Source organism: Apteryx mantelli, chromosome 3, assembly GCF_036417845.1.
Source record: "Apteryx mantelli isolate bAptMan1 chromosome 3, bAptMan1.hap1, whole genome shotgun sequence".
Lineage (NCBI taxonomy): Eukaryota > Metazoa > Chordata > Aves > Apterygiformes > Apterygidae > Apteryx > Apteryx mantelli.
In genome coordinates, this window is record NC_089980.1 from 117,214,909 (window position 1) to 117,286,224 (window position 71,316).

Below are 71,316 nucleotides of genomic sequence, written 5' to 3' on the forward strand. Positions count from 1 at the left end.
TCCTGAGATACATTTTTTCCAAACAGAACTTCAAACATGTTGTGGCCTTGGACACTGGCTGTGTTTGCCAGTGATGAATGTAGTATTGCCTGAAGCACTCTGTAGCTTCTGAAAGTGAGTAAAACCAAATATAATACTAAAGTTTGGAAAAAATTACTGCCCTTCATAAATAAACTGTATATCTTTTCGGTTGCATTCTGAAATGAAAATACTGAAATACTGTGAAACAACCCTAGCATCACCTTATTTCAAATTTATTGATACCAAAAGTTACCTTCAGTGCTATCCCCTTAAGGGATTCCCTGCTCTACTTCTTATCCAGGGGCCTTGATATGGTCCAGAGAAGTATTCACACTTTTAAGTGTTCACAGCCTAATAGCAGCCTCACTTGCAGAGAAACTAATTTGGTAATGAGATCCTGGCTTTAAAGTAATAGTACCCTAACGGAAACAGCAAAATAAAAGTATACATTTTCAAGAAAAAAACTATTAACTTCCAGTGTTGCATTTTTATTTATATGCATTCAATAATATACAGGTTCTTTTGTAGGAATATAAACATAGCAACTTAGAAACTTCCATACCAGATCTGACAAGTACTCGACTTAACAACATTCAAAAGAAGATGCAAAAAACCCCTCACAGTAGGCAATGACAGGACGACCTGCTCCCAGGAGAAAGTTTCTGCTTAATTTCCATCAATATGATGTTCGGCTGATTTCACAAAGCATGAGGACTTATATGCCTTAAAACATTAACACATGTTTTATAAAACAATCTGTACTTGTTACTTAGAGAGTCTTGTATATTAATATTTACAATATATTACAAGAATTACAGTCTCTATCCAATGCCTTTATTGCAGATAGTAGCTTCTAGGCCATAAACACCAGACTCTGTATCTTTCACCTGTTGTGCTACAGCCATGGACCTTGCCCCTTGTCACAGTAATAGTGCACTTTGAAACACTGGGGTATAAATAGCAGTTAGCACTGCACACTTGTACTCCATTTGACTATTTAAGTTTACACAGTTCTGGTTAAACAAAATCGTTCAGTTTATGACTTGTCTTCACCCTCAGCCCTGATTTTAGGTTTCCAAGAAGACTGATCCCAACTCGACTGACAAAGCTTTTGTTCATTCCACAACAGCCCATTTTACTTCAGCTTATCACAAAAGCTGAAAAAAATCCCCTTCCAAATCACACATCTTTTATAATGAAATAGAAAAAAAATATATGGCAATTGGCAGATAACGGATAACTTTTTTTTCTCATTTTGAGGGATATGACTGAAACACCCCAAAAGAGGAAGGAAAAGCCATTATATGTAACAGTAACAGGACCTGAGAGAAGTACAGTGTTCCCACTGCTTTGGAATAAGCACTGAAGATATCCATTCCCAAGATTTATGGAGAAAGAAGGATTGTTAGCTACTGTCTTCCTGGTATACTGGGAAAGGTAGGCTATTAGCTTATCCAGAAGATTTTTAAATAAAGGGAATGTATAGCTTATCAGGGAAAGATCTCAGAGAAGTCCATATCTTCTCTGAAATAAATAATACCTTGGAGAATTTGGTGTTCCTATCAAAGTTTGAACAAAGACAGGTAAATTTTGCCACCTGTCAGTGTGAAAAGTCACCACAGCATCATTAAACAGTTCATAAAGTTAGAAAGTGGGATTAAAAAAATCAGAACAAGGCCAATTCTGATTTCACTAACCTCTATCAAAAAATCTTCCCTGATTTTGAACAAGGCTGATGATGTGTATTTTCAGACAAATTAAATACCTTCCTTCCTACCATTTAAAACCCACTACCAATGCATCTTCCTAGCACTATCATCTTAACTTTCTAGAACTTCTGATAGAAAAAACAAGAAAGAAATGGGAGTTTGAAAATGAAACTAAAAATCTTCCCTGGAAACAAAGCAAAACAATTCTCTTCTGTTGTGGTGGGGCACCAATTTGTAAGGCAAAAGATTCTTCATGAAGGCCAAACTGTTTACAGTCATTCATATGTATTTTCAAGGAAAAGAAGTTGTTAACTTTTGACAAAAACATATAAATAATTATATGGTATAGTATCTTGCAAAATGAGCATGAAAAGAACAGATACAGCAGGTTATGTTCCTGACTAATAAATCTAGACTGTGTTCCTTAAAAACTGCACCTTAAGTGCATAAATCTTATCCTATTAGCAGCATTTTGAGATGCAGTTTTCCAAGAATCATTCTTTAATAATAACGTAACAAATACACATGGAAATTTAATTTAACAAAAATATCCCCATGTACTAGCTTCCCTCTAAGTCTGCAGAAGCTCAATAATGCAAACTACTTAGTTTTCTGCTAAGTGTAAAGCAGGCTCAACAATTATTTTATCTGGAAGTGTTATCTACCTACCTAGACAACTTCAGACATGTAGACCTTGATATAACACTAAAGCAATAAAGACAAATGCCCTGCATTTTCAAACAGTTACTGTAATTGACAACTAACTATCCAGTGACTGAAAAGCACATTGAAGACATATGTAAATTCAACCAGGCAACCTTGCTGTGAATTTAACTGATGTCAACTAAAACATTAGATAAGCACATAAAGGGCAAGTCTGTCAGTGCACAAAGTTTGTAGAATTTAAAATAGGAAATTGTTCTTCCTATGATTAATGTTTTATAGAACTGTTATGGTTCACTCCTGCCTTTCACAGACCTATTTACCAAGACTAACAAACATTTAAAAATGTATCTCTAGTGCTTATTTTACCTGTGCTTCCACCCTGATGTGCTGGCAGCTGTTTTGGGTCAGAACATGGCAAGCACTATTAGCTTAGCACTGGCTGTGTATAACCCTAGTGGAATGCGGAGAATGAAATCTCATTTTTCTGGACTCGTTACAGTACAGGTCTGACAGCCAGGTAAAGTCCAGCGCTGCAAACAGGACACTATATCCATGGTAACACAAAGTAAACTTTTCACCTCTGCAGCACTCTAAATTCTAGTCGTTGTTACTCCTTTGACTTCAGGGCAGCTATCACAGATTTGGCTTTCTGTTTGATTTCTTTTTGTGGTTTATAATATTTGCAAATAAATACTTTGATGTAAGGCAGTTTTTAGTAAGTAATGGCTGATTGGGGTAAATATCTGAGGCACAGACAGCAAATTCTTTAAGTAATTTGCAAAGGATCCATTCACTACACTTGATGATCCGAAGTACTTTTAGTCAGCTTTTAAAATATATTTAGCTTGTCCATTTCAAATGAAGTATTACTATTTTATTGATGATATTGAGTAAGTTGCTGTCTATACTTGGGGTCTTACCCCATCCAGACCTTTTTCTGGCATGGTTTTGACTGTGTCCTAGCATGCCTTCTTGCTTGCAACGCAGAGAGCACAGTGCTACTCCAGACCTATGCTAGGCAAGCGCAACCTTACATTGCCTGGGATGCAATTTGCTAATGCGATTCTGTAAGCCCATTACTCGCGCTGCAAAAAATTAAAGGTGTTAAATCGCAGGCTTCCAAATGCTGAAATAAAATCTGCTCTGGCAGCATCAGAGACACGTTGCCAACCAAGTCAAGGAGTCTGTGTAAATGTAAATTCTGCTATTCTGCAGCAATGTAATATCCATACAAAATCCTAATTTTGGACTACCTGTTTCTTGGAACTGTGCTCCTGAGCAAATTTTGGGCAGGGTTTTTAATGCTGTGCCTTCCCACTGGCTGAGCAAGCTGTGTGACTGAGTAGACTAGATGGATACAAGGTACTCTAATTTGGCTTGGACACTCTTAGAAAAAGAGAGGCTTGGCAGGGATTTAGCTTGCAGCATGTTTGCCAAGTATCCCAGATAAAGCTGCCACATTAGTCCTCACCAGCCAGGCAAATAATGTCTAATGATGTCAGGCTAAGCCATGTTTAAACAGCCCTGGAAAGACAGTGCCTTCCAATGCCGGGTGGAGCCTGCCTGCCTGCAAGGAAACGCTTGACTCAGGGGTCATTGCTGCCTCATTCCCACTTTCTCCTCCCATCACTGCTGACAAATGCATCCCTGGAAAGAGATGGGTGCACAACGCAAACCTTCTGTCACATCCCCACACGACAACTGGGGGCAGTGATCTGCCACTGAATGTTACTGTCTATTGTAGATGCTGCCAAGCTTCGCTTTTCTGGGAACTTTCGTTTCCTGCTGTCCTGCTGTGGCAGAATTCCCAGCCTCCACTTCTTGTTGTGCTCTTGAACACCCCTGTGCTTGTGGCAAAGAGTGAGGCTGCCTGGGGACAGGGGAGAGGGAAGGAGGCAATAAGAAAATGCTAAACTTGGACAAAGTAGTCATGAGCCAGAAGAGGGAAGAGTTTCTTCCTGTATCTGGTGTTGTTCAACTTCCAAGTCAGGGATCCTAAAGAAAGAGAAAAAACCATCATTTATTATTTATCACATCAGACAGGCACAAGGTGATACTCTTAAACTTTTATTCAGTTGCTTATGGTTATTGCCAACATAATCAACTCCCTTCCCATGAGATTTCCACTTGAATAATGATCAATTGAATGGTTTTGAAACTCAAGACTGAATAATCTCGATTCAAATAAGGAAGCAGGATGTACAGTGGCTTCTTAGAGCCAAACAGGATTAACAACGAAAGGAGCCAATCAAAATGAACTCCAGAGGTGAATTTAGGCAACATCATGCAGTGAAACAGTAATGCCCATCTCACTGAGGACTTTAGTTTTTTGAAGCTCACAACCCATGCTCAGACTTTGCAGTAATCACTCTGATGAAACAAACGTGTTAGGGAACTTGATGCTTCAAGTAGCTGTTTTATTTACATAGTGCCCCACCAGCCCCAGAAGAATTCATGAAAAACTAAGCTGAGAGCATAAAATATTAATAGAATGATCACTGGCCCATAAAAACCCTGCAGTTTTGAAAAGGTGTTTTTCACGTAATGAATGCTGGATTTTAGAAAATAGCTCTCTGCTTCTTTTTACAAAAAAAAGTGCAACAATTTTCAAGCCTCTGTGTAAAATGAGGAGCCTTGAAGACTATGGCTCAAGAGCTCCAAAGAGACTACATCGCCTTGCATGCAGTGGGTTTCCTCGTAGTAGTCCCTGAGCACACGAGTCCACTGGCAATTAATAACAAGCAAGCAAACTAGATACAGCCAAATATGTGAATATAATAAAACCATTTAGATATCAAACTTGATGGCCCATTGTCAGATAAAGTGTAGCACTGAAAGAAAAAATTAGCATTTGGGTATACAAGAAACACAAATATCAGAACTACAGAACCCATCCTGAGATTGCAGGGTGATAAATCACTCTCAGCTTAAATTCTGCATTGTAACTGTAATATTTAACTAATGATAACTCTTGATCACTCTTGCCCTTTATTCTGGGCACTGGTATTTTTAGCCGACCTTTCTGGTTCTGTGGCCTAATGGGTAAGTATTTTCTTCATTTTCAGAAATTAAGCTGGAAATAATGATAGCTCTATTACTGAGATATATCTGCTGAGAGTCAGCCCTGGGATGTTTAAAATTAGGTTTATAATATGAACCTTAAGGATTAGCGTTTCCTAGACTGCCAAAAATAATGGTACCAAAGAACATTGCTGCCAGTGTAAAGCACTCCACATGTTCTACTGTGACTATATTTCAGTTTAAATGGTAGATTGCACCATGTCTAGGGTTGTAGAACAGCTAAGGGAAAAGCAACTCTAAAATATGTATTTCTAGATGTTAAAATTATTGCAGAATGACTGTACCTGTTGCTTGAATACAGTTGGTACTTACTTCATGGAAGTATTTTCACCACTCTGTTAGTCTATGTGCTATGAACAGCACCCTTTCTGAACTGCCATTTTGTCTTAGACATTCACCCAAAAAATGACACTGACTGAGCAGATGTGAAGTTACATCAGCCAGAATTTTGACTGTCCTAAAACAGCAGTGACAACCACAAACTCCTCCAGCCTGGTTCCTGCCACGTCTGGTCCTTTCCTGCTCCCCCAATGGGCAATGAAAGACCTTTTTCCTTTTTTTTTAAGGTTTGCTCTTAGGCTTACCAGCAGAGAGGACATTGGAGGGCCCAGTCAAGTAGACCCTGACTCTTTTTGGCTGTGGATTCAGACCAGGTGGTGAGGGCCGAGCAGCGGCTGATGTGCCTCTACAGCGCAAGCCGTGCGGCTGCTGTGGGGCTCAGTCCCAGGAAAAGCACCCTGGCCCTGCGGGAAGCCCCTTTCTTCCCTTTGCCTCTTCAGGCTCCAGATGTCCTGGGGTGGTCGCCGTCATCTCTTTTCTCAGCTGCAGTGCTGGACATCCCGAGCACCACGCAAATAAACAGGAAAGGGGCCCAAACCTGCTCTCCTGAGCGGGCTCCAGGTGGACACGTGCCGATGACTGCAGCTCTTGCGCGGGAATGCCACACGCTGGCAGGCACCTTCAGGAGCCAACATGCTTTTATTTTGTCTTTCTTCACCAAAGTGCAGTTGTTTTTGTCACGAGGCTCCTGCTTACAGCAGACGAAAGCAAGCGCTGCCTTCCACGTGCACCGTTTTGTCAGGCCGACAGCTGCGGGGAAGCTTCACAAACCGCCGCCTGCATCATTTCGTTTTGTGTATCACCCTTTCCTTTTATCACAGAAGGATGAGCAAGGAGAAATGATCAGCTCAGGAGAGCCCTTTCTTCTCTCTAACTTAATTTGGGAAAGGCTTTGTCACATAACAACACTTCTTTAAGCTGTCAGCCTAATACCTGACAAGCACTCTTATCTCGAATGGCTTGAAATGTGTGTGTAAAAATGTGTCTGTCTCCCTTCCTCCTCCCTCTACTCCCAGGAAGAAAATTGTCTCTTGAGAAATACCCAGATTTTAAAAGTGATACAAATATCATGTAATTTAAAATTATTTCAAGTAAGTAAATGGATTTTACATTATATAGATTAAAGGAATCAGGAATGACAGCCCCACATCCACGTAAGAAAGAGACTCAAGCATTACATTTCTCCATGTGCATAAGGCCCAAATTCACTATCAGCAACTGTATCTATACTAAATGATGTTCTTTTAATACACAGATTATGAACTGCCAGAAAATATACATGCAATCTTTCATATCAAGATCTATTCATGCAACTTTTAAATTCCACACTGTAAGCACGGTACTTACCAAAGAGCTTCATGTATTGGGAATACTAGAATATAGTTCTTTTCAGCAGATCAGATACAAAGGAAGCACTAGCACAGCCTTCATTAAAACCAGCAAATCAGCTTTTTCCTGGGCTAAATTTGGCCTACTTATTGGTGTGGAGTAATTGATCTCCAAACCTAGATGTCACACATTTGCATTATCTTTAGTTTAAAATAGTAAAGTATCTCTCTATACAGGGCAAACCACACAACTGATTTTCAGCTACCAGGGCCAAACCACACAGCAAAACCCACAAAACTTCTCCCACTTCAGAAGAGCAAGATCCACCAAAACCAAACAGGACAGAAAATTTAAAACCTGTAAAATGCTAGGTGGTCAGCTGCAGCAAACTTTTAGGGTCCAAGACAAAAGCCGTGGGGAAAATTGGTTGCTGGTGACACTGACTCAACTTTCCTGATAGTTCAGTGCACCTATGTATCAGCAAAAGAGGGGAACAGGGGGCGAGAGTGAGGAGGGAGAAGCTCTGACAGTACAGTATAAATCCAATGCACTCCTAAACATTAACAGTTTCAGTTCAGTCTGTTTTATCTAAGCCACCATAATTAAGGGTTGAATAATTTTCTAAGGTTTTCCTCACATTTAGTATAGCAGAAACTGGAGAAAACGAGCTATTTACAAAGCAAGGCTCTGCAAAGGGCAGACATCCCTCACAGACACTGACTCTGGTTTCACGTGGGGGGAGCTGATCAAAATCTGGCAAGCTGCACGCCTGTGCTGTTTGTTTGTATTTTGGCTTTTGCAATGCCCCAAAATTCTGCTTTGCAAAAATGCCATAGTGCAACAAGCAGTATGGAGAATACAGCTTCCTGCTGCCCTTCCTAACAGGACTAAAATAAACCCAGAAAAATCAAGTGCTCACTAAGAGAGACCAGACATATGCACACTGACCAGGCGAGGCTTTGCACGCACCTTGAGCTTACCGGGCTGCAGCGGCGTCATGCCAGCTCCCGGAGCGCCGGGTTGGCCTCCTTGGCTTTCTTGCAGGTGTACAGCCATTTGATTATCCGCGCGTTGCGCTCGATGACGGAGGTGCTGCTGGGGACCTGCTCCGTCAGCTCGTCCTCCAGCAGGCCGTCGTCCCCACTGTGCCTCGTGAAGTCGCTTTCGGACGTCGCCACGCTGATGCTGCGAACCTTGAAGGAGATGTTGTCGGAAACCGTGGAGAAGTTCTCCCTGCCGAGGTCCTCAACGACCTCCGGCTCGAGGCCGCAGTACTTGAAAAAGGTATCGAACTCGGAGAAGGACTTGGAGTAGCGGGAGCTGATGTCCGACTGGGAGCGATGGAGGCCTCTCCGCTTCACCTCCCTGCCCTCCTCAGAGGCGGGGGGCAGCTCCGAGGGTCTCTCGCGCTCCCGCACACCCGGGGCGCCCGCGGTCGCAGCGACGGTTCGCTCTGCTCCAGGGTCGCTTGGTTCGCGGGCATCGCGTCCTGCAGGGACCGGCTCTTTGCTCTCCATAATTACCCCGGGCATCTCGGGGGGGGCTAACTGCTTTTCCTTTGGGGGCCCTTGGAAGAGCCTCCGCACCAAGCTCCCTCGCGCGCCGTCCTGGCTGTGACCTCGCACAAACTCACATTTCTGGCGGTAAATCACCAGGGAGTCGGGCCGCATCTGCCTCCTGGGGGTGCTGCGGCGGGCTATGGGGGGGCCGCGCGGGAGCGGAGCATGGCAGGCACGCGCGGCCGCGGCCGGCTCCAGCCCCGGGGCGCCCGTCCCGCCGCCGCGCGCCCGGGCGGCGTTTTTGCTCTCCGCGGAGCAGCTCTCGCCGCTGCTCTCCGACGCAGAGCTGAGCGCGATGACGGGCTCCTGCTTGGTGCTGATTACCTGCTGGCTTTTCACATACTTGGCCTTATCAGCCGCCAGCCGCTCCACGGCGCTTTTCCTGCCCGGGGGGCCTGCCTCCAGCTGCTGCCGGAGGTACTCCGGCCCCTTGCGGAGCAGCCGCGCCGTCGGCGAGGAGTGGAAGTCCGAGATGGCGTGCATTCCCACTGCTCGGCAGATTTCCGTGGGCATAGCAGTCCCAGGTACGCTGATCCCGCTTCCAGCCCTGGGAGGGGGGGGTGGGGGAGAAAAAAAAGAGGCAAGAAAAAAAAGCAGAAGCAGGCTATGCTCCGGAGGCGGCAGCTGCTCCAGAGGCAGCGTCCGCTGCGTTTCCTCGCTGGTGACAGGCGGGCGCTGGCGGCGGCGCGAAGCCCCGCCGCGCACCTCCGCGCAGTGCGGCCTCGCGCGTCCACCTGGCAGCGGCGCCGGCCCCGCCAGCGCGGCCCAGCCAATCCGGCCGGCCGGCGCCGCCGGCCCCGCGCCGCCCGCCGCCGGCTCGCCCGCCGGAGGAGTGGCTCGGGCCCGCCGCGCTCCCCCGCCGCCGGCTCGCCCGCCGGAGGAGTGGCTCGGGCCCGCCGCGCTCCCCCGCCGCCGGCTCGCCCGCCGGAGGAGTGGCTCGGGCCCGCCGCGCTCCCCCGCCGCCGGCTCGCCCGCCGGAGGAGTGGCTCGGGCCCGCCGCGCTCCCCCGCCGCCGGCTCGCCCGCCGGAGGAGTGGCTCGGGCCCGCCGCGCTCCCCCGCCGCCGGCTCGCCCGCCGGAGGAGTGGCTCGGGCCCGCCGCGCTCCCCCGCCGCCGGCTCGCCCGCCGGAGGAGTGGCTCGGGCCCGCCGCGCTCCCCTGCCGCCAGCGCGGGCCGGCCCCAGCCGAGGCGGCTGCTCGGCGCACGCTTGTCAGCCGTGCCCTCTGAGGAGCCGCGACGGATCAGGATCCTGCCGGAGGGCTGAGAGCCTGCGGCGGCCGGCACGGGCGCGCGGGCTGTGCCGGGGTGAAGCTCCAGAGCGGGGCCGCTTCCTGGCAAGCGGTTTGGGTAGAGCCTGCGCCGCCCACGCTGGGATATTCGGAGCATTTGCTCCCACCTGAAGCATTTTCTCCTGCGCCCTGGTTTAGGGCCGGATCCTGCAGGGCACAGAGCATCTCCCCAAGGAGCCAGTAGCTTCCACCTCTCCGCTAATAGCCTTGGCGGGACACAGTGCCCCGCGCCGAGCTTGCGGGGTGCTGTGCTAAAAGGAATTTCTGCTGTTGTAATCTGTAGTAAAGCAAGTGACTCAGGCTTTAAAAACACAGAGCCTGGCTGCCCGAGGCGTGCAGCGAGCCGTGCGCGAGTGCCGTCTGCTCGCCGCTGCAGGCTCGCCAGGTGGAGAGCAGCCGCCGTGCCGCTGCCTGCCCCCAGCAGCCTCCCAGCGCGCCGCTGGCATCAGCAGTGTTAGCACGACATAGCCTTTTAGCAAGTTCCTGGCCCACAGCCGTACTGCACGGATGCACTTGTAAAATGCTGTGGGACTGCGTGAATCTTAATTGCATTTTATAAATCTTTGCGCTTCCGGAGAGCAGGGCTGATTCCCAAATGGGCAGAATTCCCATCAGGGCTGACAGCTCTAATCAGGCAAGATAGAGCCATTTGCTGTATTTTAAACATCTAAAAATTAGACACCTAAATCAGAGGGAATCAGCTGAGGCAGTCAGAGTGTCTAACTTTTAATCATGTAATCTCATGTGAGAAGCACCTTTGCTGTGGTCACTGATAACAAAATTACAGGTAATTAATTTCCTTATATATATATATATATAAAACAGCTTGTATCTGCAAGGGTTTTCACACATAGTGATTTTTTTTTCTGTTATTTCAGTGGGATCAGAGCATCAAAATGCTTTGAGGAAGATTGACTCAGATCCATTCTTTACAATCACTAAATTGTGGCAGACAGGCCACAGAGAGAGAGAGATAGGATATGGTCCTCCCTGTCCTTACTCCGAAGTTTTACAGTACACAGCTTTGCTACCAGGAACAATCTGCTCACAGCTGTGCAGCTGGAGAAAAGCCATACCAGGCACCATTATTTTCAGCACAGTTTTGGTCCAGTGTTTGGGTGCACATTCACCTCCGCAGCTGCTGGGAGCAGGGCGGTGGGCACCTGGCGGCTCTGGTGCAGAGAGCTGCTCTTCTCCATGGGGGAAAGCAATAGCTTAGGAGCTTCAGTGCCCACCGGTGTCTGTGCCCTCAATGTAAAGTGACTCACTCTGAAAGGATCAGCCACGTTTTTAGCCTCCTACCCTGATAAGCCCAATAAACCTGGCTGACAGCTTCCCACTGTAAAAGGGGAAAGGTTAAGAGTAACTCTAAGGTAAGAGCCCAGGCTAACCCTACAGTGAAGACCCGCTCAAAATAACACTCAGTAGAAATATTCTTTTTCCAACATTGTTATACAGCTGGTTTTTCCCTTGATTTTACATCCTCTTTGTTCCTAAATGTATAGGTCCTAACTCAAGAGGCCTGTTAACATGTGCTTCTGCCTGTTCCCCTCATCAGAATGCTTAAGCAGCTTAAATATATGGCCATGCATTTTGGGATAGGATACTTGCCTGAATCGGGACAAAAATTCGTGATGTACTTTGGGATCCCTTGGAGTGAAATTCTCAGGGATATGTGAAGTGGGCATATTTTCTGAAAAAGACTTTTTTTTTCTTCTACAGATATACAGACAGAGCTGGCTCACATAGCTTACTTAAAAAATAATGCCCTCAAAAACTAAGGTAATAAAAGTATAAACATAGTTAATGACGAGGGAGCCCTTCACTGTTAAAACAGCTCAGGTGCAGATGCATAACAGTCTAGTTAATATCATTACATATTCAAATGCTTCATGGGATGCTGGGCTTATAGAGAAGGCTAATTTCTTCTGACAATGAAGCTTAGCAATAAACCAATAGACGTGATGCATTTACGACTGCGATTAAGATTTCATTCTTGTTTCCATATTGACTATTTTGTCTTAAATTTTTCCTTCGGCAGTTCTATGACACTGTAAAATGTACCAACATATTTTCACAGTCCTTCTTACATTTTAATTTGTGTTTGTTCCAATGTTTTGTACTTTGTAGCTCTGAGCTCTAGGACCTTGCAAAAAATCTCAGATATCTGTGATTTGTTTGTATTCATTTGCAATAATGACAAGAATGGATATACATGATTATCAGTAAGAGTAGGCTTATTAGGCAATTCCTATTCATGTCTTTATTAAAACTCAAGATGTTTATTCATTGCTTGCTATATGCAAAAACCACCAGCAAGAGTAGATACTATCTATTTTTGTCACTGGACAATAACCCTGTGTTTAGAGTTGATAAACAAAATAAAATAAAATATATTCATTATTTTGGATGAAATAAAGTTTTTAAACATTAAAAAATGAGAAATTTTCATTTTGGTTCAAATTTCCTAGGTTTTAGCACCTGCCTGCAAGACAAACCTGGATATTTTGATGAAACATTTTTCACTTGCTTTTTTAACCAATTTCTTTCCTCTCTTACTGAAAAAAAAAAGTGAGATTTTATTTTCCACAAAGTGAATGTCACAAGAAACTTCTTATGAGAAATAGCAACAGGCCTTTTCATGTGACTCTTCTGATATGTGAGATTCCTCCCCCTTCACACTGCAAATCCTGGGTGATGATAATGGCATTGAAAGCGTGAGAAGAATCTTCCCATGGTCAGGGACTACTGTGAGCAGCAAAATTGTTCAAGCTTGTCTCCCTTTTGATAATGCACGTTATGAAATGTGTTAATAAATGCACATTATCAAATATGTTAATATATATAATATATTATATATATATAATATAATATTTATATCTGAATTAGCTGTATCTCAGAATTAGCCTGTTATATTTAGTGATACACACTTACAAAGAGCAAGCCATTGTTCAAGGGAGGGAGAGCCATTGCCTTACTTCTTTCTGGAAAGTCTGAGTGAATTACAGCATATTATAAGAGCCAAAACCAGACAGTATTTGCCCCTGGCCCAGCAGAGACATACAGATGATAAAATGGAAGTAACAATGAACGCTGCAACATCCATCCCTCAGCCTGTCAGCTGGCAGCCTGTCTCTCCTTGGCAGAGATGCATTAAGCAGAGGTAAGAGGGGCAAATCCTGCACACCCAAGTCTTAGCTGACAGCATGAGTTTTTCCACTGAATGGAAGTTTTACAAAACACCTCTGAGTCAGCTGGTATTTGAAGTTATTGCCAAATACAAAGCGGTTGAATCTGTCTTTTATGTTGGGTAACACAAACCACTTTTCACTTTGTTTGTATTAATAAGAGATGTGTCCAGGGCACCTTTTCATGCTGCTGGCAATTAGAAAGCCAGTAAATCGGAGTTGCTGCAACGTGACTGCAGGTAAGAAATAAAATGTGTGCATTACTTAGCTCATTACTGTCTACTGCTCCCACCAAATTCCCAGTGTCAGTGACACTCCTTTGATTTTTAGTGGTCAAAGAGCAAAAACAAAGCAGGTAGTACTAGAGTGCCTGTGGGAGGTAAAAGGCAAGGAGCAGACAGGAAGGAAAGAAGCGGGAGCCCAAGCGCTAATGCAAACAGGACACACCAATTTCAGAGATGCCAAAACACGGCTGTGTTGCAGGGTGGATGCCTGTTGCTGAGGCCAGCTCTTAGCACCCTTAGCTTTGCTTAGCATCCTTTCCCACCTCCATAATTCCTGGTTGCTTGCTTCAATAAACCTCCTAGCATTTTAGTCAGAGAGCATCTTCCTTCTAAAAGTCAGTCCAGCTTGTTCACAATTGTTACTAATGGCTTTTACTTTTAAGCAGAATTATTTTGGACATCCTCCATGTTCAACTTTCCAGGTTGAAAAACTGTCATGGAGCTTAAGCAGATTATGCAATTTACACTACATCAACTCAATTCATTGTATAGAGTGACTTTTTAAAAACAAAAAACCCCCAAACAACAGAAGAAAAGTGAGGGAAGAACAGAATGAGGGTGAGAGATGAAAGGAAGGACAAATGTGACATGTCACACCAGGCAGTGCTAATGGGGAAGATGCAAGCCATGACACACTCCCTTCCCCTCCCATGTCCTTTCCTCCCTGCAATACATCTGAGCCTAGACAAACTCCTCTTTTCATATGCATCTGACTTGCCTCACATATATAAATATAAAAAAAAACAGCCCAAAGTTTGGTAACTATCAATCATATTTAAGAATGTGTGAAAACTGGAGATTGAATATTTTCATTAAAAAAGACTGACTTATTTAGTATGTTGTTTGAGGGATCACAATCATCGAATATTGTATAAATAGATGGTGAAGAGCCAGATTTGCTACAATGCAAAAGAGCTATAATGCTGCAAAGGAAATAAATGAGATAGATGACTCCCAAAACAATTCTGCTCTATCCAGAAAGGCAAACTGAAATCCTTCATGAATGTATATTGCATATTTTAAAATAACCTTTGCACTCAGGAAAAGTTTCTTTTTGTCCTGTCTCTCATGTAAGTTGGTTAAATGTCTCCTCACTCTTCCCCTGTAATCACAGTCATAGCATGCAGTTTGAAAACTGTGCATCTCCCTCTGAGGTTGCAAAGCCCCTTACGAATCAACGAAGCTCATACACGATCATTTCACTCAACACAGGCATGGGCCAGAGCACTTCTTTAAGTAGTTTACACATTTATTGGCAGCGTAATTGAAGAATCTGTCATTCATCGGCATATTTATCCACACAGTTTTTCTATAGGGAACTACTGTTAGCCTTGTCTTAAAAATAGCTAGCTTCAGTCATGGCAAAGTGCTTACACATAATCTAAGGCTAAAACCTGAAAAGGTTTCAAAACCATACAGGTCCCTGTCATTTTAGAGCACTTAATTCCAGCATCTATGTGTCACTGGGATCCTCAAAACTTGCTCTGCTGCTTCCTTGTCCAGTCAATGCCTAAAATTATCAGTGCATATTTTTTGCTGTTACAGTTCCAAGGCAGTAATGGGTACAAACACAAATGTACAAAATTACGTATCTTGTCATGGCCAAAAAGTGGAGGGACTTAGTACATGCTTAAATCCTGTGGATTCCCCTGCTTATTCTCACACATGGGCACTCTCAGGTTACACTTTCCAGGTTAGGAAACATAGAAAAGGTAGTCGATTACAAGTCTTTTGATAGAGGATTGGCTGTTGTCTCCTGTTGGGTATAATCTATAGCCTGCTAGCTGGGGTGGGGTACTCACCTGGCAAAGGGGAGAAGCCTTTTTCCCCTCTCGGATTTGGAGCAAAGGCTTGAAATCAGATTTCCTGCTTCCCAACACCATTGCCATAAGGGTACTGTAGTTTGTTATCACTCAGATTTTGCTGTTGAAAACTGTTTTATTTTGCTTGCCCAATTAGAAATTTACTGAGGCAGGAAGATAGTAGGTGGGAGGTATTAATTCCATAATCTAGGGCCCATGCACCTAGGAAGTGGGAGGGCCCCAGTGAGTTTTTAATTAGCCATGCAAAATAGAAGGATCTGAACAAGCAAGGTTGAGCAAGTCCCCCTCTGAATGGGGGTCAAAATGTTTCCTGGAGATGTGGGCTCAAATCACAGCATAATTCAGCTTTGCTACCTTGCAGGTGAATTCGCTAACCAATGGTCTGTTGTATTATCTCTCAGTCTCATTTTCTGTGATGAAGGCTCAAAGTTAAAAACCAAACTCCAGCCTAATGTTCATATTTGAAAATCCTAGCAATAGGTAGGAAATGAACTACCTTCAGTTCAGCCTAAGTTTCACAGCTCTCTTGAACAAGACCTACTAGCTTATATGGGTGTTCCCTCAGACACTGACTTCTAGAAATCCCATTCCTTGCCCTATTTATCTCATTCATTTTCTGTAGAGAAGACTAAACATTTTATAGAAAGTTGTGATTCACTAAGCCCAAAATGTTTATATTAAAGCAAGAATTTTGATATATTTTTCCTTAGAGAATGGCCATGGGAGTCTCAGCACTGCAGCATTTCCCACCACAACTGAGCATGTGGTCCACTTCCTTGTTCTAGTAGAAGAAACCTGTGAAAGACCACAGTGATCTCTGAGATAGCATTAGATGTGCTCTACATTTTTAGTATCTGTTAAGTTCCAGCAGTGACTTAAGCTGGGCAGCTTTTCAAAAGCTGGTTGCAAAGAAGACAGCAACACACACAAAAATCACTGCTAATCACACAGCTCCTTTAAATGTAACTTGCAAGTTCTGTAGCTATTAGACCAAAAAACAGTGAGAATATTCACAGGGATGTTTGGAATGGTTTTGAAATTGGGCCAAAATAGATTTGACAGCTTTACATACAAATAATCAATAAACACAGAAAAATCCCAGCTGGCATATGAGTAGTCATGAATTTCAGAAAGGAAACTTAAATCTATTGAATAAATTTGTCCAACTTTATCCATCATGGACACAATTCCTAATGTTTAAAGAAATACATATATCAGTCAAACACCCAAACCCTACAGATATCAGCTGCAGAGCACAGTTCCTAGGGTGCATTAGGAAGAGTATTGCCAGCAGGTCGAGAGAGGTGATCCTCCCCCTCTACTCAGCCCTGGGGAGGCCACATCTGGAGTACTGTGTCCAGTTCTGGGCTCCCCAGTACAAGAGGGATGTGGCACTACTGGAGCAAGTCCAGCAAAAGGGCTACAAAGGTGATTAGGGGACTGGAACATCTCTCTTATGAGGAAAGACTGAGAGAGCTGGGCCTGTTTAGCTTGGAGAAGAGAAGGCTGAGAGGAGATCTTATCAATGTGTACAAGTATCTGAAGGGAGGGTGTCGAGAGGATGGAGCCAGACTCTTTTCAGTGGTGCCGAGCGACAGGACGCGAGGCAATGGGCACAAACTGAAACACAGACAGTTCCATCTGAACATGAGAAAAAACTTCTTCACTGTGAGGGTGACAGAGCACTGGAACAGGTTGCCCAGAGAGGTTGTGGAGTCTCCTTCCTTGGAGATATTCAAAACGCGCCTGGACGCGATCCTGTACAATGTGCTCTAGGTGACCCTGCTTGAGCAGGGGGGTTGGACCAGATGATCTCCAGAGGTCCCTTCCAATCTCAACCATTCTGTGATTCTGTGCCAGAAGTCATAACATATGAAGCCCATGATCTTATGACTAAGATTTTTATCACTTCTATAGTAATAATTTGGATGAAATCATGATTGCTGCCTTCCTAAGGTTTTGTTGTGTCTATGAAATACTTAGAAATAGCTAGCAATCTCTCAGTCTTCCTTAAAAGTGGTCTTTCCTTATGTAATCTATAAAGAACTGACTAAAGACAACCTATGTACTTCCTATATATATTAATCTAGCCCTGGAAGAGATCTTGAATGGTCTCTCTAGCAGAGCTACTGGCCATATAATTCTGTATATTACCCTTCCGCAGAAGGAACCAGTGCTCCTCACTGCTAAGGGGCCTGGTCATTTTCTATGTTTTTTCAAGGGCTTGAAGTCTTTCCTATACAGCTTAACATATGGGTTTGCAATTCACTTCTTGATGGACATGTGACAGTTTGTCCTATCACTTTCTAAGGATTCTTGTTCAGCTCAGATATAAAAAGCAAATATCTTCCAAGCCTAAAAAGGAGCCTGCAATCTGATCTGTACATATTTACAGAGAGGACATATAGACTACATTGCCTGTGCTTGATTTGGGAGTTAGCAAGTGCTAGTGAACATTTCCCAGCCAGCACATGAGAGTGCACCCTGTTTGGCTAATAACAGAGTTGAATAGTTTTGATATGGTCAAATCATGTCAAGTGAGTCTCAGGACCAGAGAATAAGGATGAGCACATGAATGTAAACGAGTATCCAATACAAATGTACTTCATTGGCTATTTGACCTTCTCCAGATACTCACTGTAACATGCAACAGTTTTATACATATACTAATTTTGAGTTTGACTGAACCTATTTGATAATTTTCAGCCTTGGTTAAGGGAGATGAGTAAGTTCCTCTTATACTATAGAGTTGTGTTTTAACTAAGCTTGGGAACACCTGTGTTGTAATTGGATTCTGTGACATGTTTTTTTACATTGTGAAATCATGCCATGTCTAACAAAACTAATAAATGCCCTTCCCTTTAGATTTCAGAGTGCTTCAAAATACACCCCAACATCACCTGAGCTTGGCATAATAACAGAATAACATTCCCTATAGTCTTGAGATGACCTGATTACAAGTTCTTTATAATTCCTGATTTATAGGAATTTATCGTGAAAGTGATAAAGGATTTCTTCTAATCTGATTGATTCTGAAGATTAAATAACATCTTGGATAATGAGAGTAAAATGGCTTAACTCTTCTGTATAATTATATCAGTTCCAAAGCTATTCAAAACAAATAAACATAAGTCCCAGTATTCAAGGTTCGTTAGGTTTATGTTGCAACAGCTACATTAAACAAAATTACAGATGCAGTCAGATCTTATCATGCTGGTGTTGAAGCAACAGCTCTGGACAGAATCACAGAGTTATTCATACTGTGGAGTTTTTCTGGGAATCAACGGTCCAGATTTCTTTAACAAATATGTCAACTCCTACCCCACAAACATTTACTCATGTGACAGTAAGATGTTCAGCCCTAGCTTGAGCTGGTATATCCACTTCAAATTTCTGATGGAAACAATAGGAAAGCAGCTCTCGGAGAAAGGAAGACAAACATCTTGCTGTTACCTCCTCCTATGTAACACTCCGGTGCTGCCTTGTTTGGAAGAATGACAAAGAGCAAAGTTCACAGAAAGTGCAGCTCTGCTGCTGGGACCGGCTCCTGCAGGTCTTGAGGGGCTGCTAGACTGCAAGGATTCACATGCAAATCTTATTTCCTGCACTGAGAAAGACGAATCAGTGAGCAGAAAAGAACTGGAAGCATTAGAGAGTTTAATAATTTATTCCATTTAACCATTCAGTATCCAAACAGGAATTTACCTGTCATCAAATAGCCATCTACTTATTTCTTACTATTTTGCACCTTTGCAAGTACAGCTGGCAGATGAGCCTTAGTTATGACATCCTCTCTGTAAAACAGCACATATTTTTAACACTTCCTAAGATATCTTTTATAGAGCAAAATAAAAAGGGGAAAACTACCTGATTTTCCAAAGTAGATTTCCAAGGCTTTTGGGGGGTTTATTATAAGAGTCTGAGCTGCATGTTAGAGAGTGATGTAAAATGATGTTCAGGAGTCCTGGGAAAAGGGACAGGGGGAAACAGCTACTGGAGCTCTTGGCCTGGTCTAAAAATCAGTGGAAATTGCACTGGAGGATCCTCTGTGATTTGGATCAGATATCCAGAGCGATTTCTGTGAAGGTTGCTTTTGAGGGGGAAGGGCTGTGGAATCAGACAGGGTAACGCGCGTAACGGTGCAATGAACTAGAAGAAGAGGCTAGAATTAGTGGCGAGATGAAACAAGGGATGTGTTGTGACCTGCCAGGTAGAAGAGGGCTGTGGAGGGAAGACAAGCACTCATCCCCCGGCCGCCCATGCTTGCCCTGAGGCGGAGGGCTCCAGCCACCCCTCTCCTTGACAGATGTTTCTCCTGGGCACTGCTCAGACAGATTTCATGCCAGGAGCCCCTCCAGCAGGCCGTACGGACCAGGCTGCACCACATCTAGCTCCTTCTGCCCTTGGCTCTACCCCAACCTGTTTTGCACCCTGCAAGCTCTCACGACACACCCTTGGGCAGGCAGCTCTCAGGCAAGTTCACCCTTGTGGACTGCAGTACAAGGCTCACACTGCAGATATTTTGGTCTGCCCCAGCGGTATTTATGTCTCAGGAGGAATAGCACAGGAGTCCAGAGCAGACGGGCCCGGGAGTGACGCAGATAGCCAGGAGCTGCAGGGTGGGAACGGGTGATCTGCCTTCTCCTGGCACCTCACAGCCTTGGGAACTGGGGTTGCCTCCTGGAATGGATGCATTTGACAGCACTGATGTCACCTACAAGCAAACTTAGGCTCAGAAAAGGGGGATAAGTGCAATTTGCACACATTATAGGGCAACAGGAAAATTTAGGTTAGAAGGGACCTCAGGAGGTCTTTAGTTCAACATCCTGCTCAAAGCAGGGTCAGCTATGAGGTCAGACCAGGTTATACACTAGAAATAAAAATAGTATTGCAGGGAAGGATTATATAAAGACCATATTGATTTTTCCAGAACAAGAGGAATAAGACAAAAATGTTAATAGCTGATAATTTTATACTTTCCTTTTACACTTATTTCCATTTTTATCTTAATCCATTTGTTTAAATTTCTATCTAGGTTTTAGGCTTCTCATTTGTATATTTTATTGATTTTTAAAGCACCTAAAATGTGTTTGGGCATAAAATAAATTATAACTAATATTAAAATCAACGGACTTAAAAAGAAATTTGATATCCTATTTGTTTACAGTATAAAGTAATTATTTACCCCCACTGAAAGTCAACTTTTACTGGAGAGAAAAAAAATAACCTCTGTTTATTGTTCACTGGCTATGAATAGAAAATCTCTATTATTTTAGTAACAACCAACAGTAAAGAGAGACCAGTAATGTAAGCCTAACTGAATGCATCTGTCATTATTAAAAGTTCAAGAATAACTACAGATAGTAATTACAAAATGGCTTTAAATTTCTTCTTAGAAAATACCCTTCATAAGCACATTTTCTAACCCTGTCCCAAAAAATGAAAAAACACAAAATAAAACCACATAAAGATATTTTAATGACTCAACTATATTTTTGTGTACTATGCTTTCATTTTATTTATTCCTTTCACTTTTTTAGCAGCACTGTGTTCAACTCCTTATGGAAGTAAAGAAATTAAGAATCAAACAAACAGAAGTGATGCAGTTTTAGAAAAAACAACCGTCTGAAATCCTTTGGTTTAAGACTGGTACTAAAAAATGACTGAACAAGTAGTTTTCATTATTTCCATTTCATGTTATCAGGAAAAAACAAAGTTCCAAACAGCCAAGAGACAAGTCTCCTGATAAGGGGGCTTTGTGCACCATTTGTGTGTGTTTCTCCCAAGGACCCCCAACTTACAGCGGTGCCAGTTTGATCCTTCCGATTTTCCAGCAGTGAGCATCATGTCCAGACTGAACTAGAGCACTTTCCAGAGAGGGGCAGATGGTATGTAAACAGGCACTAACCGATGCTAAATCTGAGTATCCTCTTGACTCTTTTGAAGTCAGTGTGGGTTATGGGCATTGCCACCTTGTGCAGCCAGCCCTGGTATGCGTGTGTGGGGGCGGATGGGTTGGCGCTCAGATCAGCACCGTTTCTTTTCTTGGGCTAAGCCTTCCCGAGGCTCAAGGAGAGGAGTCTGGCTGTTGCAAAGCTTTCCTGAAGCCGACAGCTCTGGGGAGAGCCGGAGGCTCCTAGCACGTGGGGTGGGAGTGCGTGGGAGCAGGGCAGTGGTGCAGGCCAGCCGAAGTGCTGGTGGGGGGACTGCACTTGCCCCCACCTGGGGCCCCACAGATCCAGCGCTGCCCCTGGCCCTGTGTGCTGTTTGGCAGGACGTGGACCTGCCCTCTGATCCGATTTCAGCAAAGCTGACGTTTGCTGAACCGTTTGTGACTCATTTGATTCTTGCACAGACTTGCTGAGAGCACCAGAGTCATCTGTGAGGCCAAAATGTTCCCAGGTTCTCTTTTCTCCTTCCTTCTTACACCTGCTGCTTCAGCAAAGTTAGATTATATGAGCATGGCGAGGGTGAAGAGAAAGGCTCTAGATGGTGAAAAATTACAGCGTGTTTTCCTCATAGCTTTTCATCCAATGTATCAGGCAATGCTGTTATAAACAGCTCCAGTTCCCAGTGTCTTCCGTTCAGAGATAAGGACACACAGCACCATGCAAGTTTGTTAGCTCAGAGATATGATCACTCAGGAAATAAAAATAACTTGCATCCTGTCAAGTTATCCAAAGACACTGATGCTCCCGGAACCTTTACAAAGCATTTTGAAGGAACCTAATACTGTAAAAAGCTTAACCTATCATTTGACTAATCATAATTATTTCATTTTAAAATAATTTAAATAATTAATAAAGTATAATTTAATCATTATTTAACCTTTTTAGAATCTTAAAAGTACTCTAGACAAAGTATGCACACATTTGTTTACTACTGGCTTATTTGAAAGATGCTTTTATTCTGAAAATGTTATCTAAGCACTTCTAACACTGAATATATAAACAGATATGGCAAGTCAAATAGCCAGGTTGCTTTGAATTTTAAGGTCAACACTCTTCCTTTTATGCTTTTATATTATTCTTTGAACAGGCTGAAATTATACATAGTTCACTAAGTTTCCTTAACGTGTTTTAAAAGTATTTAGGGATTGAAAAGGGGTGATTGGCAAGGATGTCAGCTGGAAAAATCAGCTTTCAATTTCCACACTGCACTACAGAGTACAGAAAAAAGAAAGGAAACAAGAAAACCTTTTCTTTTCTAGTCAAAGAGGACAGGTAACAGACAATGTTTTTAATGAACATTTAAATCATCTCACACATAATTTGAAGTGGCCATGCTCCCAAATCCTTCTGCTATCAGAGTTGTTATGTAGTTTGGGCCTTGTATTTCTAGTTGGGATGGAGAAATACAGTATTAATGAAGTTCACCTCTTGATAAAGGGCAAAGCATGAAGGCTGTGAAACACATAAATCCCATCTTACCTTCCAAATAGGGCTTAAAAACCACCTAAATCAGTGCTGACCTCTGCACCAAAGAACACATTTTCTTCCACATGAATATGAATTTTCCTTCCCTTTCTTTTTAAACCAGGCTACCCCTTTATTTGAAATATTTCTTTTCTGCTTCACACTGTCTAATTGAAAGCAATGGTGTATACTGTACACATTTGAAATCTGGCCTATGACCACTGTTTACATAGCACATAGTTCTGTGTAACTCAACACCAGCAATCATGGCAAAACCAGTGGAAGTGGAGACTACGCTCATTAGCACAACAGCAAGATTGTGCTTTCTTAACTAGCAAGACATAGCTGTTCATCCCTGTTTTTAACCTGTGGAGCTTGAGACAGAGGTAAGGAGAATTAGATTATTGCCAAAGTCATCAGACAAAAGTTTCACGCCGGGGAAAGCTGAAATGCACTTACCAACATCCGTGATTTTATCTCAGTCAGAGCCCATAACCTCCACTGCCCATCCTTCCCACTCCCTTCACCCTCTCCTCTCACCCACTCTGCTACTGCTTTCCTTCTCTTCACACTCCGTGTGTGTCTTTCTCTCTCCTGTTTTTTTGCCAAGCCTCTAACAGACTAAAGGGGAAACATCCTCACCCATCATGCCTGTGCTAATTGGAGCCTGATGAGAGGCATTTGCTGGCCCTTCCATGTTCTCCTGCAGCTTCTGGCCTCCCAGCTGGGCCTCTGGCTGGCAGCCAGGTTCCCGAGTTGCTCAGCCCTGCCCAGGAGCAGAGCAGATGTTCGGTCTGCTCGCCCGTGGAGGACGGCTGGCAGAGGTCACTGCCCTGGCACAGGGCGGCTCATGCTCAGTGCCACCCTGCCTGGCCACTGCTAGTCCTTGACCTTGATCCCTCTCCACAGGGAGGGTCTCAAGCTGGAGCAGAGATGATCATTTTTCTCTCTTTGAGCAAAAATTATCAGTTTTGGCCTGATCATGGTGTTTAACACAGGAACCTTCCACAAACCGATATTGAAAAATTTTTAGTGCAAAGACCTAATGTTTCCCTGAAAATGACTTTTTCACTTTTAAACAGCAGCATGGAATCTAAAAAAAAGATGTATATCCTATCACTAAGGGCAAGAAGGGTATACTACTCCACACACACACACACACACACACACACACGCCAGTTGTAGTGATAATCCACTGGTGTGTCTACATTAATTTCAGTTCAGTTCAGGTGTGGGTTTTTGAGGCAAATCTCCTGAGCATCTCCTTTTACTGCACTTTGATTTGCATTTTAGAGTGGTCTCAGATCTCCTGGACTGTATTCTCTTTGATAAAGCTAAACCAGAGCACAATACATCCCAGCTGCTGATGGGCGGTCCACGGGACCCAGTGCAGAGCTAGTTTAAATGCATGTATAGTGTGGATGGCAGGCCCATAGATCTGCTCCCGTTGCACTGCATTAGTTGCTAGCATAGACACAGCCCATGTATTGCACAGAGTGGGAGTGGGCTCTCCCCAGCATGGTGGTATGAAACTGAACTCCAGCCACTAATTTTAGGCCGCCTGACAGAGCTTGTCATCCCTCTCCAAACATGTGCGTGTGTAAGTATGTGAGCGTTGATGTGCGTACATGTGTGAGTGATGTGTGTGCCCTACACTGATGAGAGTGCATCTGCAGATTCGCTCCAGAGGCTGCCACAGCTTCGTTCCAGCTCCGTTGCTAGAAGTCTTCTGTAACCTTTAATGCACTGTTTATAGAACAGATTGTGGCCATTTGTTCTGTGGTCACTGAGCATACACACAGTAGGGTCTGTGACAACTGTGTTAATTAGGGCCTGATCTCAGCTTCCTAGCAAGCCAGCAAAAGCAATGCTACATCAAGTACAATGAGTTTTCCCAAGCATGTGGTTTGGAAGGGCATATGAGTTAAAGAGGGAAAGGCCTGCTGTCACTTGGATTTTTTAGCTTTAAATGTCTCAATTGACTTTAATCAGTTTATCACTTAACTATATCAAAGTAGCTCAGTTTAGTGGAAGGTACTGAATGCTCCTTCCGAGCAATGCTTGCTTTTAGCTATCCATGCAGTGCTCTGCTGGAATTCGACCAGCAGAAATAATATCTGATGGACTTGTGGAAAGCTTACTTAAAGTATATTATGTTGTCAAGCCAGATTTGTAAACTAGCTCTTTCCAAACAGGGGCTGTGTGTTTGATCTTAAATCTTCAAAACTTGGCGTGTAAGCTGAAGGGAAAAAAAAACATCACTTAGTCTTTGTCAACATCTCCATTGTGTTCTGATAAGCTTTCAGAGCAGAAGAGTCTGAAACCCTGTGATTAATATATTTTAAATAATCAATTATTTATCCATATGCAGTGACTCCATCACTGGATTCATCTCACCTAACTGTAGGGGCAGGGTTCAGCATGAGACAAAATCTAAGTGTCTACATGTTGGTGCCTAGGTGCTAGGAGTCTCAGTTCCTAGACTGGAAGTCAATGGAAGTCTAGTCAACACAATCACTAGAGAGTGACGTAGGTCACCCTAAAGTCCATCTCAGTTCAGTTGCTTAGATGTAGGCATCTTCTGCCATTTGAGATGCTCATTTGATCCCTCCCATTGAGGGTTATCCCACGTGGTCTCCAGCTGCTGTTCTGGAAGGGCATTGGTGCCCCATGGGATATATGTCACATTTGCTGCCCCACAAGGCCACTTCATACATCCTGTCATGTCTCAAACAGCACCAGGTGCCTATGCTTAGGCAACTGAATTCCAGGGTAACTGTGGACTTCTACGTCTGAACTAGTTCTCCTGTGCCATTCCCCTGTGCTCCCCAGTTGCCTGCTAGTGGTATCTATTTTATTATGAGATGAAATGTGCCTTTGGTATACCTCTTTTACTCCCTCAGGGCTGCCCAGGTGACTGGCTTTTATGCAAATGTCTGCAGCTTGTTCTGGGACCCTGCCTGCTTTAGAAGGATGCATGCAGAAATGCGCAGAGGATAATATTGGGTGTAGTCCTGGTGTTATGCTGGGAAGTCTCTCTGAGTCACGCTATGCTCCCCACACTACCGCTCCTATAATGTAACTACACTTTGCCCTTTGGTCAGGACTTTTGGCAATTTTGTAATATATGCTTGACTGATACTGCTGCCAAGTTCAGGAAGGGTGTGGTGCAAGCATAGCTAGAACTCTCCCACCACAAATTTCTGAAAAAATTCAGGCAACGGAACAAAATTCAGCAACTAACCATAACAACTGTATTATGTTAATTGATGTTGTTTTCTGTCCTGGATTATCCTGAGCTTAAAACAGAACTGACAATTCTTACACAGTCTTGCAGCCTACAGACTGTGTAAGTATTACAGTAATAATGCCTATCTGAGGGCTTTTGAATCTGCTGCCTACCTCCTTCTCTGCTTCGCGTTTTCAGCCAAGGCTGACCAGCCTGGAAGTCCCCTCCAGCTTTTCACTCCTTCTAAGGGTATGCCTGCATGGAAAAGCTCTCGTGTAGAAAACTAAGGTGTGAATTTACAGTGTAAATAGCAGAATAAGTATCTCTCCATTTGGACAATTTTGTTCCCCGTCCTGGGCATGTCTGCACTGATGGCTACAGTGAGCAGTTTGTTCTCTCTGTCTGTGCTTGGTTTGGCCAGATATGGACTAGCTCTACTCTGGAAGTCACGTAACCACATTATTGCAGTACTGTGTCTGAGCTAGGATGCCAGTCTGTGTAGGTATGCCCTACAAGTTCTGTACGTACTAGTTCAATTCATTTTCAAAATGCATCAAGCTAAATAAGACAGAACTTTTAGGACAGATTATCCACCTGACACTCATTACATATTTGTCATTCTGGACCACCTCCTCCTAAAGACAGACCCTAGTGAAGATCTCCAGGCTTTGTGCTTCTGGAGGATATTGAAAGGCATGACTTGAGTCAGTTCTTGCGTCTAAGGTGGATCATTACCTTCTTCTCAGCCTGTCACTCTGCTGAGTTATCAATCAATGTGACTTAGAACTACTCAGATTAAAACAGTGGTTGGGAATTTACCGGGATCGTATTCCTTTCCTAAGAATACCAAGAAGCCATGGTTCATTGGGGAAAAAAAAAAAAAAGAAAAGTTGAATGAGTGGTTGAAGTAAGATGTTTCAAGGCAAGTTCCTGTTTTATTCTCCTTGTAAAGTGGTTGTGTCAAAAAAGGTGAAGGGTTGGGGGGGGGAAGGCTGCTCCTGCATAGCCTTACTTTATAACCAACTGATCCATAGTCAGTGATGCAGCAGACATGAAAAAAAGCTTGAGATATTTGTTCATTTTTGTGGTGATGGCCTGACAGCAGATATAACAGACCAGTTTGTGTTCCTACATCTTAGCTTGTGGTAGGCTTTGAGGAATCACAATCTCAGTGTTTATTCTGGTTATTTATATTTTTAGATATGTTGCAGTGACAGTGAGTACAAGACTATCTTTCTCTTCTGTCTGTTATGTCTCCACCGTCAAGGCTTAATTTCCATCTTTTTGTCCTTGTTTGCTGAAAGGACTTTTTTTCCACCTGCTTATTCAGTTACACCATGAGACAGGTTCAAGAAGAAAAACTTGTGATCCAGCCGGGCTGCATATTCTAGCTCACACTCAGAAACTGGTGCTTCTACTGCTATGATGCCCCCTTTGCCGTCTGTCTTGCAGTCACTGAGTGAATAGCAGTTTTCTTGCATGTTTTTTTCCATGTGGTGGTTATAGCAACATAGTGTTCCCATCCATACATTTACAGAAATAAATTATGCCAATGTAATTATCTTTTTACTAGCATAACTGTGTGAATGCTTGGGGACTGTTGCATTTTCATGTTATTAATTTCTAAACCCATATGCTTTAAACATATATAAAAAAATTTTTTTGGAAAAAGAGTGAGAGTCCAAAGCCTCTTACTTTTTATCTTCATCACTAAGTTTATGCACATGAATGTATTATCTTTTTGGGAGCTGAGACACCTTGACTGATTTCATACCCCACAAAAGGTTAGGCAGTAAAATTTCGGGTATGCTTTCAAACATGGGAAAGTTATATTTTTAAGAGTCAGTTTCTTCACCTGTCAAATGTGGGTCCTAATAGTTGCTAATAGCAATTAAAGGCTTTGAGATTTTAGTGTGCAATACAGTTCAGGCCAAATTTCTCTAACGTGTCTTATCAGAAACCCAGCTGAGAGACTTGGGATATTCATAACATGAAATGCTAATAACACAGAATAAATGCATCAGAACAAAAGCAAAACGTTGTAGTTATCATTACTGAGCAATAATTATTGAAACGTACCAAATACCCTTGTTTGTTACATCAATGTTTTATCCTTTTAGGTATGCTCATATATCTAACAGGGTTCTGCTTTTTAATACAGGATACATTATAGCTGCTTGCATACACTAAGTGCTTGTACAGTCACTGATTATTTTACATTTTGCCTTAAGCTCAAGCACAGCCTTTTCTCTTCAGGTTACTGTGATCCTGGGTTCCTCGTACAGCCAAAACTGTTGCAGAAGCCAGCATCATACAGACTACAATATGTGGCATATTATTTAATATGTATTATATCTTCCTACTTTGAGCCAATATTTATGTTATCATCTTCACTATGTCTCCTTCAATATATTGATCTTCCTGAGAAAATGTATTTTTTTGCAAGATATCTGATCCCTTATGGCTGGCTGTTTGAATAGCTGGGTTCCCAATGATGTGTTAATGGTCTTAAAGCACTGTCAGCATGGTGCTCTTTTCTTCACATACCATTCCATTTTCAACTCTCCATAACTCTTTGAATTTGGATCTCATAGCTGAGAAAATCCTGTGACAAACAGAAGATCTTTAGGTGGCAAAAGGCACAGATAATTAACATCTTTAAAGACATTTTGAGTGAGTATATACTACAACAAAGCAAAGAAAAATGCTAGGAGCTGTCAGTTTGCTAATCATGGTTTATTTGACCAAGGTTATTAATGACATTCTTTAGAGAGTTAATTCCTCACTTTTCTTTAGCTAAAGCCTAACTAGAACTTATGGCCACGAAGAATCCACTAATTCTTTTTTCACACACAAAAGCAATATACACCTTTAAATAGGGTGCAGACACATGCAAATCATATCATGGTGACAGATATTTAAGCAGATCTCCCTATTCCTCCTAGAGGTTGCTTAAATTTGACAGTATAATATAGCCCATAATTAAGCAAGATGAAAAACAGGCTCTTTTCTCAGCCAAATTCATAAATGACATATATAATGGTATAATGATGGTGTAAGTTACACACAAGTGATTGGCTGTGTGAAAGTAGAAGGCTTAATTTAATGAACATAGAGGGATGGTTTGTAGGAGAAGAAGCAGCTGAAAATGAGTGTAATAAAAACATATGAAGGACAGTACTTGTTTAAACCAAAGATCCAAGTAGCCCAGTATCCTGCTGCTAGTAATAGATGATTAGGGAGCACATACAGGAACCTGACAGTTATGCTGTGATATGTCTCCCTCTGGTATAAGCAAACTTGCTTTCATTAAGTTATAGATTGCCAGCACTGTGCTTCTCTTTAATTGGTGCATCCCTTGCTGACCATGTAGCTTTCTCTAGACTACCTAGAGATTCTCTTGAGCAACATTATTTTTTATCAGACAAAAGCAAAAATAAAAAAGGTATGAGGGGAAAATTCCACTGTAACTACAGATGAGAAACAAATGTAATAACTTAATAAAGAAAAATTTTTTAGTCTCAAAGAATATACATAAAGACTGGAGAAGGCAAGGTCTTCACACTCTGGAATATAGAATGGCAAAGCTTTGGCATTAATATGGAGTTTCACCATAATTTGGCACTTAAGGTGTGAACTCATAGCCTCGGGTTTTAGTGAAATAACTATTAGTAGAGCATTAAATTCCTACAAGAAAAATGACAGCACAATAATTCATCTCTTTTTCGGTAGTACTTTGGTAGACTGTTGTCTATTACTCACAGTTCTGAGTCTGTAGTAATATCTAACTAGTCCAACACTATTTTCTAGGATGGGACAAAGTACTTGACAGGTGTTTTGCTGTGGAAGTTTAAAAACCATTTATAGAAAAGGAGCAACACAGGAGAAGACACAGGGAAAAAAAACTGCCTAACTGCTGTTTATTTCATATTGCTAGATATAATGCACAACAGAAAATATCAGCATGTCACTTTTACAATGACAGCAGGGCCATAAAACTTTTATGATTATATAAAATGGTAAATCATTTCGTAGATGGTAAATGGAGCAATAACAGTGTCTAGCAGAAATGCTGTCATTTTGCTCTAGCCACATTAAAAACTTTCTACAACATTTAGATGGAGAGCTAGAATAGATAACTCAAAATATATATATTTACATGACATATAGTGGATCTGGGCAGAGGCCGATGATAAAAAATACCCAGCTATAGCTTACTCCAGTATTTCTCAAGCCTTATACAGAGTACTAGTTTGTGCTCATATACAATGATGCAGGGGTGAGAAGCCAGTGTATTTATGCTATTGTATTGCACTAGTCATCTGTAGCATTTAAAAAAGGTGTTCTATTATTCTCCATTTCTGAGTGTGATACCAAGACACAGGGAGAAAAAAAGCATTTTTTTTAGGGCATTTGAAAGTGCTCGCATCTCAGACCTCCTATTATTAGTCAACATGCATGCACTGGATCAGACTAACCTATTCTAAATTTTATGGGAAGTTTTTAGAGTTTACAGAAAAAATTATAGTCTATGCACTCATCTGAGTACAGAGAATGTTCCCCAGTTTCACCTCTCTGGGTGCTGGTGACTCCAAAGTAAATCATGGTAAAAAGACCATGGTTGTCTTCTGGCTCTTTACCTAGCGTGGTTTAACTTGCTGCCACCCATTTTGGGCTTTTGCGTTATATTGAATAATCAAACTTAAAGATCAGCTGAAAATACTTGGCACATAAAATATGTTTTTTTGTAACTGGGCACACTAGGTACCTTGTTATACTGCACAAAATATATTTTCCTCTCATCTAAATGACTGTGCACACTCCAGATTTAGTACTTATCCCTGAAGTGACAGATGCACTTAAATTTACTCGCAGTGGTAGTCCCATTGACTTCAGCAGGATAGTTCATGTAGTTAAAATTAAACAAGTACAGGCACATTTGCAAGTTCAGATCTTTTCCTTGCAGTCATCAGTATGTCATTACATGCCCCCAGGAACTCTGCAGCTCAATGAGATCATCTTTCTTTTGTATGTATATTAAAAAAAAAAAAAAGTATCAGGATTAAAAGGAGTTTTTGAAGACCTAAAGCATTCATTACAGTGAAAGAAGAGTGACATGCCGGAAAACAGATTAACCTACTCTTTGTCAAAAACGTATCCTCATGGTTACTGGAGAATGCACAGGTGTAAAAGCTAGCATGGAGGAGTTATTTTGGCACAGTGATCTAGTTCTGCATGAGAGAGGTGCTGCTGGACTACTTGTGCACAGCCAGGTTTGGTATGTTCAGTGCTTATCGCTGTAAGGCAACCCACACAGCTGAAAAACATGCTCGTAACCAAAGAGAGACTCCCTCTGCAGCTGCCCGGTGATGGCTGTTGCTTCATCTGTGTCTTTCCTTTTGATGAAAGGTTTTGAAAACACAGGATTTAGCTCTCTCCTGATTTAAGACATGAATCATCCTTTCCTCTGATGGCTTCTCCACTCTGGATTATGTTTTCCTTAGTGAACCAAGTAGCAAGAAAGATTAGAAAGAGAGTCCTCCTCCTTCTCACTTACCTTTTATGAATTAGTAACAGATCCATTCAAGTTTAGGGTCCAAAGCATAGTCTGCATCAGGGATTAATTTGGTACAGCACAGAGCGATGCTGTGAAGCTCTTTTTATACCCACTGATGCTGGGAGTGGGCTAGCCTATGAAGTGAAGTAGGACAGCCACAGAATATTTAGGTAGCTCAGGCCACCAGGTTTTCATCATACAGCTTCCAGAGCATAGGGTCTAACTTGTACTCTGAAGAGATACACTGGAGTTGCTCTAGGGAAGTGGAAAATATCTCAACTTTATTTTTGTTATAATATCATTTTATCTGTGGAATTATACAGGTATAAAACCAAAGAGAAGAGGTTTGGACCCACAGGCTTCGTCTACTCCAGTAAATTAAATGTGTCCTGGTTTGTCTGGCACTGAGACTGGCTGGCATGAGACAGACCATGGCCATGTTGTTAAACTCTCCTACCCTCCAGACCATGGTGACCACATGCAACCTGCTCCTGGGAGGGCTACCTGACAAGCCATGCCCCAAAACTGTCCAGGAAAATGCTAGTTGACCTGGGCCAGAGTGCCAGGTTTGGATGGGACAGACAACTGGGTTATAATGCCTGGGACCATTTAATTTGCCATTATAAACATAACCACAGTTCATATTTAGGAAAAGGCTCCAGTTAGGATAATACTGATGTACTTTGATACATATATAACAATATCTGATTACTCTAACTTGCCAGTTTCCTTCATGAGTTAAATATAAGTAGTATGATTGGTTCTGTTCTGGTTTTGGAGGTTTATCAAGCAAAGACTAACTTTCCATTCTGTCTTCTAGGAAACTCACAAATATGCATAAAATCAGAGCAAAATGCAGCTGCCCTAACTCACAAAAATGTTATTAAATGATCTGGGTCTGTTTGTTTGACCATTTTGTCCTAATTATGATAGCACATAAAAGACAAATGTAAAGCTTTGCAATGAAAACAAGGGAATGAAGCCAAATTCTTGCTGTTAAACATGGGCCAAACAAATCCTTTTGATCTTTGAGATGCAAGGAGGAAAGAGTTCAGTGGAAACTGCTTGATCTGCTGAGGGTGATAAAGAATATCACACATGGCTTAAGCCTCTTGTTCAAATTTATGGGAACATACCATCTCATATTCTGGGTAGAAAAAATCCTATCCTAGATTGTTATCAGGTAATAGGTTAAAATAAGTAAATACTACTTTTTGAAAGAACAAACAAAACTCAGTATTGGCATTTGAGCAGTGTGTAGAACAGAACCCTGCTGTGGTGCGAATGGGCATGAGGATTAGGGGATGTACCACCTTCAATGCACTGTTTTGACAGCTTATCCCTTGGAGTCTGCATGAGCTCAAAGTCTCACAGAGAGGCTTCTTTCTCAAATGCTGCCTAAAGGGAAAGAAGAATTAGATTATAACATTGGATAGGGAGCTGAAGGTCTAGAATAAATTCTGTTTACTAAAACATATTCTGGTGCTTAATCTGATCCTGTGTGAGCTTACACACATACCAAAGTTTAGAGAATGGAAGAGGAGAATCCTTGGCAACTTGGCAACAGTGATTGGTGATGTTCTAAAGGAAGAAGCTGTGTATGAGGAAAGGACAGAAGAAGGACAAAGAAAGATCATACTAGTACATGTGTAAACACTATAGAAGATGAATCTTACTCTCAAAATAATACCTGTGTCTTGGTCAAGTATCCCCATAAATCTCTGTAATGGCCTAGGATTTGAGAACTAAATCCTTTTTGTTCCTGAAATAAATTTTAGAGACAGTATTTCAAGAGCTCTTTTTATGAATCTAACAAAGAAAAAATGTAATTTGTATGTAGAATTTTCTTCAGCTAACTAAAATTGTATTTTTTAACACTCATTTGGTTTGGTCTTTTGGAACAATCTTTCTGCCACTAGTAAATTGTTATTCAACACCTGTCCATGCATTTTGTTCAGAACTGTCCATTGACCAGAAAAAAAGTATGTTCTGTTAAAGCACGTTTAGAAATAACATGATGCATAATCATCTCCTCAATTTCCATTGTTTAAAATAAGCAATTTTGAGGTTAGTCAAGTAAGAGAGCCTTTAAAAATAATTTCTCGTTCTCTGGTTACTTCATAGTTTTCACACAGATGGTGCTGTTTTTTTAAATTGTGAGTGTAAGGATCATGAAAAAGCACTAAGCCATTAGATCTAGGATACCATCTTGAGAAATGTACCATATGGAAAGTACCTATGAAAAATGTCTCCTTCTCTGTCTCTGCCCCCCAATGCATACACACAGACCTTGTCTTGCCGGGAAACATCAACTGTCCGACACCACCGCCAGCCTTGTACGCTGCTTGGAGCATAGCTGTCTTGTGGAGCCTGCACTCAAAGACTCCCTCACTGCTCCTGGGAGGTGAACGGGACTCGTCCCACGTAGCCAGATCATCACAACTTGCAGCCAGGAGAGGAGGCAGGCATAGGAGGTGGAGGCTTTGTTTTCCAGGGATTGTAACATTTTGAAAATTTCCTCCTTAGTCCCCTTCTCCTGGGTGTAGATTTTTACTGCAAAATTAATTAGAAATGTTTAACATGACAAAGGTGGGAGAATGAGCTACACTTGTGATGTGTGTTGTGGGTAGGGGCTAGGACACTGTCTGCACTCACTTTTGACCTAGTATTAGTTAGGTGACCTAAAACGGAAAACTCGGTAAAGTTCCACATTATCACTCTCTTGATGTCCACTAATTGATAGAGACAGAAGAATATATCGCTGTGGGAAAGTTTTTAAACAACTTCTTGGTCAAATTGTACACACAGATCCTGACATATTTAGCACAAGGGGAAATGACTGCTAAGCCTCTCAAGAGGCTGCTTTGTAATTGTCTCGCTGAAGCATTGTTATTACCACTAATAAAAGGGTTGCAGTTAAGAAAACAGCACTCATGTTTAAGAGCTAAATGTGCAAGGGGGGAAATGGAGTAAGCAAGCAGATGTCAACAGTTGTTAACATACAAACTCTCCAGTGGTGGCAATGCAAGAGGTGGGATGTTAATTGCTTTCCTGGAAGATGCCCTCTAATATGTGAACTGATTGTGTGATGCTTCTGTAGTCCTACAGACTTTATTTGAAATTCAAAAACCTGTTTTCTCATCAGTGTGTACCAGTCACAGCAACTTCCAATTTCATATTTCCCTGCAGTCTTTCCCCAGATATTAGAAAAAGATTCTACACAGCAGACATGGTTGAGGCAGCTACCTTAGGAAAGGTTGAAGAAGCTCTTTTTGCTAATACTACTACTATTGTTTGTATCAAAAGAGTGTTCATGGATCTGAAACAAGTTTGTATTTGTGCTGTTTGTTTTGGTGTGTTTTGTATTTGTGTGGTTTTCCACCTATTAAACTTCTTTCATATATGAATCCTTTGCTGCCTCAGTGGGTCACAAATGTACGCAGTCATTGGAGAAGAAATAAAGGCCATGGAGATATACAGCGGCTGCCTGACCAGGCTGGTACCTGCATGTCAGGGTGGTGATGGCTGAGCAGGACAGGAGGATATTCAGGGTGGTTGCATCAGGCTCTGTGCAGACATCTGATGACAGATAGTAAGTGCATGGAGGAATTTATAGCTTGAAAGATGAGGTAAACAGAAGGAGAAAGAAAGAAATTCACTCAAAGTGACCCAGCAGACCTAGAAGAAAGATCCCAGGATTATCGAGCGCTATCCAGTACTCAGCCTTTTTGTGTCGTGCTGCCTTTTTGGCTTCACATTCACAAGCTGCAGCTGATCGAAGGGGTTAACCCTGTGTGTGCCTCTTCAGTTTTCTCTTGGAGGGAACCAGTAGCAGAGGTCTATGTCCGCTCTGCAATTCAGAACCTGCTATTCTCTCCTATGCTGGCAAGGACGATGGTTGAAATGAATACAGTGAATTATGAAAAATAGTCTGTACTGAGCAAACATATCTTGTCTTCTGCTTCCTCTGAGCTTGCGAGTCAGAGCTTTTCTCTAATTAATGTGCTGGCTCTGGAGGGACCAGCTGTGGTAATGAGCACAGACCACGCTGCTCTGTTCCTGCTGCAACGGCGCAACTCCAGCAAACGGCTGGCGCTGCAGCAGCTTCCAGACTTGCGTTTCTTTGATGGATTAAAACATAGTAACAATTTACTTACCTATGAAACTTAATATTTCATTCAGGAAATGAAAGAGACATTCACAGGCTTATGCACTCTCACTGTTTTATATCATCAGTCTTCTTGCCTTTGAATTTTTCAGGTCAGGAACCATTTTGGGATTGTGTAATACTTAAACAATGGAACTTTGAGTCTGAGTGAGGCTTTTGGATGCTTCATTTGAAAATGTGACTCATACAGACATTAACATACAATAACATATGATTCTTCCTGATTTTCATATTCCAAAATTTTAAACAAGGATGAAAACATGTTTGTGTTTCACTTTAGATACTTCAGAAGATTATTATGTTTGCCACCAGAAGTTATAATGACATTTGTGGAGGCTTTTTTGAATGCAGTAACATCACAAAGAACTATTTTAATTTTAAATAAATTGGACTAAGCTTTAATCTGCTTAGACCGTATTCTAAACTCTCTAGATTCCTATGCAAGTTCACTTCCTGACCACTGTCTGGACATTAAATTTGCTAGAGGGAGAGAAGTCTCAAAATATTCTGTCCCCATGTGCCTGAGTAGAGGAGAGGAGAGGTGGGATGGGAAATACCCACTGAGGGCGGATGTCCACGTGGGTTCTGGAGTTTGCTCTGTGCTGTTTGCTCTGCCAGCAGAGCAGCATCCCCTACCACCCAGGCAGTCAGCACGTGCCTAGCTCGAACTTGGTCACGGCGTGCGCTGCCTTTTGCCATGCTTATATGTTGGGAGCCAAGACTTTGTCGGGGTGGATGACGGGTTGGGTGACATTGGGAAAGAGAGAGAAGAGAAAGAATCGCTGGGACCAGCATTATGTCGGAGAGCAAAGGGACGTGCAAGACCCTGAGCTGGGTGGTAGGAAATACAGCTGTGGAAGTCCCACTAGCAAAAATATTGGTGTTAGTATATTTGAACCCTAGCCAAATACTGACCTGGCAAACCAGCAGCAAGACTTTTGCATTGGTTGTAGGCAAGATACAGGGCCAGCAGAGATTTCAGAAGGAAGGCGAGCAGGGGAAGCCAGGGGAATAGGCAGGCAGCAGCCTCTTCTTGTTGTCTTTCAGCAGCTGGCTGCGTAGCCTCAGGATATGGTGAATCAAATGCTGAAAATAAATACAGAACTAAAGATTCTTCTAACCTCCAGTGTTTTAATTTTACCTGTACCAGGACATGTAAGAAGACATCACAGCTTCTGGAAAGAGGTAATAGGAAGCTTTAAACTTGAACAATGAGTTATTTCTTTTCTGGCGGAGGAAGGAACAGCTAAATTACCCTGCTCTGCTTTGTTTACAGTTCATGGAGTTCCTGCTGAATGCAAAGTGCTGAACAGAGAGGATGTTTGATGTAAGAAACAGCACAGGGCTGATTCACTCTGTAGCATGGCTGTTTCAGGAAACAAATTGTTATTTCTTTGCCTGTATCAATTTTGCCATTAACTCTTAAGATAGGAGTAAACCTTCTTTCTCTGCTGCTTCCATCATCAGAAAGTTTTCCTTAAGTACACAGTTAATTGGAGATGTTTTAATTTACAGGGTTACATTCATGTGGCCCTACTGCCCCCTTGACTATGGCCACTCTGATGCTGTTGAAACTGGAACTGAAAGTCCATATATTTTATAGACAAAAATTTGCTGACTATATCATTAAACTTTCATGTACCTACCACCCCATTTTCTTCCTCTGTGAAGAGACTGTAGTTCCATGCAATGATTTTAAACATACAAAGTCTAAAAATAATCATCTTCACATAGCTGTTTTTGTAGCTAATTTGTAAGAATTAACTTTTCTTAAGCCTTTTTTGTGTTATTTTGTTTTTGCAGTTATTGGCTAGAATTGTCTATGGTCATTCAGTCTACCATTTTATGCAGCAAATGTAAGCCTGATTCTCATTCTTGCTGCATACTCAAAATAAAGTCAATGGCTACCACAGAGGTTCAGCCTTTTAAAGGGAGACTGTACAATTTTTATCTCATGAGCATGTTGGATGAAAAATTAAGAATGATTTCTTTTAGCTTAAAGGATATCTGCCTGCTATGATTTTTTTATGTCTTTTCATAAATAATCTTCACCTTGAAAAGTTTATCTTATTCTTATGTGGACATTTTCTTAGCAAAGGGAAAAGAAAACAGAAATCCTTTAAACATGCCAAATAACCATTTACAAAGGAACATTTTCTTTTTCTCACTGAAACTTCAGGCAGGGGGTCAAGCCACTTATTTTAAAGAAGGAATTCTGATATCAGCATTAAAAAATACACATTTTTCTTCTGGGGCAAATTTGTAAACTTGGAACTTTTTAAAGCTTTGCTTATGTTAGATAAAAACCTGTACATTTTATTGTGAGGAGCAAAATCCTAGACTGAGCTGTTTGTTTGTTATTTTTTATTTCTGACACTTTATGATCCCATACAGACTACGATAGTAATTTTATCAGTGCTAATTCTGACCAGCTAGTCAAGCAAAGTGTGAGTAAAAACATTGCTGCCGCAGGACCCCATCCCATTATAGACCTAATTCACATTTTTCCTTCTCTGAACCTTCCTTCTGGCTCGCATCTCTGTCCTCTACATCCTGTTACCACTGTAAACATTTAGCATGACAAGGTTGGTGGATAAGGGGTAATCTTTTATTAGAACAACTTCTGTATTTGAAAGAAGTAGATAAGCTTTCCAGCACACAAGTCCTTCTTCGGATATAAAGCAGAAGCAGCAAGCTTCAGGGCTAAATCCAAGTTACTCTGAATTTAATTAGATATGTTAATCATTTAAGACAACTGAGAGCAGCTGGGTAGTTTGAACCTCTGGAATAGAGTGGGGGATGTTAGATAAGAAAGTGATTATCACTCACTGACTCCCCTCCTCCACTACCAAAAAACAAAACGAAACAGGTAATGTATTGCCTAAGGAAGAGGGGAAGGTTAATGGAAGGAGAGAGGAGAGAAACAATACTGTGCCATTAAAAACATTTCTCTGAGTCACAGTTTTATGGATTGCGGTTCCTAGCCTCAGCTTTTGGAAGTGTTTTCTATGTTTAGTAAGAAAAGCAACAGAAGAGGAAGCACTGAAACAGAATAAGTGATGACTACTCCTCAGCACCTATACCAGTAATTTCAAATATCTGAAGCGAAGAAAACACACCGTTGCTCTGGGTACCGTCTAAGTAGAATTTACTGGCAGGAGTGAAGGGCTGCTCCCTATCATCCTTCTGTCACACACAGCAATCAGGAACAGATGATCAAATGCTTTATTTATTTCAAGATGAAAAATAGTTTGAAACTGAATTATAACTGAATGTGCAAATCAGTAACTGAAGGACAACTAAAGGGCACTACCAAGATATTGTATTTTTCCAGCAGATGAAGCCTTTCAAACAGAAGAAAATCAGAAATAACTTATACTTAAATCCAGTTAAGACACAAAAGACCTCTGACTATGGTTTTTAGTAATTCCAGACAATAAAGACCAGACCAGTTAGCCTTTAAATGAAACTGGCTGTTATGGACGTCCATTTCTTGTGATTTTTCTCTTTCTCATGCCCCTGCTAGAAAGGGCACAATTTAGTACTGGTTTTATGCAGCCCAGAACTCCAGGTGACTGTTAAGAACCCTTCTCACTAACTCAATATCAAGAAATTGCTTCCTAAATGGCAGAACTAGTGATTTGTCTGGAAATCTGTACTCCTTTAGGGCAAAGCTGAAAACGGGAATGCAGTGCCTAAAAAGTAGAGACAAAACATTCTTGGAAAAAAAAATAGGAAGACTTGGTTCTGGAATGAGTCACTGTTTGAGATGGAGCTAACTCCAAAGCTCATCAGCTGCATGATGCGTTGCAATATGATTTTTATAATTATCAAAAGGTTTTGGAAAGTTATATTAAATCACATTATATGCACTTATCTAAAGTAGACTTGCCTAGAACAACTAAGTAGGGAAGATATGGAAAATTCTTTATAAGATAACAGATATAATAAAGATTATGAATATGTAATTTACCAAGAAACAATTATTGTAGATAGACACTGAGATGAAGAGTAAGACAGCTTGTTCATTGTAGCACACTGTGTTATATATCATAATAACTACACCTTACCAATATGAGGCTTTCACAAAAAAAATTACCCTGTTGTTTCATTTTTTTCTCTGTAAGCTCCTGAAACAGGGACAAGATCATCCTGTGTTGACAGAGTTCCAAGCATGTGATCCTGAAATGATTTTGCTAGCTACAAAACTGTAGAAAATCTTGTCACAATAATGTCTGTTCTATAGATTATCTTCTGACTGTAAATAAAAGCCATTTAAAAGCATTATGAGTCAATACTTTGGCACAGCTCTTTTTATAACCCACTCCTCTATATTAAGAATATGTGATTATTCTTTATATTTTGACATGTAAAAAGCAGAGGCTCGTTAGAGCTTGAAGAACAATAGTGTGAAATAATTTACTATGGTTTGCAGAAGCCTTTCAAATGCAGCTCCTTCCTCAGGTGCATCTGAGGTGACTCAACTGTTTGCCTGCCAGTTTGAAAGCTGAAGGATAGCGAAGTCTGGTGGCTGGCAAGCTCCCCAGCACATAGAAATCAGTGTAGTTCCATTGATTCACACAAGCTATGAACTTGCCTTTTTGCAAAATGTTCAGTGATTTATTTTTAACTTCAAAGGGTGTCATGTTAAATACAAATGGCAGAGGAAATAGCTAAAATAAGTAGTAGGAATTTCACAGAAGCATAATAATATTCTAAAAGTTACTTAGCTTCAGAGAAAGGGGAAAAGTAAGAGCTGTCCTGGGATAACTCAAGTCTGAAACTATTTCTTCTGCTTATATCCAAAGACTTCTGGATTCTCCAGGCCCTTCGTGCTGTCAGGGGTATTTCACAATAATGTCAGTCTTCTAGTAAGAATTTGGGCATTGCTATAGATTCAATAGGCTGAATCCCATATCTATCTAGCTCTTTAATTTAACTGCAGTTTTCTGCCATATTCAATAATTTTATATCTACAAAGAAAAGCTACTCTTCTGTGCCACTGCCCACAGTGAGTCTAGGAGCAAGTTTTTCCCATAACTCCTGCAGCCAGTATAGCCAGGTCCCCACATCTAAAGCACTGCACTGTCTTTTAGCATCTGTCCCCATCAGAACAAGTAAAACCCACTGTTTTGTTAAAATCCTTCGCTGCTCAGTTCATCTCAGGCTGAGAACCCTTCTCAAGATGACAGACTGCACTGTAATAATATGGGCCCATTGGGAACAGTGGGCTTAGGACACCTTGCTGTCACTTAACCACTTGCAAATCAATTGAAGCACACTGATTTCAGAACCAAAATTTATGATTATGGCTCAGGTAGTCTAGCCATGGGAATTCAACCTGATCCTAAGCAAAGCTTGAACAGGATCTGAGTCACTTCTTGTTTGTGAGAACAGTGCAGTGAAATGGTCATCAGAAGAGAAGACTTTTACAGCAAAGGAAAGAAAAAGCACTGTTACTTATGTCACTTTTTTCTCCAACAATGTCAATCCTATATGGAATCTTCTAGTGGTTTTTGGACTGATCCAAACAAGCCTTATTTACAGAGTGTTTGGCAGGAGCTGGAGCTCTTTACCTAGCCCCAGCTAGAGTCACTTGGCAATCCACTCTTAGCTGTTATAGGAGTATATGTCAAATAACTGTTATACTGTACATACCACCATAGGCTAGCGTCATTCCCAGAAATAGTCTATGAGCACAAGTGACATTGAAGAGATTCATAATATTTGTATTAACATGTTTTTCCCCAAGTTGCTTGGTTCTTAAACATTATTCTCTAGAGCTCTCCAAAGCTGGCTTGGAACTTCAAGTTATTTCTCTGCCACAGAAATACTTCCTACTGGTTGTAAACCACTTTTGAGCTTTTCTACAGTGATCAGTCACTGTCTGGAAGAACACAGTCAACTGAAGTGCACCTGGACCCAAAAATCATTTCTGGCAGAAGACACCAACATTAGACGGATGATTCACCCACAGGAAGGTGAAAGCAAATTACCAAGCAACCTGAAAAGCTGGGAGTAGTGGGGAGTGCAGGAAAATAAGTATGATTTTTTACAATAAGAACTTGAGACATGAAGGAAAATTAAGAGCAAAGTTAACAAATGATGACTAGACATAATCAAACGGCGACATTATCTCATTAAAGCAAGTTTATTTTCAGCTCGTTTCCTTAATACTACCTTCTCATGTATTCATGCTGTATCGTTAGTCTTTGAAGAATAAAGTTGAATAAAACTGTTCATGAAAGAAGGATTACTTTGACTGTCCTTTGAGAGGCGTTGGCTATATGTACATTCACACAGCAGGGAGATCTTTACTATCGTACTAAAAATTGGAGAATTTTGTACCTGGCAGTAACTGTAGAATCATACCTTAGACTTTTTTTCTACATCTACCTCCTGTGGCTATAAAAGGGACAGATCATTGTGCTCCCCTGCAGTTCCTTTAGATACAGAATCACAAAATTTTGTAGTGATCTGTCAGAAAGGGGTAGGAGTGCAGGCAGTGACTGTACACATCAAGAACGCATCAAGATGGAGAACAGTTGCAGATAAGAAACTCTCTCTTCTCTTTCATGTGACTATCTCCAGGTATATTCACACTGTGGGCTACTTTGTGAATCTCACCTACTTTCCTAGAAAACCACTACCAAAAAGGCTTTGATAGATAAAGAAAAGAACAGGATGCATAGATTCAAAAGTCTTGGTTATTAAAGGTATAAGAAGTGCCTTCAAGTATCCCTGAGGAGTCAGGTACAAGAGGGAAAGGGAAACACTGAAGGCTCTCTTCAGCCATCTCACAATATAGTAAGATAAGAGAATATTGAAAAACCTTTATTTTGTGGAAAAGCAGATATATGTTTCCTTCAGCTGTGGGAAGTAAGCCTCTACCTTTTACCAGGTAATGATGCCCTAAAATATTTTAATCTAGATTTATACCAGGCTGAAAATCCGGTCTACCTGGCCAAATATTTCCTAATAAAATTCCTCCTGCAATCACTGAGAAAGCATACCTGCATTAGTCTAAGAGCTATCACAGGGTCAGCCATCACCCTACACCTTTTATGAGATACAGGTGAATTGAGTGGGAACTGGAGGTTCTCCAGCAGCCATTGCTGATATGAAAGTCTCTTTGGCTACTAGTGTTTGGGTATAGAAAGAGGATTATACCTATGCACAAACACTTAGAAAAAAATGTCAGGATATTTCTTTGTTCATAGATCTATTCAATGATAATACATTCAATTATGAATTGTGTAATTTAAATAGGAGTATGTCTGCCATATGTTCTATTGCTGGATTAGGGCTACAGAACATTCAGGCATCAACAATACATTGCTTTCTGTCAGGAAGTTTGTTGTTTCTTGCTAATTAAAAGGTTCATTTTCAGCCCAGCGTATTGTGTGAAGGAAGGTTTGGACCCTTAGGATTTTCATTTGAATGTTTTAAATGAGACAGAAGTGTTCCAGGGAAGAGAAATTACCTGAAAATCAGACATCTTCCGGCATCTGTTTCTGACATCTGATCTATTTTTTGACATCTGAATCAAACTAAATTGGTATTTCTATTCAGTCATCCCAGAAGGAAAATTTTCAGTGCTGCAAATCTTGGAATGAGGAAGAGATGCAAAAGGAGCCAGAGAGGACTTCCATTTGAAGATAGGTCCAGTGCTAACACGCTGTAAACAGCAAAATGAAACTAATGTTCAGTAATTATGCTAGAATAACCAGCAGAACTTATAGGAAAAGCCAGACCCTAGAAGATTCATCCAAGTATTAAAAACTTGATGCAAAATTCAAAATCTGAATTTGCATTTGCATTGCTTTTGCATCTTAGAAGATGTATGCAGAAAATTTTGAATGGAAAATGCCTGTGGTTTCTCCATATTAAAAGGTTTGAAGGTAAAATGAAAAGTAATTGTTTAATAATCATTACTCCCCAGCTCTGGTTATTATTCCTTCCTTCAACTGAAGAGGAATAATTGATTCAGTGGAATGTAAGTTTTATAAGAAATTTATCCTTTTTTTAAATTATTTTCTAAATGCAAATAAGAGTGTGCCCTGAACCTACTTGTATTATTCCTTGGGAGTGTTCATGACATGGTTGATAAATCTGGAAACTAAGTTTTAGGACCTTGATGCAACCTGCTTTTGGGCTCTCTGAAAGGTCATTCTCACAATAGTGGAAAAACATGCAAGCAGATCTGTTACTAGTTTCTGTCTGGATCCATTCCATGAGCATGTCAGTCCCCATTATCATGCTGGGGAAAATAATCTATTTTTTTAACTTGTCCTGGAAGCTTAGATGACAGTATATGCTTTAAATAAGGGCATGTCAGTTTGCTTATCACTCCATAGATAGAATCACAGAATCACAGAATCGCTGAGGTTGGAAGGGACCTCTGGAGATCATCTAGTCCAACCCCCCTGCTCAGCAGGGTCACCTAGAGCACATTGCACAGGATTGCATCCAGGTGCGTTTTGAATATCTCCAGAGAAGGAGACCCCACAACCTCTCTGGGCAACCTGTTCCAGTGCTCTGTCACCCTCACAGTGAAGAAGTTTTTCCTCATGTTCAGATGGAAGCGTCTGTGTTTCAGTTTGTGCCCGTTGCCTCGCGTCCTGTCGCTCGGCACCACTGAAAAGAGTCTGGTCCCACCCTCTCGACACCCTCCCTTCAGATACTTGTACACGTTGATAAGATCTCCTCTCAGCCTTCTCTTCTCCAAGCTAAACAGGCCCAGCTCTCTCAGCCTTTCCTCATAAGAGAGATGCTCCAGTCCCCTAATCATCTTTGTAGCCCTTCGCTGGACTTGCTCCAGTAGTGCCACATCCCTCTTGTACTGGGGAGCCCAGAACTGGACGCAGTACTCCAGATGTGGCCTCACCAGGGCTGAGTAGAGGGGGAGAATCACCTCCCTCCACCTGCTGGCAACACTCTTCCTGATGCACCCCAGGATACCATTGGCCTTCTTGGCCACAAGGGCACATTGCTGCCTCATGGTTAACTTGGTGTCCACCAGCACTCCCAGGTCCTTCTCTGCAGAGCTGCTTTCCAGCAGGTCAACCCCCAACCTGTACTGCTGCATGGGGTTATTCCTCCCTAGGTGCAGGACCCTGCACTTGCCTTTGTTGAACTTCAGGAGGTTCCTCTCCGCCCACCTCTCCAGCCTGGCCAGGTCTCTCTGAATGGCAGCACAGCCCTCCGGTGTATCGGCCACTCCTCCCAGGTTTGTATCGTCAGCAAACTGGCTGAGGGTGCACTCTGTCCCTTCATCCAGGTCACTGATGAAGAAGTTGAACAAGACTGGACCCAGTACTGACCCCTGGGGGACACCGCTAGCTACAGGCCTCCAACTAGACTCTGCACCGCTGATCACAACCCTCTGAGCTCTGCCATTCAGCCAGTTCTTAATCCACCTCACTGTCCACTCATCTAACCCACACTTCCTGAGCTTGTCTATGAGGATGTTCTGGGAGACAGTGTCAAAAGCCTTGCTGAAGTCAAGGTAGACAACATCCACTGCTCTCCCCTCATCTACCCAGGCAGTCATTCCATCAGAGAAGGCTATCAGATTGGTTAAGCATGATTTCCCCTTGGTAAAGCCATGCTGACTACTCCTGATCACCTTCTTGTCCTCCACATGCTTGGAGATGGCCTCCAGGATGAGCTGCTCCATCACCTTTCCAGGGATGGAGGTGAGGCTGACTGGCCTGGAGTTCCCTGGGTCCTCCTTCTTGCCCTTTTTGAAGACTGGGGTGACATTGGCTTTCTTCCAGTCTTCAGGCACCTCTCCTGTTCTCCAGGACCTTTCAAAGATGATGGAGAGTGGCTTAGCAATGACATCCGCCAGCTCCCTCAGCACTCGTGGGTGCATCCCATTGGGGCCCATGAATTTGTGGGTGTCAAGTTTGCTTAAATGATCTCTAACCCACTCCTCCTCCACCAAGGGAAAGTCTTCCTCTCTCCAGACTTTCTCTCTTGCCTCCAGGGTCTGGGGTTCCTGAGGGCTGGCCTGAGCAGCAAAGACTGAAGCAAAGAAGGCATTCAGTAACTCTGCCTTCTCTGCATCCTTCGTCACCAGGACACCCACCCCATTCAGCAAAGGCCCCACATTTTCCCTAGTCTTCCTCTTGCTGCTGATGTATTTGAAGAAGCCCTTCTTGCTGTCCTTGACATCTCTCGCCAGATTTAATTCCAAACGGGCCTTAGCCTTCCTCGTTGCATCCCTGCATACTCTGACAAAGTTCCTATATTCCTCCCAAGTGGCCTGTCCCCCCTTCCACTTTCTGTAGACTTCCTTCTTCTGGTTGCATTTTGCCAGGAGCTCCTTGCTCATCCATGCAGGTCTCCTGCCTCCTTTGCTTGACTTCCTACTCATAGGGATGCACCGCTCTTGAGCCTGGAGGAAGTGATGTTTGAATATTAACCAGCTCTCTTGAACGCCCCTTCCTTCTAGGGCCCTAACCCATGGGATTCCTCCAAGTAGGTCCCTGAAGAGGCCGAAGTTTGCTCTCCTGAAGTCCAGGGTTGCGATCCTACTTAGTGCCCTGCTGCCTCCTCGCAGGATCCTGAACTCCACCATCTCATGGTCACTGCAGCCAAGGCTGCCCCCAACCTTCACATCTTCCACCAGTCCTTCTTTGTTAGTACGAGGTCCAGCAGCACACCTCTCCTTGTTGGCTCCTCCACCACCTGTGTCAAGAAGTTGTCACCAATGCTCTGCAGGAACCTCCAGGACTGTTTGTGCCTAGCTGTGTTGTCTTTCCAGCAGATATCAGGGTGGTTGAAGTCCCCCAGGAGAACCAGGGCCTGGGATTGTGAGGCTACTTCCAGCTGTCTGTAGAAGGCCTCATCGACTTCCTCATCCTGATCAGGTGGCCTGTAGTAAACACCCACAACAGTGTCACCCATGCTAGCCTGCCCTTTAATCCTTACCCACAAGCTCTCGACTCGCTCTTCATCCACCCCTAGGCAGAGCTCAATACATTCCAGTTGCTCTCTCACATAAAGAGCAACTCCACCACCTCCCTTTCCTGGCCTGTCTTTCCTAAAAAGCACGTAGCCATCCATGACAGCACTCCAGTCATGTGAGCTATCCCACCATGTCTCTGTAATGGCAATGAGATCATGGCCCTGCGACCGCACACACATCTCTAGTTCTTCCTGTTTGTTCCCCATGCTGCGTGCATTGGTGTACAGGCATTTCAGAGAGGTAGCTCACAGATTTTAAGAAGACTTCACTTGTTCTGCATCTACACTTTTTGAGTTGTGTTGTAAGCATTCAATGCAATTCCGTTGTCAAACTTCAACACAGGCTATCTCCTTCAACATCAAAATACCATGGCTCAAGACTAATATGCAGTGAAAAACATGACAGAAAAAGCCTTAATCCTGTTGCACACAGGGCTCCCATACTTTCTTTATCAGCTCTTATTACAGGTCTGCCAGAGATGGCATTTGTGGTTCTTGTCCTTGGAAATACACAAATGACAGTGAACACTAAAAGAAAAAAGGTTATTTTGTTAAACCAAAGTTCCATCTTAAATTTAACAGAATGAGGAAAGCATAAAGAAAACAAGAATCTCTATTCATGTTTTTCTTATCCAGAGGCAAATCTGAAGAAAACCCAGTTTCAAATTCCTCCACATCCCTTGGAGATCAGTGTGTCCTATCTGAACAGCTCTCCTGTGGTGTCCCCTCTTTTTATAGGGAACAAATCCTTTTCAAATCATTAAAATCCTTCTGATTTCTAGTTTCCATGTTTTAGTATTTTTCTCAAAGCAACTTTCAGTTTTGGTGGAGGAAGCTTGTGTGCGGTCATTTTTGCCCTTTTCTTCATGTTTCTGCTTTATAGACTTCTATTAAAATATGGCTGTCCCTATAACAAAGATTCTTACAGACAGGACAGTACTACACTGCAGCTCCATGTCTATCACACCTGAAAGCCAAGTTATGTCACAGCAGACAGACTGCACTATATTTTTGGGATCTCACCTTGACAGGTCCTATGGTACCTCAGGCAATTTTAGCTGACTGAAATATCTGTGACCAAGTAATTGGGATCCAAGTAAAGGATCAGTACCTCTTAGGACTGTACTCCAAACTGCTGAATACATTTGCATGAAAGTTTTATCTCCCTCGGAAGGAGATTCATACACAGATTACACTTTGTGTAGTTGTTCAATATTTTTTGATATTGAGGGGCATCAATGCCTATCAATACCTATAAATATTGATACCTATCAATAGGCATCGATACTTTTGATTTTGAGAAAAATCTGTAGGTATCAGTCCCAAACCTGATTTTGCTATGGATATGCACTGATGCCTGTTGACATCAATAACTTTTAATATTGAGAGGCATTGACGCCTGTCGTTTTCTATACCTATCGATACTATCAATACCTTCCCAGGGACTGAGGTGAGGCTGACTGGCACGGAGTTCCCTGTGTTCTCCTTCTTGCCCTTTTGGAAGATTGGAGTGACATTTGCTTTCCTCCAGGCATCAGGCATCTCTCCCAGTCGCCATGACCTTCCCAAGAGGCTTGAGAGTAGCCTTGCAAAGACGTTGGCCAGCTCCCCCAGCACTCGTGGGTTCATGCCAGCAGGCCTGTGGACTTGTGGGTGTGCAGCTCACTCCAGTGATCCCTAAGCCGATCCTCCTACACCAAGGGAAAGTCTTCTTTTCTGCAGACTTTCTCCCTGGTCTATGGGACCTGGGATTGCTGAGGGCTGGTCTTACCAGCAAAGACTGAGGCAAAGAAGATGTGCAATACCTCACCCTCTTCTGTGCCCTTTGGCACCAGGGCCCCTGCCCCATTCGGCAGTATGACCTCATTTCCCCTAGTCTTCCTTTGGTTATGGATGTCTTCAGAGAAGCCCTTCTTGTTGTCCTTGACATCCCTTGCCAGATTCAACCTTCCCAGTCCTAACCCGGCATGCTCCAACAATGTCCCCTATCTTCCTCCCAGGTGACCTGCGCCTCCTTCCACCCTCTGAACACTTCCTTCTTGGACTGGAGTTTGGCCAGGAGCTCCTTGTTCATCCAGGCAGGTCTCCTGCCCCCTTTGCTCAACTTCCTGCTCACTGGGATGGATGCTCACTTCTGGAGCTGGGCAGAGGGGTCCTTGAATATCAACCAGCTTTCCTGCACCCCTCTTCCCTTCTCGGGCCCTATGCCATGGCACAGTTCCTCATGGAGCAGCACAGCCTTGTGCACCAGCGAGGTGCAAGCTCTTGTTCTGCCACACGCATCTCAGCCACTTGATTTAGGAGAGCAACTTGCAGCCAAAGCACTTTGGCATCCACTCCAGAGCCAAGCATCAGTGCAGGCTGAGAGAAAGACCATCCTGGCAGGTTTCACAGACATTTGGACTGGCACTCAGGTGCAGACTGCGCACGTAGGGACTTATATTTCAGGACCGGTGTGCAAGCATTTCTGCGAGCCTGCCTAATCCCCTGCGTAGTCTGCCCTTGAGTCTCTCTGCAGGCTCCTGGGAGGGACCCGAGTCGAGGTGGGATTCAGCTGCCTGGAAGTGGGTGTTTACAGGCATTTGGGTATGCCAGGGCACCGCAAGGAATTTTGGAAGGCATCACAAGTGGATGCCAGTGCTGGTGTTTAGGCAACTGAATCCTTCCCTAAACTCTTCTCGGACTCGGATTGTAGCCGAGATTCCCACTTCACATGTTGATGCCACCTTTAGACACCTAGAGTGGAGGGAGGTCTCTAATGTGGGGCTGACCACTAGGCTGACTGCCTGCAGAGGAAGCGTGAAACTTGGGATTTTGGGCACCGTCTGAGCCCTAGTTCTTGAGTGGGCACAGGGCCTGCTGCTTGCCCCCTCCAAAGCTTGAGTTCTCCTGTGCCATCAACAACAGGCAATGTTGCAGTCATGCCAGGGGGACTCCCCTTTGTGCCCCTGACCTGCACCCCCAGCGCTGCCCCATGGCCCGGCTGGCACATCACAATGTGCTGCAGTGGAACCCGGGTGACTATGGCCACCAGCGCCCACCCGTGCCCCAGCGCGGCGCTGTGCCGGTGCGGGGCAGCAGAGAGACGCAGGCTCCCAGCCCAGCGGCACTGCATGGCACAGGGACACCGGTCCCAGCCTTGCTCAGGCCTAGCCGGCGCCTGGCACTGCTAGGCGCGGGACATGGCCATATCGCAGCTGTCTGCCCAGCCACAGCGTCATGGGACAGGCCAACTGCTGCGGTGCCCGGGGCACTCCCGGCCCCACTCCTGGCTCACAGGCACAGCCTGGGGCCCCTGGCTCCACAGCTCCTGGTGCCTGCCTTGGGCTCATGGGCAGGGGAGCTTCCCGGCCCCCGGCACCTCTTGGTGCCTTCGTGTCGCGCAGGAGCCCCCAGCTCCTGCTCAGCGACCGGGCACAGGTGACCCGGCACCAGCGGACGAGGGACAGACACCTCCTGCTCTTCCCCAATGCTATCGCCATCGCCAGCTTCAAGTAAGATTAGCAGCCACAGCCATCCTTCCCACCACCACCGCCTCTACCACCAGCTCCAGGGCACCACTCCTTCCCAGAGCTGCTCCCACGGGAGCAGGAAATGCCTCCTTGGAGCTGCCTGCACAGCACCTGGCCCACAGCGGACACGGACTTGCTCCTTCTAACTCTGGTAGTGCTGCAAAAGTAAAGCAACACGTGCTTTCCCGCCAGCCTGAATGCCAATGGAGGTGCTCATGGCTGGGCAGGAGAAAGGATTTTGGCCAAGCTCTTTGCATTCATTCCTTACTGAACAGCAGCTCTCTGCAACAAATAGCAATACTGCCAAATATTGCTTGTTTGGATCCTCTAGGATCCAAAAGCCCCATCGAGGCTGCCGAGAAGGAGGCCTTCCTCCTGTCCTCACTGCGTATGCAATGTGTGGATGCCCTTTGCTCCCAGCGAGGACTTGTGGTCCTTGTGACCTGCAGTCCCCTGCATGGGTGTGCCTGTAGTGCAGGTAGGGACACCCTTTCCCATTAATTGGGGGAGATGTAAGAGGAAAGGGGCAGGCTCCTGGTTTTGCTGTCCTGATCCGCAGCCCCTGACGAAGCAATGACTTTTTGGAAGTGGCCTGTGTGTGTGCTGGGCCTGAGGCTCCTCTCTCCCGCCTGAGGCTTGGGGTGGCTGCTCCAAGGCTCTGCCCCTGGGAAATGGCTCTGCCCGGGAGGACTGCTGGGGCTGCCCCCACGACACAGCCTCCAAGGTGCTCCCTGCTCTTCCTCCTGGCAGATGCAGCTCCACCTTCCTGCTGAAGCACCGAGTGCATCTCAGCAAGCTCTGGGTGCTGTGCGGGAAGGACGAGGAGGCGTGCAGGTGGGAATTTGAGGAGGAGGTTTTTGGCCTCAAATGTGCCAATACACTCGTCCTCGTGTGGCCCAGTGACCTCTGCGTGGTCACTTTCCGGTAAGTCTTGGAGATACGCTCAGGGCTGTTTGGGGGTACAGAGCACCATGCTGGCCTTCAAGTCCTCTCAGGGCTTGCTGGGGCTCAGCTCAGGCTGTGGGGAGGGCAAGTAGAGGCCCCGCTTGGGTTTCAGACGCACCCACCGGCAGCTCCTGGTGTGCACAAGGCACCTGCCCCCGTCACATCCCTGCAGCTCTGCTCAGCCCAGGGACACCGAGCGGGGCACACCGAGCGGGGGCTTTGGTGTCTGGTGGTGTGGAGCGGGGCCAAGCGGGCGAGATGTGCCTGAGGGCCTGTGCCTCCACAGAGGAGGAGGAGCAGCGGGCTCTGAAGCTGTTTCTCCTTTTTGCTGCAGGTCATAGGAGGTGAAGGAGCTGTGGCTCAGTGCCATCCTCAGGTGAGCCCTGCTGGGGAACTCAGCCTGCCAGCAGTGGGCGTCAAGGCTGCAGGCGGTGGAGAGCTCCCCGGGGAGCTGCCCCCAGCAATGCAGCAGTGGAGGTGGGGGAAAGGGACACCCCGTGTGCAGGGCAGCTCCTGGGCAGAGTGGCGGGAGGTGCTTCGCCTTGTGAGGGCACATGAACAGCAATGCCGTGGAGCTGTCACCACAGCTCCTTGCTTGCATGGATTGGGACCACAAGCTGCTGCTTCCCATTTCCGTACGGAAGAGGCCCGGAGGCAGCAGGCCCGGGGATGTTGCAGGGAGTGTTGCAGAGCGGTGCTGCCAGCGAGCGCTGCAGGAAAGTCTCCTGTGTCAGGGTGGTGTGGAGGCGCTGGGCTGGTGTCAGGGGAGAGAGCAGAGAGGGCTGAGTGTGACCAAGCTCTGCCTTTGTGCCTGCCCTGTGCCCAGGCAAAGCTGAGGAGCCCAGGAGACCCGCGTCGCCCGCCTGACCTCCCTTTGGCTCCTTGTGAAGGTCATTGGCTTCTGCGGCCCCGTAAGTGTGCCGGGGGGTTTCCACTCCACCCAGAGTGACACGGGGCTTTTGGCATCAGCCCCTGTGATGAGCTGCTCACGTTGTCTCTTTGCTTTCTTGCCTAGTCGGTGTCGCTGAGTGTCCAGACCGCTGAGGCGCTGATTTTGGCGGAGGTGAGCAGGGGCTCGCTCTGCCCCAGCCCTTGCCAGGTGCTGGCGGGAGGGATCTGAGTTTCAGGAGGGAAGGTGGCAGGGACCAAAGCCCTCGAGACATGAGCCGCTGCCTCACGGGGTGGTCTGGGAGGAGCTGCCCAGTGTTGGGGGCAGTGCAGGAAGGTAGCCTGTCCCCCCTGGCCACGTTTAGGTGCCTTGTGCGGGGCTGCGCCTTCTCGGCATCCACCGCCCCCCCCCCCCCAAAACCTCCTGGGGACTGTGGCCTGCAGGGGCGTGGTGGGGTGGCCAGCTGCAGCAGCAGCCTTTGCCACCAGCACCCCTGTTGGGCAGAGAGGCAGCACCATTCCCGCACCCAAGCGCCTCCTCCACAGCCATCTGATGACCTCAGGATTGTGCCTGGAACCACTCACACATTTTTGCGCCACTGCAGCGACTTGCTGGCAGCCCTTGCTGCTGGGGGGCAGCTCTGAAACCTGAACATGTTTCTTGCAGGCTGGCACCAAGCAATGCCCCATCTTAGTCCCATCAGCTCCTGAGGAGGGACTTTGCCACTCGCCCGGTGAGTTGGAAAGAGAAACTGAGCAGCTGCCTTTTCACATAGTGCTCAACAGCAGCTCAAAAGCAGGAGCCCCTCCTGCCCCTCTTGCCGGACCTTGGATGGGGGCAGGCTCAGGCTGCATAGCCAAAACTGCTGTCACTGCAAGCTGCCCAAGTGACACATCTGCCCTCTCCCAGAAACCTCTGCCATGCCCCAAACCTCCCCACATGTTAAACACCCCGTGGCTATTTCTGTGCCCTGTGTGCTCCCACTTTCGGACAGGAAACAGTCATTAGAAGGTGAAAAAAGCAGGAAAGCTGGTGTGCTCAGAGATTTGGTCACACTTTTACAGCTGAGGTGGTTCTTCCTTCAGGAAGCCCTTAGTTGTCTCCCAGTTTGCCCCGTGCATTTGGAGTTGCTGTTGCAACACACAGCTCTGCTCTTTGTTCGGCATCACGCAGCACTGCACACAGACAGCTCTCCCCCAGCTTTTTTCACCTGACTTTTGCTTTCCTCTTGCTTGCAGCAGATGGGACTAAGAAAAGGAAGAGGTTGATCCCGTCTTGGAGACGAACCTCTGCCAACAGGGACTGCCCAGGGCAGCCTGGCTCTGGCCTCAAGAGCCCCCTCTTTGGGCAGCCTCTGGCAACTCTTTGTGGGGAAGAGGAGACCCTGCCCCAGCCAGTCCAGGTAAGTCAGCCTGGCCACGCAGTTATTCTAGTCCTGGCTTGTTGTGCGAGGCAGCATTGCCAGCACTTGGGCTGCGGCTCTGCAGAGACAGGGCATTTGCAGGTTTGCCCTCCACGTTCATCATGTCACCAGCAAGGCCTGAAGGTCAGGTCCCATTGTGCAAGTCAAAAAGGGATCAAGTCTGTGGATTTGTGCAGCCCGCACAGCTGCTGCGGGAAGTGACTTTGGAGTGGAGACAACCCTGGAGCAGGAAGAGGAGAAGCAGCTCTGCTCCCTAGAGGGCATGTTGGTGGCCTTGCAGAAGTCACTGAAAGGAAGCTCTCAGCAGCATAAACAGCCAGGGATTTCTGGATTTCCCTGAAAAAGGTGCTCGAGAGGGTGGCTTGGGGGACAGCTAGGTTACTGCCAGTGTATCCTACCGGCAGTGAGAACTAGATGCGAACCCAGGCAAAGACCGCGCCTCCCAGGCAAAAACTTGCTTCCATCTCTCAGCAAATGCTCCCCTAAGGCTAAAGGGCCTTTCTTCACCCACGGAACTCTTCTGCCACCCCTGTCCACTTTTTCCTGCAGGATCTCCTGGCCATATTGTACAGGGAAGGGCCTGTCACTGAGGGGATATTCCGCAAAGCTGCCAATGAGAAAGCACGCAGGGACTTGAAGGAGGCCCTCAACAAAGGGGGCACCGTTGACTTGGACAGCAAACCTGTGCACCTCTTGGCAGTAGTCCTGAAGGTGAATTCTTCTGCCTTGCAGCTTGAGAGGACATTGCAAACCTGCAGGGGCCCACTCGAGTGCCTGGATGGTCCCGGGGGGGCTCAAAGCTGAAACCCTAGTGAAGCCAACCACATGTTTTGGGGCTTGGGAAAGTTTGGCATTTGTGTTTTCCGTCTGTTTTTCAGTTCTCCTTGTTCTGCCACTGACTTCCTGCCTGCCCACGGGAAACTCACTTCCTCCATCTCCTCCTCCCGAGCACCCTCCTCAGGGAGGGAGACTGAGATTTCTGGGTGGACTCAAGGCTGATAGGCACTAGGACCTGTTACTGTACTCATACAGGTGTGTCCCTGTGCAGCCCACTGCTCTTTTCAGTGGCCCTGAGCACCTTTGAGAGCAGGTAACTCAAAGGAAGCTGCCTCCTCGGGCGCCCAAGTGCCGGGGGTGCTTCCTGTGGGCTCAGGGGTGGTGTCCAAAGCCTCATCTCTGTATCTTGGCTTTGCAGGACTTCCTCCACAATATCCCCCCCCAACTCCTGTCGTCAGCCCTGTACGAGAAGTGGATGCTGGCTCTGGAGGAGCCAAGCAGGGAGGAAAAGATTGAAGAATTGAAAGAGTGAGTGTTGTAGCCAGTTGCAGCGTTCTGGAGGAGCTGGGAGAGGCCGGGGCCTTCCCTCGAAGCGGGGAGTCTCATAGAAAAACCTGTCAGTTCTACCAGCTTGCTAGTGCTGATACTTCACAACACAGGCACAGGCTTTCATGAGGTCAATCTACTGAAAAGCAGGGACTGTGCTGGAACACTCGCCTTTCAGTCAAGATCTGGTCATTCCAGATCTTGTACTTAACCATATGCCCAGCTGCCGTTGGGGGTTTCTCAACAGGACTTGCGTAAAGCAGCGAAAGTGAGCACAGGCATTGCTCTCTTTGGAGGATGCGCCATTTGCGGGAGCTTACTTGAGGCTTGCTCACAGCAAGGAGCAGTGGCCACTGCCCCCTCAAGTCATGGCACATTGTGTTTGTGTTCACTTAGGGTGGCTGACCAACTGCCCCGGCCAAATGTCCTCTTGCTCAAGTCCTTGCTCGCTGTGCTCCACCGCATCAGCCAGAATGCAGAGACCAACAGGATGGACTCCAGCAACCTTGCCATCTGTGTTGGGCCCAACATGCTGAGCCCAGGCACGGACAGCACGCTGCCGCTGGAAGTGCAGAAAGAGATGAACGACAAGATATGTTGAACTCACTAGCTAGCTCCCCCCGTTGGGGCACAGCCGAGCCATCCCCACAGATCCCACAGCCATTGCAACAGCTAAATGCAGCAGCAGACACCTGGGAGCACAGGGGACACCCCTCAGCTGGGCTATCTGCAGTGTGACAGGCAGATCTCTTAATGGAGCTGCAGCCACAGAGCTACAGCTTTCAGTACAGAAATGGCAGCCAGGAGCAGCAAAGACTGTTGAGCACATTTTCAGCTCCTTGCACTGACACCCATGGTTTCTGTGTGCAGGTGACAGTGCTGGTGGAATTCCTCATTGACAACTGCGCAGCGATATTTGGGGAGGACTTGGCCTTGGCCTTGGCTTGCAGCCCTGCTGCTGAGGAGTGCCCCAAGAACACCAACAGCTCCACAGGTAGGAGGCTGCACTGAGGATAGGCACCGCCCAGGGCTGCTGGGTCCAGTTCTTGAGCTGGTTACAGGAAAATGTTTGTGGCAATGCAGAGAGGTGCAGAGGCTTCGATACCTTCTGGCAGTGCCTTCCCCCTGCCACACTTCCCAGAAGTTCAGAATGACCTTCCTCACACCACAAATGGCATCCCAGATGTTAAACATCTGTAGAGCTCTGCTCTGCACAGCATTGCTCACTATGGACCAGAAGTGCACTCTCCCCCATGCAGAATATTGTCCGCCGGGGGTACTTGTGTCTCCTGAACTGCTCCTCGTGTCCATAGGTGCTAAGGCTGCAGCTTGCCATCTGCCCGGGCTGCATGGTGCCACCACAAAAGTCCCCTTTTCCCTTCAGAGGGCCAGTACAAACTAGTTAACAGGCTCTTTGTGCCCACAGGACACCCAGAGGCTGCTCAGGAGGATGATTCTGCCCACGACAACTCAGAGCTTGAAGCTGGATGTGGTTCCCCAACCTCTGAGACACAGCAGCCCAGAGGGAGAAGCCCCAGCGGGAGCAGGACATATGCAATATGCATGTCTGCCCCTCTACTGCCTCATTTGAAAAGCAACATCAGCGCGATGCACAGGAGCATCTCAGAGCCAGCCCTGTCCTTCCAGGACCCCTCGGAGGGCAGCAAAAGGCATCAGAAATGGAGCAGGAGTGTGGATAATGTTGCTGTTGAGCAGCAACTGGTGAGCCTGGAGAAGGAGGCACTGGGAGAACAGCCTGCCATCTTGCCCGCACAACTATCAGATGGCGCTCCACCCCAAACGTCCTCCAGGCGCTCCCTGGAGAGCTCTTGTCCTGCTTCCCATGGCTCCTCCATAATCCCCCTGGGACCTGCTGCCATTCCCTCTTCCTGCTTCTGGGCGGCAAGAACCATCTGAGCAGTCACCAGCATTCCTATTGCATGCTGAACCTGGGTCGGGAGCCATCAGAGCCCAACAAGGTCGTCATGGGCATGGAAGGAAAGAAAAGAGGGGAAGAAAAAGAAAAAAGAAACAACAATGCAAAAAACAACAAGGCAAAAATAACAGAAAGGAAAAAGGCAAAAACAAGGAAGGCAAAAACAAGGAGGGCAACAACAAGGAAAGAAACAACAAGGAGATAAAAAACAAGGAGAGAAAGAAGGAAAAAGAAAATAGGAATAGAAAGAAAGAAAAAACAAAGAAGGGAAAACAAGGAAGGCAACAACAAGGAAAGAAAGAAGGAATAAAGAAAATAAAAAAGATAAAGCAAGGAAGGAAAAAAGAAGAGAAAAGGGAAAAAAGAGGAGAGAAAAGGGGAAATAAAAAAGAAAAAAGAAAAAAACAAGTAAAGGAAAAACGGAAGGGACAAATAAGGAAGGGAAAAAAGAGGAAAGGTAAAGAAGGAAAGAAAAAAGGAATCAAAGGAGAAAGCAAAAAAGGAAAAGATGAGAGCAAGGAAAAAAGGAGAGAAAAAGGAAAGAAAAAAGGAAAAAATAAGGAAAATAAAGGAAAGAAAAACAAGAAATAAGGAAAAAATAAAAGCAAGGAAGGAAAGGAAATGGAAAGAAAGAAAGGAAAGAAAGGAAAGAAAAGGAAAGAAAGAAAGAATAAATAAAGAAAAGAAAAAAGGAAGAAAAAAGAAAGGAAAAGAAAGAAAAGAAAATGTAAGAAAAGGACAAAGAATGAAGGAAAGAAAGAAAAAGGAAAGAAAAAAGGGAGGAAAAAGAAAAGAAGAAAGAGAGAAGGAAGAAAAAAGAAATTAAAGAAAAAGAGGGAAAGAAAAGGAATAAAAGGAAAGGAAAAAGAAAGGAAAAATGAAAAAAAGGAAGGAAAAAAGAAGCCTGACAGTGTCATTGTGGGCATGGATCAAGTCAGAATTGCCTGTTCGGAGGTGCTTTTAGTCTGAACAACTGGGCTGGCTAAAGGTGAAAGACTCAGTAGCTTCTGGCTTTTTTGTATGAGCCAAGAAGACATAAAACCTGCAAGGAAACACTCTGGATTTCTGTACTAAATAACTAAACTTTCCCTCATTTGGGAAAAAATAGGAAGAAAAAAAAAAGAAAAGGAAAGCAAAACCAGGAAAGGAAAAAAGGAAGGGAAAAAAGGAAGGACAGAAAGGAAATAAAAGAGGACATAAAAAAAAAAAGCAAAAAGGAAAGAAAAACAAGAAAGAAAAAAGGAAAGCAAAAGGAACGAGAGAAAAAAGGAAAAAGGAAGGAAAGAAAAAACAAGGAAAGAAAAAAGGAAAGAAAAAGGAAAGAAAAAATTTAAAAAGGAAAGAAAAAATAGGAAAAAAAGGAAGAAAACTCAAGGAAGAAAGGAAAGGAAAGAAGGAAAGAAAAAAGAAAGAAAAAATGAAAGAATAAATGAATGAAAAGGGGAAAGAAAAAACAAGGAAGGGAAAAATTAGAAAGGAAAAACAGAAAGAAGGAAAGGAAAGGAGAGAAAAAGAAGAAAAGAGGAAGAAAAAAGGAAAAAGAGAAAAAGGAATAAACAAGGAAAGAAAACACAAGGAAAGAGAAAGGAATAAATACAAGGAAAGAAAAAAAGAAAGGAAAAAGAAAGAAAAAGGAAAGGAGAGAAGAGAAGAAAGAATAAAGGAAGGAAAATGGAAAGAAAAAGAAAAAAACAAGGAAGGAAAAAATTAAAAAGAAAAAATGGAAAGAGAAGGAAAGAGGAAAGGAAAGAAAAAGGGAAAAAGGAATGAAAAGAGGAAAGAAAAAAGGAAAGAAAAAAGCAAGAAAAAAGGAAAGAAAATAAAGGAAAGGAAAACAAATAATGAAAAAATAAGAAAGAAAAGCATAGAAAGAAAATAAAGAAGGAAAAAGTAAAAAAGGAAAAAGAAATGGAAGAAAAGCAAGAAATAAAGGAAAAATGAAAGCAAAAGGAAAGAAAATGGAAAAAAGAAAGAAAAAGAGAAAAATGAAAGAAATAGAATAAATAAATGAAAGAAAAAAGGAAGAAAAAAGGAAGAAAGAAAAGAAAAAATGAAAGAAATAGGAAAGCAAAAAAGGAAAGAAAAAGGAAAGAAAGAAGGGAAGAAAATGAAGGAAAGAAAGACCACAGAAGAAATAAAGGATAAAATCAAATCATAAGAAGGAAAGAAGGAAGGAAGGAAAAGAAAAAAGCAAAGAAAAAAGCAATACAAGGGAAAGCAAAAAAGAAAGGAAAAAGGTAAAGAAAAACAAGGAAAGACAACAAGGAAAGAATAAAAGCAAAGAAACAAGGAAAGACAAAATAAGGAAAAAATAAAAGGAAACAATAAAGAAAGGAAAAAGGAAAAAATAAAAGAAAGGGAAGAAAGGAAAGAAAAAACAAGGAAAGAGAAAGGAAGGTAAAAGGAAAGGAAAAAGAAAAAGAAAAAGCAAGAAAAAGAAAAGAAAGAAAATATAAAGCAAAAAATGGAAAGATAAAAGGAAGGTAAGAAAAGAAAGAAGCAAGGAAAAAAGAAAGAAACAAGGAAAGAAAAGTAAGGAAAGAAAAAAGAAGAAAAAAGGAAAGAAAAACAATGAAACTGAAAAGGAAAAATAAACAAGGAAAGAAAAAAGGAAAAAAATAAAAAAAAGAGAAACAAGGAAAAAATAAGAAAAGAAAAAGGAAAGAAAAAGAAGAAAGGACAAGGAAAGAAAAGGAAAGTGAACAGGAAAGTGAACAGGAAAGAACAGGAAAGAACAAGGAAATAATATAGGAAAAAAGAGGAAAGAAAAAAGGAAAGAGAAAGAAAAAGGAATAGAAAAAGGAAAAAACAAGGAAAGAAAAAACAAGGAAAGAAAAAGAAAGAAACAAGAATAAATGAAAGAAAAAGGAGAAAAGAAAAAAGGGAAAAGGGGAAACAAGGAAAGAATAAAGGGAAGAAAAAAGGAAAAAGAAAAAACAAGGAAAGACAAACAATGAAAGAACAATAAGAAAAACAAGAAAGAAAAACCAGAAAGTAAAACAAGGAAAAAGGGGAAAAAAGAAATGAATGAAAACTATTCTTTCTTCATGAGCTATAGGTTTTTTGACTGAAAACTTGAGATATCAGTCTCAAGAGCACTTTTTGCAAAAGGTAGGCATAGATGTCAGTCACCATCAATAACTTTTGATACTGAGAGGCATCAATGCCTGTTGATGCTTCCAGTTAATTTAAACCCATGTGAAACAAGGCTACCTTCTATGTCCACCACTTTTGCAATAACCTCATGTTTTAAGAAGACCAATTATAAATCTGATTTTTTGTTAAGGAATATTGTCTTTAATGGTATTTATCTTTCTCTATTGTTAACATCTCTTCTAGTAAACTTGAAGAAATCTTTATCTGTACCATTATCAGTACTGAAGAGATTACAGCAGTCTGCTATTTATTTCTCTGTTCTGGTCAGCATAAATGCTACAATACTAGAGATTAAAACTTGATTGCTATTCCATTGTGTCTGTTTCCCCGACAGTATTTATTTTCACATCCTGAAATGTCCTTGAGGTAGCTTTTAATATTTATTGTTTTGTCATGTCATTTCTTTAAAACCACCGAACATACAAATGAATATTCATAATTGAGTTTTCTAACCCTGTCTATACTGGAAATGTTGCTTAACTACCGTCTCCTAGAGGATCCTTTAGTTCAAGAAAAAATCATGCTGGCAAAAGATAAGGTTGAAAAAGGTGTACAAGTTATGTACTTATAATTAATTTTAGTGCAAAATATAGAAGTTAGTTATAAAGTCAGTTTTGGCAAGTACAAGTTGTGCTTTTGCAATGGCCACACTAGCAAAGCCTGTCTACTATAGGAAGGTCAAGTGACAAGTTCACTCTGCAATCATGAAATGAGATATTGGTCATTGTCTGCAAGTACACACATGAATCTCAGCGTGCTATTTATTATTTGTCACAGAAGACTTGTATAAGAAGTTTCCAGTCAGAAGTTTGGAACGATGTCATGTAGCTTAGTTTACCAGTCTAAATTAACAGTTCATGAACAGGTTAGTTTGTGTAAGTTTTCTGGCACCTAGACAAAAGTCAGACTGAGAGAAAACAGGAGTCCTTTGTGAATGTCTCACAAACAAGAAAAGAAACTAATTTAATCAAGTACTATAGAAAACAGATAATTTGATCAGCTCCATTTTTAAGCCAGAGAGGCATTATTGAACCATCTGTAAGAATATTAAGTGTTTTACAAATCCAGGCTTTTATCATGGCAACTTTCTAGTCAAATCTTGCAAAAACACTGTGTCATTTAAATAATTTCTCCAATCCTTCTGGTATCAGCACTACAGGCCATTGCCTGGTGGTAAGACAGCTTGTTAAAAGAAGGCTTGTGCAGTTTGGATGACTGCTGCTTGGTAAGGTATTTATAGGATACCTATAGTCAATATTATTCTAAGGTGGACCACACAATACACACATGCTCTGGTTAATGTAGACTGAAACAGGCAGTTCTTTGAAGAAATGTAGAGCTATCTAGGAGTCCAGGGGAAAAGGGTCCCACTTCTCCTTTTACGTGTGAATATAACACATTTCTCCTATGAACCTTTTCTTACAATCATCTTTTTCAGTATGCATTTGTTTTTGTAGTATGCATTTTCTATACACTAATTTCCATTGTGACAAACAAACAAACATAAAAGCCTTTAAGTAAAAGTGTAACCTCAAAACCAAAAATGGGACATAGATTTTACTCTCCAACCAGCCAGTGACACTGAGAAATACCCAGAAAGATCTCTTATTCTCAGCTTGAGGAGACCTCTGGATAAATCACAAAATAACTAACATCTGACTTCCTAGATGTTTAGGATTTTAACTCCATTGCACAAACCTGGGGGAAAAGCAGCAATGACAAAAGAGGGGAAATTAAAGACAGGAGTAGGAGTAATTCTGGTCTCTGTGGCCTTATCCCCCCTCCTTTTTTTCTCCCATTTTTTCCTTGTTGTCTCAGGGAAAATCTGTAAATATTGCAGGAAACAGGAAAGTAGTCTTGGTTTCATCTGTACCCTAAGTGTGCTAGGCGCTAAGCCATTGAGACAGCTTCCCTGCTCCTCATTGCCTTGTATTTGTGGTGGTGCACGGGTCCTGTGCAGCAGCACAGGTCCTGGGGGTCGGCATGGCTGGGACTCAGGTGTCCCCTCCATGTGGCTGATGGGGCACCACACATGTAGCCGTGGTTTAGAAGCAGATCCTGCACAGCTGTGCACCCCACTGCATCCCTGACCTGTTATACCTGCCTCCAAGAAGCAATTTTCTGGGCACCCTTTTCTAAATGGTGACAGCTAGCAACACAGCTCTGGCAGCAGGCAGTCCCCAGGCCCTTGGCTTTCCAAGCACATCTTCAGGGTACTAATCCCTTTAAATTGCCTGCATACCCTGTTTCGTATCAACATATTCTCTTTGTGGAAGCAACATTTCCTATACAAGGTTTACCAGGGCTTAGCTGCCCCTAACATTAGAAAAATTTTGCTAAATAAACCTTTATTTTTATTATAAAGTTTTGAGTAAAGATTCAGAATACAGGTTTGGAAAGAAACTTACAAGCAAATCTAAACAACACAGAGTACAGGGCTATTTTAACCTGTTCCAAGAGGCACCTTAGCCAAACTGCAGCTCCTGAGATGTTGATGAGCCTGGGAAAACGAGGAACTAAATTTCCAGTGGCACCATGCTTTCTGGTAGCATTTCAGCTCTTCAAAACCCTCTTCTCCATCTGTATTACCAGCCTTGATTCAAAGTAAAGACACCACTGTTGATGTCAGTCTCACAGCTTAATCACATTTTAGAATCAATCTATTTCTCTCAGCTCAAATGGCCTAATAATAATTGTGCTTCTGAGGTTAATAATAATTGTGCATACACTTTGCATAGTCTTTGGTAGAGTCACGTACAATCTCTTTTCAATATTATTAGGAAGGTATAAAAATAAATCTAGTCCAGCCATGTTTCTGAGTCAAGCTAACCCTTATCATTTTGAGTTTTTCTTGGGACACACCAACCCTCAAAAAAGTCCTTTGGAGGGAGTCTGGATCCCAAAAGGATGAAGCTGCCTATTGTGAAATCCTCAGGCAGGCACTCCTTCCCCCAAAGCAGTGTTCCTAGGTCGCTATTTACTTATCACATAGGCTCAAAACCTATCTTTTGTTGTGTGTTATAAATGTAACCTAAATAACCAGTTTAACAGTCCAGGATCATATTGCTGGAGGAAGGTGTCTGGTGGTTAAAGGAGAGTACAGCTTGTGACCCCTGGCTTACAGATCCTTGGGATCTGGTTATGGGCCTGTTCTGTGCTTTTCTAGTGCAAACATAACCTTTGCAACTTCCCTTTCCTTTTGCTCCATGCTGTCTTGTATTTCAGTCAGCACAGCTGATTGTACCAGGGTGCAGGCAGGATAGCTTTGCAAAATACAAACCATCAGAGCACAGGTACCTTGAATAAACAACCTACAGAGACAGAAATGCATCCCGACTGACTTGCACCTCTTGATGAAAGCAACGTGTTTGGGCAGCCTCAGCATCTCATAGCTCCTCTGGGATTAGCACGGTGTTTACCTGCTCTTTCAGAGGCTGGACAAACTCTTGATCATGTTGATGTGTATGTGAGTTTTGGACAGTTACTACTGACCCGGCAGAATCTTTCCCTTCTCTGCCTTCACTCAGGACTTGTGAGGACTAACCATCTGAGCTGGTTGGTACAGCATCAGCAGTGCCACATCCTTTAAATTAACTTCCAGGGCAGAAGGGCTGCTTTCAAATGTAATTTGGTCAGTTGCTGCTCCAGTCGGATATTCCTCTGTCAGCAGGTCTCAGATTTTCTTCAAGGAGAGGAAAGGGCTGGTTGCGCAGTGAACCTCACTGGCTCATGAGGAAGGAGAATGTATAGGTGGGACATGGGTGGGCATGCATGCAGATGGAAAAAGGAAGCAATTCCCTGTTCATGTGGGATTCTGTTTGAGCACTAGCTCACTATTATTTTGTAGATACTATTTAGTACTTGTCTTCTGGTAGTTATTAACGCTCCACTGTGTCCACAGGCACTCTGAGTAGAGCGATCCACAATAAAAGACAGATGCTGCCAAGAACACACAGTTAGGGTTTGTAAAACAATATTAGGAAAGTGTCCTGAAGTATCACAATTGGCGTAAGGGTACACTTACAACACCAACAAATGTACTGTGTATGTCACAGCAAGGGCCTCAGTCTTTTATACATATGCCCATAGCACTGATGCTTGAATAATCTTTCTTTTTCATCTTAATTTTATCTTCATTATGCTCATTTTCCATCTAGCTTTATATACTTGAATAGGCATAGATTAAATAGGATTTACATGGTTTAGGTAACATAACTAATACCAGCTGAGGTGGTGGCTCAGCAGTGAGCTATGTAATATGGTTGAATGCCTTCTCCTAGTCCACTCCAACAGTGCTGCAGGCTTGCAATATATGGATAACAAATTTGCTAAGTGAAAGCAGGTACCAGTCTGAACAGCTGTCTGGGATAGTGTGGTGCTCCCTTCTGTCACTCTGAGATGTGAGCAAGGTCTAGCACACAGGTGCTGTGGATATATCAGAAAATTCAAACTAATGAATGAAATAGGCCTTTGCAACCATTTTCACAGCTTGAGAAGAGCTAATTATAAAGAAGGAATAATGCAAAAAAAAAAGTAAATAATGCAAAAATCCTCACTTGATATTTCCAGCAAATGGTGCTGTCATTGTAATAACTGCAGCACTGAAAGAGGAAATAGAATTTTGCCAGTGGTAATGGCCCATGTTTTAAAATGCTCCATTTATCTGGATCTTATTTTGGCTTGACATTGTTGGTGTATCTTTACTTCTCAAACACTACCATCAGCACTTAAATTTATCAGGCTCTAATGACTGTATGTTGAGATAAATTCAGCCTGCCCTAAGTGCCAGCATTAACAGCACTGATGGAGCCTCAGATAGAACTGGCAACTCCTTCATGGTGCTAAATAAAGTAGCACCAGAAAATTCACACCAGGTTTGGTCACTTCACATGCAAACAAACTGCATTGCCATGGGCCTCTTTGCAGGCCTTACAAGGTTTGGTGAATGGAATACAGAAAGATACATCTCTGTTCTGAGACAGCTACAGGGCTTTTTGACAGCCTTTGTTTCTGGGGATAAAGAATCACATCCTAGTTTACACAGTTTATTAAAATTGTTGGTATTAGTTTTCATAATTTGGGTCTGTTAATTTGAAATAGGTAACACAGACCCTGCTTTTTCCACACAGCCCATGTGAAGACATGGTCAAGTATGAGGGGAGATATGAAGAGTTTGGTAACATTGCATTTTCTGTACTGAAAATGTGTCCTCCGTAATTGAAGGGACAGTACAGAGAGAAGAGTGAGGGGCGCTCTTCCTCGGCTGAGACGGAATGAGTTTTGGGGTGGAAGTGCAGGAACATGTCTCAGTCCATGAAGTTTCTTAAACTGCCTTGAAGACATACGTCTGAAACTTACTTGTCATTCCTTGAATCCCATGTCCTGTTGCTTGTCGAAGAAAATTATGGGGCCACCCTCTTAAAGAGAGGAGATTACGAAAAATTCAGAGATTTCACAAGTGTTTGGTAAGGCAGAGTAGGTAGACAGTTTCTTGGAGGTAGTCTCATACTTCGGCACAAAACGTGAGAATGGCAGTAATTACTGGCTGCTAATGAACTGCCAACTGCTTTTAACTGCTTGCAGCAGCTCACTACTTCAGGAAAGGGGAGTGAGTGTCTATACTGCAGCTAATAATTGCAGTATGTCTTGCTCCTCTGTGCTACAGGCAACTCACAGTGACAAAAGGAATGTAAACGACTCAAGAGAAAAATGAAGTTTCAAAAAAAAAAAAGGGGGGGGGAGAGAAATGATGATGCAAAAGAATTTTACCATTTCTTTTTCTTGCTTTGAGAGAGAGTGTGATGCCAAAGAATATAATTTCAGAAAAAGTTAGAGAAGTGTCTAAATCCACGGCTACTTAGATGTCATTGCTGAACATTATTCTGCTATTATTAGATTATAAATTCAAATTACTATCGGAGATTGGGGAGACTTATGTCCAGGACATATAGGAGATTATGATAGGACATATGATAGGACATATAGGAGATTATGTCCAGAATGTTTGTAAGAAATGTGGTTTGTATGCACATTTCACTTTGTCTACAAATGAGTGTAAGCAAAAAGAAGAAAATAAATCTTCATGGAAACAGATACAGTTTCATTTAAAGCGTCATGTGGAAAACAGCAAAATGGTACTGGTTCTGAAATTTCTTACAAAGGTGCAGATCACAACTGCAACTGATAAATTTTTAACTTCTGAGAGTAAAAACCATCTTTCTTCTACATTTCTACACTATGTAGAGTCCTTAACCTTTATCACTGTACCATTACTTGCACTTCAACTTGAATGCAGCAACACTGGTGGAGGTATTCTGGAGTAAAACGGACAGAGCTAATAATGCAGCTGAGACCCTGAAAAAAATAGTGATATGTTCCTAATATGAAAGGTAATCTGGTTTATCTCTCACTGTTTACTTTATAGGTATATAGAACTTTTCTCTATCAGATTTTGTCCTATGGATTTTAACAGCAAGATAAATGTATGATGCTTTGTGAAAGTGACAGCTCAATTTCATTGCTGTTTGTAATTTGTACTCTGCCTTCTCTCTGTTCAAGAAAAATCAAGGGATGCAGTAACTATTTATTGAGAAGATGGTTTTTACACTGCAAATGCTGCAGAAAGTGCACAGGATGTTATCTGAGCATCACTGAAATCACTGCATGCTTTTAAGATTTCATAGAACCATCTTGTAAACATTAATGGCTTTTGAATCATCTCATCTACCTCCTCAGAGTCATTCAGAAACTATTTAACATCAAGGGAATGGGGGAGGTACAGTAACCCTTTGGTTTATGATACAGTTTGTAATGTTACAACCTTCATGAAAGTTCAGTCTAGCTTAGAAGATTTATAGCGACTGGAGATATTTTTTATCTATGCTTCTTACCTATATAAAATAAATAAAAAACAGAGAAAAAAGCTTGCTGATAAGGCAGTCTAGGTCTGAAAAGCAAATTAAGGCCGATTCCCACAAAGAATTCAAGCATGAGCTACTTTTCTCATTCAAGTAGTCTTACTTATGTTAATAGCCACCATTCCTTGGTTTATAGACTATTCATGTGCACAAGTCTCCACAACACTGGAGCCTGTAGGTTACAAACTTGAATTAAGCCTTAGGCTGATTAAAAATATTTTAGTAAAGAAGTACAGAACAACTTTTAATTGTTGCTAAAAGTAATATCAACAGCAAAACTTATTTATTGTGAAAAAGGATGGGTTAAACACTGTCTACAGAAACAAAATCTAGTAAATGACTTAAATACATCTGCAACATAATATTATGCTTTCATTTTATGCAAGAACATTTTAAGGAACTTATGGCCACATTCGTTCAAGGGAAAGTATACAAACAGTACATATCAGACACACTTTTGACAGTAGAATGACAATACCGACTTAAAATCTTTTTTTTTTTTTTTAATACCCAAGAGCGTGTTCTCAACTCTTCTGAGGAATATGAGTAAGAATTTTTTTGATTTGTTTTCTTCTGTTGATGTTTTTTATAATATGCCATTGATAATAATATCCTGTAGGGCACAGATTCACAGAATCACAGAATCACAGAATCACAGAATGGTTGAGGTTGGAAGGGACCTCTGGAGATCATCTAGTCCAACCCCCCTGCTCAAGCAGGGTCACCTAGAGCACGTTGCACAGGATTGCGTCCAGGCGCGTTTTGAATATCTCCAGAGAAGGAGACTCCACAACCTCTCTGGGCAGCCTGTTCCAGTGCTCTGTCACCCTCACAGTGAAAAAGTTTTTCCTCATGTTCAGCCAGCTTAAATTTCAGTCAAGGTGATTCCTACAGCTGTGGTGACTATGGCGAGGAATTTTTAGGCCTTCTGAATGCAGGCCTCCACTCCCCATAATCAGTGTTTGCTAGCATCTTTCAGTATACAACATGACTTGACAAAACAGCATTTTTGACACGCTCAAGGACTCTTATCTGTGAACAGGATCCTGAAAAGTCCTGTCTCAATTTGAATGCAAGTTTTCCATAAAATGTTCAAGACTAACTAGCAGAGACAATTTGCAAAACTTCATGGCCTTTACAGGCTCATTGAGCAGTCGGGCCACAGCAGCTCTCCTCTCTTTTTAGGGTTTTCCTACCTGTCATTCCTCTGTCTACTAAATGCAGTGGGGATCAGAAAAGCAGAAGTCATGAATATATGGAGGCAGGAATCGGGCTGGAAAGAGAGAAAAATAATGCCAGTGTGAAGAAGAATGAGTACGGGTACATACCAGACAATGAGAAGGGAAGGCAGCAGTGGAAGTGGGAAGTTTTGGTGCTCAGGGAGTGCTCATGGAGCATGGAGTGCTGCATGCTGTGAGCAGAGGCACACGCAAAGCGGGAGCAGGCTGACATAGCATCTCCTCCATACCACAGCTAAAACTTCTGAAAGAGCTACAGGTTGCAATCATGAACTGCTGAGATCCGGTATCAAGTCATTTTTCTTCTACCTTGGCACTAGTTTGAAGTGTTTGGTTTAAATAACTGACATGTAGCAGCCTCATCACATGTGAAACCTCTCCAGGAAAAGCTGAGTGCATGTATTTTTTATCTCTATACCATATCTGTTATATGCTGTGTCTGTGTGCCAAAACAAGTTTTAATACTGAATAACATGACGTGTTTTGGATTTAAAATGAGTAAAGTAGGTTGATTCCATTTAGAAATGGCAGGTTGCAGTGGATATAATCCAGTCCTTGCATGGCTTTTAAGAAAGAAACACACTCAGAAGAGCACTGTGAAATTTCAAAAAACAAAATAAATCCAAAGACGGATTGTTCCTGTCAGCCTTACTGAACTCAGAAATACAAATTCACATATGCAGATTCAGATGACATTGAATGTTGAAATGAAACTCCTGGGAGAGAGAGCTGTGGCATCACGGAGGAGAAAACAAGCTGGAAATTGTTTCTCTAAAACGCGAAACAGTGACATTGCGTGGGTGTTTTTTTCGGGGCAAAAGGTTAGGAGGCACTTCCCAGCATTTCAGTGGCTGCCGGGAGCTTGGCAGCGAGCCGCAGCACACTGCACACCTACATGTTGCTCAAGGTGCCCTGATGTGAGCATCCTGCTGAGCGTAGAAAGCAGTCGCTCTTCCCACTTACGGGAGAGCCTGGCAGCGCTCTCGCGCCCCGTGGGAGCTGCGCAGGGGCTCACCGGCAGCACCACTGCTCGGGGGCTCCCACGGGACGGGAGGCTGTACCTCTCACACCCGTTTAGCTGCCAGCTCCCCACCAAAAATGCTGCTGGCATTGCGGTGTGAGTGTGGAAGGAGGTTCAGTCCTTGCCCTGACCTCGAGAGTCTGGTTGTGTTAATTCTGGCTGCTTGGGCTTAGTCAGGAGCTGGGGAGCTCTGCACCCACTGGCTGTAAATGTCTTTGCCCAGGTGACCCAAACCAAGTGATTTCCAGTCTTTTGATCCATATTTTCTGCAAAAGTCATTAGTTTTATCCCTTTTACTTGTCCTCTTTGCCTTAGTAAAACCAGCAGTTCTCTCCAGTTCTGCACATCTTACGCCACAAGTTGACAAATTTCCTCTGCTAGCTGGCACTGTTTCCATATTATATCCCTTTTGCTTACCTGATAATTTCTAACAGCTCTCTCCACTTCTGTGACATGCTCCATTAAACAATTGTCCCTGGGCAAAACCAGCAAGTTTTAATCATATTTGGAAATTTTCTGCTGTGAGTACTGGAAAAGACATAGGTGTATCTGACAAATTGCCAGGATGTGTAAGACCTTTTTCCAGCACCTAATGAGGTATCTATATATGTTGTATCTCATTAGCAAAGTGAAACAACAGATTGAGTTGTCCTAACTGTTTACCATCAGGTTCAAAAGGCCAGGCTGGATCTGATGTCTGTGTACAGGTTCTGAACAGATTGTCACCAAATTATTAGTATTATTTTATGGTATCAGTTATTTAATTGGTAGAGCAGGTATCAATCTTTGCTTTGCTTTTGCTAGGTGCTTTGTTGACCTCTCCCTACCTCCTCCTGTGTTTCGGATACACACATGAGGAGGATGGGGAGTGCAGCTGAGTGCATTGATCATTGGGATACAACTTGGGACACTGGCTCTGCCACAGATAACTTTTCTGATCTTTAGTAAATCACTTTGCTTCCTCCCCCCAACTTTTGTCTATTTAAATGGTAGCGTAAGCCTATTTGGCAGAATACAGTGGTGCACCAAGAAACCTGAATTGGCTTCTAGATAATATGAGATACAGAGTATGTCAGTCAAAGTGAAGTACGACATTAATACAACTATAGTGGTGCTTGGCTAATTCTTTAATACCTTTACATGCCACAGCAATGATCCCTATAGACATACCTTATACCAGTATTTTCAGTTTTGAATGCTTAAAAAAATTCCAGAAAAGGTGCAGACAACTACAGAAATGTCACAGACGTAGTTTTTGTCTATATGAATGGCCTTTTCTTAGCCTCTTTTTGCTGTCCACATGCAGGTCAAAACCTACAGCAGTAAGCGCATTAGGACAGGAAATGTCTTTATATTTTGCAGCAAACCACAGACAGCATTGTGACTTTAAACTGTTTAGCTCAGGCAGCAAAAGCAAGGAAAACACAGCAGCAGGGGCTCCAGGTAATGTTAGCCACTTGTGTACCCCAGGGCCAGCATGTACAGCCTGTGCTGCCTTTCCTGCTGCCACCTCCTCACTGTTCGGTGTCCACACTGAACAGATGGACGCTAGCTCAGGGCAGTATGCACATGCTGCTTCCACACAAGTATAGACATAGGCATAATATGCTTGCATACTTCTCAGCACAGCTGGCCTGGAGCTTGCTGAGACACCAAGCTGTATCATTATATAGATCTTTGATAATACTATTCAGACAGTTAAACAACTTTCCCTTTCCTTTCTGGAAAGTTATATTTTTCACTCACATACAGAATGAAGACTGATTTTTCTCTTTATATCTTGTGCATTATCTCCATCTTGATGGCTCTGTTGTTAGCAACTTCAGTGACATCCAAAGTTGTGCAAGTGCTTTACAAACAGTCAAGAAGATGAGTCTCTGCTTGAATGAGATTATAATCTTTGAAGACAACAGCAAACACTGAGCATATGGATAATTCCTGAAAGGTCTGAGAAAAGCTGATCAAGAAATGAAATTTTAGTTAAGAGTTAAGTGTTAAAATTTCAAACATTTCAAACATGAATTATGTTCTCTGATTTCTCTTAAATTGCCATCAGTTGTGGTTATTATTCTTTGTGCTTTTTCGTGAAGATGTTATCATGTTTCTTAATGTCTTTTTCATGGATTCATCAGAGACTGCAAGGTTTTAGCACGTAAACATTTTAGCAACTATTTTGGTCCAAATGTCAAAATATTGAGGGAAAACAAGCAGCTCAACACTTTCATAAAATTTGAAAAATCTTCTTACTGTGTTGCAAAGAATTTTGTTTGGTGAAAAAGTCATTCTCAACAAAATCATTTACTGAGAAAATGTTAACTGGCTTTTA

The 71,316-nt window shown here is 43.2% G+C and overlaps 2 protein-coding genes and 1 long non-coding RNA gene across 6 annotated transcripts; 2 read left to right on the plus strand and 1 right to left on the minus strand.

Annotated features, from left to right (window-relative positions):
* Window positions 1-488: 488 nt before the first annotated feature.
* On the minus strand, window positions 489-9,217 carry FAM110C (family with sequence similarity 110 member C). 4 transcript variants are annotated; one of them, XM_067294246.1, is made up of 2 exons: window positions 8,126-9,217; window positions 489-4,391 (listed from the first exon to the last, which is right to left on the minus strand). In XM_067294246.1, the coding sequence occupies exon 1, from the start codon at window positions 9,215-9,217 to the stop codon at window positions 8,141-8,143; it is 1,077 nt and encodes a 358-aa protein (XP_067150347.1). In that variant the 3' UTR covers window positions 489-4,391; window positions 8,126-8,140. The 4 variants fall into 4 exon arrangements, 3 of the variants coding, with proteins under 3 accessions (XP_067150347.1, XP_067150344.1, XP_067150345.1); XR_010883833.1 differs by having other exon boundaries at window positions 4,362-4,391; window positions 6,062-9,217; XM_067294243.1 differs by lacking the exon at window positions 489-4,391 and adding an exon at window positions 5,808-6,625.
* LOC136991602 (uncharacterized) lies at window positions 9,146-34,895 on the plus strand. Its single transcript, XR_010883834.1, has 2 exons — window positions 9,146-9,228; window positions 33,776-34,895. It is a non-coding gene; the product is annotated as an uncharacterized lncRNA (long non-coding RNA).
* Window positions 34,896-50,892: 15,997 nt separating this feature from the next.
* Window positions 50,893-56,706, plus strand: LOC106492984 (T-cell activation Rho GTPase-activating protein-like). The gene is made up of 10 exons (XM_067294603.1): window positions 50,893-50,976; window positions 51,422-51,463; window positions 52,103-52,150; window positions 52,643-52,709; window positions 53,215-53,378; window positions 53,949-54,110; window positions 54,595-54,704; window positions 55,119-55,312; window positions 55,591-55,716; window positions 56,149-56,706. Exons 1-10 carry the CDS (start codon window positions 50,893-50,895, stop codon window positions 56,637-56,639), a joined length of 1,488 nt encoding a protein of 495 aa, XP_067150704.1. The 3' UTR covers window positions 56,640-56,706.
* Window positions 56,707-71,316: the final 14,610 nt, after the last annotated feature.

Excerpts from the sequence above, each read along its gene's own strand:
- FAM110C (XM_067294246.1), bottom strand. The coding sequence starts at position 9,217 with ATGCCCACGGAAATCTGCCGAGCAGTGGGAATGCACGCCATCTCGGAC.
- LOC106492984 (XM_067294603.1), top strand. The coding sequence starts at position 50,893 with ATGCAGCTCCACCTTCCTGCTGAAGCACCGAGTGCATCTCAGCAAGCT. Across the intron at positions 51,464-52,102 it reads TGGCTCAGTGCCATCCTCAG|TCGGTGTCGCTGAGTGTCCA; the intron begins GTGAGCCCTGCT and ends TTTCTTGCCTAG. Across the intron at positions 55,717-56,148 it reads GAACACCAACAGCTCCACAG|GACACCCAGAGGCTGCTCAG; the intron begins GTAGGAGGCTGC and ends TTGTGCCCACAG.